Source organism: Dama dama, chromosome 15, assembly GCF_033118175.1.
Source record: "Dama dama isolate Ldn47 chromosome 15, ASM3311817v1, whole genome shotgun sequence".
NCBI lineage: Eukaryota > Metazoa > Chordata > Mammalia > Artiodactyla > Cervidae > Dama > Dama dama.
In genome coordinates this window covers 68,482,484-68,554,071 of record NC_083695.1, presented here as the reverse complement: position 1 = coordinate 68,554,071, position 71,588 = coordinate 68,482,484, and the positions used below count along the sequence as shown (strand labels likewise).

The 71,588-nt window shown below is 50.7% G+C and overlaps 1 protein-coding gene across 1 annotated transcript; it reads right to left on the bottom strand.

The window, feature by feature from the left end:
* Positions 1-42,933: 42,933 nt before the first annotated feature.
* Positions 42,934-59,451, bottom strand: KAZALD1 (Kazal type serine peptidase inhibitor domain 1). Its single transcript, XM_061162424.1, is given in 6 exon segments — positions 42,934-43,114; positions 57,135-57,229; positions 57,412-57,559; positions 57,654-57,814; positions 58,889-59,405; positions 59,407-59,451. Coding segments are annotated over 5 exon segments (948 nt in total). The 5' UTR covers positions 59,434-59,451; the 3' UTR covers positions 42,934-43,114.
* Between the last annotated feature and the right edge of the window lie 12,137 nt (positions 59,452-71,588).

Sequence of the window (71,588 nt, the reverse complement as noted above, 5' to 3'; positions counted from 1 at the left end):
AAGCACAGGTGATGTCCTAGGCATCTGCAGTCACAGTTACCCCATCTCATCTTTCAATAGTCCTGTGATGTGGCTTTTATTTTCTCCATTTTACAGATGAGAAAACTGACTCATTGAAACCTGGAACGAGGCAGAGACTGGACTCAAATGCTGCTTTTCTGACTGCATTCATTACGAGCTGCTTTCTCAACACCAAACTTGGCAGAGGTGGTCCATGCTTTGCAGGAGTACCCTGCACACATCTAGGTGCCTTTGAGCCCTTAGGCCCCCTGGTAACACCACCCCCAACCCCAGCGCCATCCCAGATCCCCTCCCCTTGCCTGCAGGATAATAAGTACCTCCAATTAAAAGAAGAGCAGCTGGGATGAGGCTGGGGCAGGGGGAGGAGAAAAGGGAGGGCTCAGCCATAGGCAGAGGCCTCTTTGGATCCTACCCGGCTCCCTCCCCGCTCTGGGAGAGACCCCTGGGCCAGGGGTTGTCCTTCAGCTTAAGGGTGTTTGTGATAACTTAATTACTTTGTGTTTGTGGGACTGCATCCACAAGGGGAAAGCGGGTGTGAAAGTGCATGACAGTGAGGGGAGCTGTGCAGACATACTGGGCATGTCTTTCAGGACTAATTTGTTAATTTATCCAACAAATATGTATTGTCTATTATGTATCAGTGTTAGACTGTTGGGATAGTACCCTATTAGGCTGCAAGAAAAACACGTCAGTAAGGGTGCTGTAAGAGAGGAAAGGTGTCTAGGTCGTTTTTACAACTGGATTTGTCTGTGTGAGGCTGGATGTCAGTGAGAAGGCAGGTAAATGTGTTTTCTGTAACAGGATAAGAATGTGTTTCTGTAACTGTTCTATAATGGGCACATCTGATAGGGCAAGACTATACTCCAGCCACTGTGTGATAGTATGAGTGTAACAGTGATGTGTGCTGCTGATGGTTTGTGTGCATCTGTGGAAGGGGCTTCTTATTTCTAGTGTAATTGTCAGGGAAATAGCCATGTGTTGGCCTGTGGGTGAGGGTGGCAGGAGACAGGGTATGCCCAATAGGCGTTTTGAAGGGAAAGGATGGAACAGGCTGGGGACTTGTAAAGGGACATGTAACATAAAGCAGACCATGGGGGTTGGGGGCTGGATTCCCAATACCAAAGGTGTCCCTTCTGCCTTGCTTCCCTGCCTCAGGAAGGGGGGCAGAAAATGTCACCATCCATGAAGGACGCAGGTGAGGCTGGTGACTCAGAGATTTAGAAACCCAATGAAGGGCACTTCACCTCTGAGGAACCTGGGGGTGAGGGGGCTGAGGAGGTGGTGTTGTCTTTGGGAACCTAGGATGGAGGAGGAGGGATCAAGCAGGTCAGGCTGGTTCCAGTCAAACGATTCAATGATTTTTCAGGGCAGGGAGTGGGGGTTGTCCAGGGTCAGCCCCAGGTGCCCCCACCCAGTCCTTACAGAGTGAGGCCCAAGGACCTCTCCAGCATGGAAGGACAGGCACGCATTTCCCCATGAGTGGAGGAATCCCGAGTGGGTCAAAGACAGAGGGACAGGGGACAGACCTTCCCGGATGTTAGACAGTCTCAGCTGTCACTTGATTTAGGGGTGAGCACCTTTCTCCTCTTCCTACCCCCAACCCAAAGCGCCTCCTTGAGTCATGGGGTCCTTATGTTCAGGCCTTCCCCTCTAGACGCCCTCCCCCCCTCAGCTTCTGACCAAAAGGAAGCTGTTGGCCCCATCACCTCTAGGCAGTGAGCTAGGGCCTCAACTCTCTCTGACCAAATCCATCCCAAGGAAAGCCCAGAGACCCTGAGGTCTCACCATCCAGCACTGGTGCCTTTGACTAGGTGTGTCTTCCATGCTGTCTGCTCTCAGGAGGAAAGGGTGGTATGGGGGTAAAGGTGGTGTGAGGGAAAATTCAGGGGAAGACAGATATTTGTGGCCCTGCCATCGCCTGATGGGAAGGCTCCATAGGCACAGCCTAGGAGGGCTTCCCACCAGTGGACCCCAATAACTAGGGCCCAGGGTCATGGGAACATGCCAGCCTCCCTCACCTTTGGCCTCTGCCCTTGTACCTATTCATTGACCAGGTGAATCCCTCTGGATCTGAGGAATTTCCTTTGGCCTAGGGCATCCCCTTAGCCAGGCCCTCAGCCGAGGTCCCCAGGAGGGAGTTAGAGCAGAGAAGGCACAAGTCCCCTGCAGGTCAGCAGACTGAAGACCACCACCGCCTTCTACGAACCTCCTCCCTGCACAGGGCTGGCAGGCTCTGTGGACCACCATGGCCAGATCTACCCAGACTCATTGCCACAATTCCTGTCCACTCCTGGAGCAGAGAGCTGGCCTCAGAAGAAGAGCGGATGGAGACCTTCAAGCCCCTGAAAACCCAGACTCCCTGCGGGGGGTTGGGTTCAATCCCCGGCTGCCAGCTGTGGACGGGAGGCCAGTTGAAGGTCTCATGGTCGCCCCTAGGAGCTTGGGCTGCCTTGGCAGGAACAGGTCTGGGAATTCTGAGGGTGCCCAGGGCACGTTGTCAGAAGCTGCATGCATCTGTGGAGCCCGCCACGGTGCTCCGGCAAAGGAAAACCTGGCTGGCTGGAAGCCTGCCATCAGTGAGAAGGTCTGACTGCCCCGGCTGTAGCCTCCGTGCCAGCCTGGTGCTTTGGGACGCGCCCTCCAAATAAATGAATTGAGCTGGAGTTGAGGTTTGAAGTTAACTCTCCAGCAGAAAAACACGGGGTGGGGTAAGGGGGGGTATGAATTCGGCCTGGAAGACCCAGCTGCTCCCACGGTTGGCGCTGGTGCTGGTGGTGGCAGAGGTAGGGTGATGCGTTCCACACTGTCCTGACTGCACATGGACCACCACATGTACACCGATGGTTACGTACAGACAAACAGCGAACGCCCACCGCCGGAGGCTTTCCAGATAACTCCTTAGCACAGACACAACACCCTCTGGGGCCCAGACTCACAGACTCACACTCACCCTCGCGCACAAAATGCAGGCACTCCTGTGCGCTGTGCCCGCACATGCTCACAAAGCCTCCTCCTCCCATTCGTATTCAGGTGCCCACAGACACAGGACACACTTCGCAAAGATTCAAAACCAAACCAAACCTCTCCCTTTGCGCACACAACTCCACAGGTCACACGGACGCCAGTCCGCGGAGAGACTACAAACCTACAGGTACTCTCTCTTCCTCTCAGACCCTCCTGCTCAGATAAGACCCACCTCCCTCCCTTCACCGCACCCCCTCAGGCGGACCATTTTGGGCCCACCGGCAGCCAACTGTTTTCCAACTTTTGTGGGGAGGCCAAGGTCGCCTCTCTCAGGGAGGGCGGGGGTACGGAGCCGCAGGTGCCGGCAAGGGGGTTGGGGGAACTACGTCGAAGCGGGAGGGACTGTATCCATATGCATGGGCTCTGTGCTCGAAGAGCAGCTGCCCGAAGCTGAGCCCCAGCGGGCCCAGAGTTGCGGGCAGGCGGCGGCGACCCAGCTAATTGAATTAGGCTGGCCAGGCCCTGCCACCCGCGCCACCCGTGTCCGCTCTGCCACCCGCCCCAGCCGCCGCAGGCGCTTGTTGGGTGCCAAGGGACGGATTGAGGGAGGGAGGCACCCCCGCCTGAGCCCCTGCCCCAGGCAGCCTCTCCCCCTGGAAATAATCCCATTGTCCCGCGGGCTAGGTGGGGCGCTGGGTGCCGGGATTCCCAACTGGACTGCGACGCTGTGATGAATGGGATGGCGGCGAGGGAGCGGACACAGGGAGGGGCCCCGGCCCTCCTCCGCCCCTCTACTCCCGGTGCTCAGCTGCCTTCCTCTGTGCCCCTTCCGCTTCAAAGTGAGGGCCCGAGAGGGAGGGAGGGAGGAAGGGGAACCTGCCGCTGGAAATGAGACCAGTTGGATGCCTCAGTGAGGGAGCTGTGTGCAGTCTGCCTGGGTGTGGGGTGAATGAGTGGGTGGAGGGTTGCAGCCCACCCCAGGTGCGCAAGAGCAGGGATAGCTGTGAGCCCCTCGCCGCCTGGTAGGTGCAGTGCTGGCCTTGTGTGGGGGGTTTAAGGGTAGAGTGTGGAGCTGTGTGTGAGTGAGGTGTGAGTGGGGTGTGTAAGGACACCCAGCCCCCACTTCTGGGAGCCACACGGACCCCAAGGCCCCATCTGGAAGCGCCTGCCTAGGGATCTGCCTTCCTCTCCTCCTAGATTTCCAGGGAGCCTCACCCGGGGATGAGAGACCCGCCAGAGTCCCCACCGGCAGAACTGACAGTGTGGTTTCTGATCCCGCACTTCTGCTCCCCTCCCCCGTCTTTCTGGACAACCGTTTCCAAGCATGGGCATCTTTTTGTTCAGCTTTTCTCCTACCCTGACATGCTCTACATCTTGCCTGATCCAGTACCCACATGCAGCCTTGTGAGGTCTGACTCCCAGTGCCCTCCCCACAGGTACCTGAGAAATAACTCCTGCTCTAGGCCTGGGACTCCTGGGGCTGGAATCAGGTCTCTGTGTCCGTCCTAAACTGCCCCATGCCTCCTGCCCCTCAACTGTACAGTGGGCAGGGTCCCAGCTTGCCCCCCAGCACTGGCACACACTCATCCACGGGTGCTCCAACACCAGCGAGACTTCCTTGTCTTGTGAGCTCAAGAGCTGTGGAGACTGGATGTTCAGGGGTGGGGGCACACGGCCATGCTTCCAAGTCCCTCTGGGACAAGTTTGCACCCTTGCCTCCTCCACCCAGAAATAGGAGATCTGGGGCTGGCCCCAAATGTTGGGGGTGTGTGTATCCTAGGAATTGAGCCATGGGACCCAAGGAAAGCAGAGGAGAGCCACCACCCTGGGAACCTAGGTCTGCAGCTGGTGTTGGGGATCATCCAGTGGCCAACACTGCCCCTGAGACTCTGTTGCAGCCAGGACCCACACCCCAGCCAGGACTCCCACCTGCTGCTGCCTTCCACTGCTGCCCGCTGAGCTTTGACATTCCCCGAGGCTATGCAGTGAAGGTAGAGTTCCTGGGTATCCAACTAGGGGTGGGGGGAGCCAAATCTGGGAGCCCTGGGCCCGGCAGAAGTTTTGGTGTGTCCAGCAGGGCAGCGACCAGGACCTTCTACAGGAGTGCCACTAAGGGGGTCGGTGGCTGTTGCCTCTGTTCACAGCCCCCTGCCCTGCTGCCTGAGGCTAGGGAGAGATGGTGGGGGTGGGGGCCCAGGGTGGGCCACCTTGAGAGACCTAGGCACCCACACTGCTCACTCCCACAGCCCGAAGCCAGGCCTCAGCAGCCCATGCCGTGTTTCCCGGGACTTTTACTGCAGCACCAAGATGAGCAGTGACGTCCCCTTCTCCCCTTTCATAAATATTGCATCTTCCCAATGCAATTACAGAAGATGGAGCGGCATGAGCGTTTACTAAATAAGATTATGGGGTAATGCTAATGCCGTTTATGTCTACGCTCTGACACCAGACAAACTCCCTATTAATAACCTCTCAATGAGGCTTGAGGCTCAGAACGCGGGGGCTGCCAGCCGTGCTTGGTAAGAATGGCCGCAGCCTAGCTGCCTGCACTTGGGGGCTCAGCCAGTCTGCCCCTCTCCCTGGGATACCAAGACCATCCTGTTCTCCAGGCCTCCTGGCTTGGAGCTCTCCTAGTCTGAAGGCAGTCTCACATCCACCCACAAGCCAGGAACCTCATTTGACACCCTCATTTCTTCCACTTAATTTCTGTATCAGCAAGTTTGGTCCCAGCTGGCACCCCACCCCTCTCCTCTGACTCCACACTGTTGGAAGAGCCCAATTCTCTCCCCCTAAAGGGTGTTCAAAATTTTCCAGGTGGCATTAATGGTAAAGAACCTGCCTGCCAAGGCAGGAGACACAAGTTCGATCCCTGGATCAGGAAAACCCCCTGGAGGAGGAAATGGCAATCTACTCCAGTAGTCTTGCCTGAAGAATCCCATGGACAGAGGGGCCTGGCAGGTGCATGGGGTCGCAAAGAGTCGCATACAACTGAGTGACAGAATACACAAAGGGTGTCCAGGGCATGTTCTTCCCTGGCTTAGGAACCTCTTACTGTTGTCTATGGGAAACTCAAAACCCCTCATCCCCGCCATTCAAGGCCCTTAATTTACTTTCCACTCCATCAACTCCCCCAGTTGCTGGCTACTGTTAGCCTTTTTAATAAATGTTAAGAGAGATAAATATTCTCTCACCTTCCTGCTTGCGCCCAACTGTTGGGTGCTATGCTCTGACAACACCCATCCCCCCCACTGAAAATAATAATAGTAAAAGGAAAGGAAATTCCCAGTCCTACTTTGAAGTTCTGGTTCTCCAGGTATAATTCATGAGGCCCTCGTGGGATGGATAGTATGTGTATTTTAAAAATTACCTTTTCCGTTGTTGTTATTCACTTGGAGTCACGGAGGCATGGATTGAAGTCTCATCTGCACTGCTTTACAAATGTGAATTGGAACAGATTCATGAACTTCTCTGGCCCATGCTTTTTTTTAGGCACAGTGGACTCTGCCTTCAATTTCAACAAGCTACTGTCAGAGTCAGTATAAAGATGAAACACTGTAAGTGTCCTGATTCATCCAGTGTATCTCTGCTTTACCATCTTTCTTATTGCATTGACACTTAGGTGAAATGTTTGTCATCTCTATGGGTCTGGGAGTCATTGAAACTGAATATTTGTCAAGCCCTCCTCAGTTTCCTGGACCCAGCAGGTGAACTCCTCAGACATACTAGATGCCTTTTCCTTGCCTCCCTAACTCCCCTCCTCTTGAGGCTTCTTCAGAGTCCAACTGAGAGGTCACGACCAAGGCTTTAGAGGTAAGTTCTGGAAAAATAGAACATCAACACAGCAGAAAAGTGTGGACAGGATTTCAGGTGAGGCAAACCTGGGGCTTCCCTGGTGGCCCAGTGGTTAAGAATCTGCCTTCCAGGGCAGGGGTTTGATCCCTGGTCAGGGAACTAAGATCCCACCGGCCACAGGGCAACTGAGTCAGTGTGCTGCAACTACTGAGCCCACATGCTCTGGAGCCCGTGTGCCACAACTAGAGAGAAGCCTGTGCACCTCAATGAAGACTCCACATGTGGCAGCTAAGACCCAACACAGCCAATAAATAGATAGATAAAATAGAAAAGAGAGGCAGCCCCTTGCTTCAGGCCTTGCCCTGGTACAGGCTGGTCGTTAACACAGCCCAGGATTCTTCTTGGCCTTCAACTAAAAAGACATTTCATGCCTGAGGACCTCAGTAATGAGGAACCAGGGAGGGGCTGGGCAGCCTGCAGGCTCAGCACAAATTTCCCCACCTCAGAGGCCTCCTCTCCTTTCTCCCTCCTCCACCATCCCTCTGAAGTCAGCAAAACCGAAACCGTTGAGCAGCTTCTGGAAGAAGGTGGTTCCTTTGCCTTTGGAGAAGGTAGAAGGGTGAGGGGAGCTGGCAAGACCTCCTCCTAGGCCTCCTGGAGCCTCTCTCCTCTCCCCCAACCTCTCCACCAAGGCCTTATAGTCTTTACCTCAAAAGGCCATTAGGTCTGTGGGCCCAGGGTCTGAAGGATGAGGGAGGGTAGTCATGCTTAACCATATTCTCCAGTCCCCTTAAAACTAGGGTTACACCTGGCCAGACCAGCACATGCTTATCACCAACTCTGACCTGCAATTCCTGCCCTGGGCTACAAGTGACTTCGCTGAATTCTGCAAATCGGTCTGAATCTGGAGCACTTCGGACTTCCCACAGCATCCCTTCATTTGGTTACAAAGCATCAGACTTGATTGTCTTTCCTCTTTTCCCTTTCTGTCCACCCTACCCCTCTTGTACCGCCTCCCCGCTGCTTCTTTTCTTAGTGTTCTTGGTACAGGAAATCTTCTTCACCAGACTTTTTGCCCACTGTGTACACCTGTGCGTACAAATGCACACACAAATTCAGGGGTACTTGTAGATGTTCACTCTCAAAAACACAAACACAAACCTTTGAGTTTAAGACATCAGGCTGTCATGGAAGCCCTGGGTTCACCTATGCACACATGCATCCCTGCTATCTCCCACCCAAAAAGCATGCACTCAGAGATGTATCCAACCACACACATTGGCCTGTTCACAGCAAAGGACACACACACAAATATACATCCACTCAACATGCCAAGCGTGGTTATCGCAGTTTATGCTGCCACTGAATCTTCCAGAGTTTGCCAGGGAATTGCCATATTTTATTCCTGTTGGGAATTCCATATACATCTATGTAATGTGTGCGCAGCATGTTTGGGGCTGGAACAGTTGTGCGACCGGATGGATGAAAACCACTCCCCGGAAGGTCCCTGGGCTCTGAGTCATCCTAGAGAACCTGGAGGAGGAGAAGGATCTGAGGGGAGGGGTGTGGTCTGCTCGTTGGAATCAGAACCTGCCCATCACCTGTGCTTCGTAAACCAGCAGAAGATCCTGAAGCAGGAAGTAGGAGCCAGTGGGTAATGCCAAAGGGGCGTGGACTTCAAAACAGGAAAGGAAGGAGCTATTGGGGCCTCTAAGTTCCAAAAAGCACAAGGTAAAAATGGCATTTCCCTTGGGGGTGGCTGCTTGGGCTCTGGTGGTGCCAGGACTGACTGTGGCCAGGAAGAGCAGCAAGCCTATACCAATGGGGTTGGTTTCCACTTTGGTGTGTTTCAAGAACACCAGTCAGGGCAAAAAGAAATGGACTAGGGTAAAGAGTGGGGTTTCAAGGAGTCAAGTATAATGGGAAGATCAAAGGCATTGATTCAAATTCTCCTGCTCTAGTAGTTCACTCTAGTAGCTGTGTGGTCTTGAGAGACATACTTAACCTCTCTGATCCTTAGTTTCCTCCTCTATTAAATAAAGGTATGCTGCCTTCCTTGTGTGACTGTAGTGAGGGTTAAAAGAGACGAAAAGACATTAAAGTACTAAGCCCAGTGCCTGGCACATGCAAGATCCAACAGATAATGGCTGTACATGAGAAGGAAGTAATTACAAGGCCAGTGTAAGATGGCCTGAAACCCAGGACAGGAAGATTCAGGGTCTTCCTTTCCTGCAGGACCCAGAAAAAGAAGGGCAGCTACAAGCTGAAATGCCTGTTTCTCATCAAGGATGCAGTGCACAGTGGTTAAGAATCTAATGCCAGATGGCCTGAGTTCAAATCCTACTAACTATGTCACCTACAGCTAACTTCTCTATGACTTGGTTTCCTCCTCTGTAAAATGGACATGATAATAATAATAGGATCTCTCATATGAGCTTCTTATGAGAAGTAAATGGCTTAATATTTGTAAAGCGCTTAGAGTATGATCTGACACATAACAAGTACTATATAAACATAAGCTAAGTAAATAAAGCCAGGCTCACATGCTGATGGGGAATCTGAGAAGGAATCATAGGCGGCATGAGGGTCTGAGAAGGAATCATAGGCGGCATGGCAGCCACGGGCCAGGCACAACCTGCCTCTTTGGCTGCAGGATCGTCTCTCTTCAGAACCCTGCGCTCCCTCTTTTGTCTGTGGTTTGTTTACCTTAGGAACAAGTTACCCTTTTAAGTGTTCAAGCTGCTCGAGGTTTTTTTGAGGGAAAAGTAGACATTTCTTTATATGTTGCTGGTGGCGCTGTAAATTGGTCCTGTCCTCCCTGGGTTATGTAACAGAAACCATGGTACCGTTTATCCTTTGATCAGATAATCCCACTTTGGGGATCACATGCCCAAGGAAATAAAAAAGTGATTTGTACAAAGATGTTTATAGCATCACTATTCACAGTGGCTCAGCCTTGGAAACAACCCAAATACCCTACACTAGGGAAATGATTAAACCAGCCAGGGAACATGAGCACAAAGGAATAGTATACAGCCAGTCAATCCTCAGTGAAATCAACCCTGAATATTCATTGGAAGCACTGATGCTGAAGCTCCAATACTTGGGCCACCTGATGAGAAGAGCCAACTCATTGGGAAAGATTGAAGGGAAAAGGAGATGGGGGTGGCAGAGGATGAGATGGTTAGATAGCATCACCGATTCAATAGACATGAGTTTGAGCAAATTCCAGGAGATAGTAGAAGACAGAGAAGCCTGACACGCTGCAGTCCATGGGTTCACAAAGAGTCAGATATGACTTAGCAGCAGAACAATAACAAATTCAAATTGCTAACTATGACACAGACAAGCAGTGGAACATAACATCTTCCTTGGTGAAGATGCTGAGCAGTGTAAAAATATCAATATTCCCCAAGAAAATTTACAGACTGGATTTACTAATCAAAATCACCCTAGAAATTTTCTTGACCTCGGAAAAAAATTATTCCAAGTTTCACATGAAAGAGTAAGTAGGTGAATATATCAGATAACTTTCTAAACAAGAGCAATTTTGACTAGATGTTCAAACATTTTGTTATAGAGCAACTAAACGGAAACAGTGTGGTGTGGCACCAAAATAGACATTGAAATCAGTGGGACAGAAGAGAGTCCAGAAACAGACCCAATCACACATAAGAATTTAATATAGATGTTTGAGCACAAGGGAGAAGGGAGTGTAACTCAATAAACAGACTTGGGGAAAGGTTTACCGCGTGAACAATAAGTTATTTTATATCATAACATTTAACACAAGAGGGACTAAATAATTAAAATGATGACTAAGAGGATGCAGGGAAATGAAGTACAATGTAATGTTAAATTTTAAAAATTCACAAAAGATTGTATGTTCTTGCTGACTACAGGGGCTTCCCTGGTCGCTCAGACAGTAGAGAATCTGCCTGCAAAGCAGGAGACCCAGGTTCAATCCCAGGTTGAGAAGATCCCCTAGGGAAGGGATAGGCTACCCACTCCAGTATTCTTGCCTGGAAAATCCTATGGACAGAGGAGCCTGGTGGGACATGACTGAGTGACTAACACACACACTCACTGACTACAGTGCTGAAAAAGTACAGGTCACAACCTTGATAAGGATCAAGGGGTGGAACATTACAATTGCTGTAATAGTTGATGTTTCAAACTGATGGAATTTTTTGTTGTTGAGAAGATAGGAGTTCGATAAAATAGGGAACGGAGAGGGTGTGAGTCACCCCAGCTTTCCATTAACACAGAGAAGTTGGTGCTGCTTGTAGAAGGCCTAGGACTACGTCTGCCCTAGGTCAGATGAGGAGACCCTGGCAGCAGAGATTCAGGACAGCTAACAGGATACTCACTGCCTTCCAAATCTGACTCCTGAACTTGGGCTTCCGTGTCCCCAAGCCAGCTCTTCCTACCAGCTGGTTATACTCACCAGCTCCCTAGAGGCTAGATTGCTGGGTTCCAATTTCAGTCATTCATCTCAAAACTGGGTGACCGTAGACTAGTAACTCAACCTCTCAGGATCTCAATTTTCTCATCTGTAAAATGGGGATAGTAGTAGCACCTATTCTTAGAATCATTGTGAGGATTAAATCATTTAATTCATGTAATTCCACATAATAGTATGTGGCCCAGAGTAACTTCTCAGTAAAAGTCAGTCATGATTTGGGGGAATTGAAGTTGATGGAATTCTAAGGGAGAAGTCAGAAAAGAGCATTTGATTTCTGTGATACCTATGTCTTCTGGGTCTCCAGCTGGTTGTGAAGCTGAGCCCACCTGGCTCTCTCCCTCATCTCGACTGATGAGGCAAGAGAGACTGGGCCAAGAGGGGCCCTCCAGTGCAGACTAAGAATCCAGTGCTGACACACAGGGCTCAGCTGCCTCAGATTCCTCCTCCCTCCATGGGGGTTCGGCCTCCCCTCCCCACCCAGGGACAAAGACCAAGCCAAGTCACCATCAGGGGTTTGGGGGAAATAGGCTTTGTTCCTGGGGGATAAAAAGGGGCCAGGTTCTGGGAGCTTGGCTGCAGGCCATGTCTCACTGGCCAGAGGCAGCTCTCCCAGCCAAGAACTGGGCACTACCCCCCACCCCAGCGAGCTCTGTCCCACTTGGAGTATGTTTGTGTCCTTCATCAATCCCTCCCTCCTGTTCAATTCCAGCCACAAGTCTTCAGGCTTACAGGAAAATGGAGATGCTTTTCTTGTACTGTTTTCCCCTGCTCCTCTTGCTAAATCGGGCATAGATGGGTGGAAGGGTAGGGGTACAATGGTCTGTTTCTCTGCATACTCCTCGCACATAAACCTGGGAGTACCCTTATCTTTTGATGAACACTTCTATGTTTATTGCTATATGGCATTGTCATTATTACCTTTATTATCATTAGCCAAGGCAGGAATTCCCAGGATATACTTAGTGTCCTCCAGGAGGGGCAAAGAGAGTGACTACTGGGTTCATTCAGGAGTGAGAGACATACAGGGCAGGGCTCTTTGAGAACCAGATTGCAAAGCACTTTCTTCTCCTGGGAACCGGACCAGGGGACCCTCTAGGAACCAATGTGATTATAGAATAAAGTGAATGTCAGCCCTGAGGAGGGGCATCCAGAGGGTCAGCTGCAGAAAGAAGAGAAGGAAGAAGCCTGAAAACGGCTGAGGGTCCTTCCTAACTCCATAGTGAGGCTAATCCCACAAACGTGTTGAAAGACTTTTAAATCCAGACCCACGGAATGAAACCTTCTTTCATTCATCCATTCACTTATTTATCCATGCAGCCAACTCTGTGCTCTGTGCAGACACACACATATAAGGACAGCAGCTGGGATGACCACCACTGACGACCATTTCAACACCACTGACCCAAACAACGTTTTCTCCAAACCAGTTACTGAGTTGGACAGACCTCCTGGGGGGGAGTTCACAGCGGGCAGGCCCAGAAACACTCTCATTTCTGTCAAAGCCGGAAACAACCACTTCTCAACCTTTCTGGAATTCCTGGTGACTTTGTAGTTTGCCTGTGTTTGTTATTTTTGCTAACCCCTGTTTGCCTGTAGTTCCTGATGATTAGAAAAACAAGCAAAGCAAGCCTTAAACACAAGAAGGGGGACATATGCTTGTTTCAGAGCTCAGGAGCAGGAGACCTGGAGAGGTAGAGAGAGAAAGAAGTCAGAGCCTCCTCCCTGTCCCCACTACTCCCCGATGAATGTCCCCAACCTCCACCTCACATCCTCTACTCCTTTCTCCTCCCCCCGCTCCCTGACATGTACCCTAGCATCATACAGGGGCTCAGGTCCCCTCCCCCTCCCCCGTGGGCGTCTGGCCTTGAGCCTGGGGTGCTGGAGAACTTGGGCTGGGCCTGAGCACCCCCTCCCCAGCTAATGAGCATTCGTTCTGGGATGAGCCCTGGCCTCCAAGGGTCAAAGGTGGCAGCTTTATTTACTCACAGCCATGCTCTCACTGCTCCAGTCCTTTCATCATTTTTTTATAATGGAAACAGCCCAGTGGCCACAGGCGCCCTGGGAGACCACCCCACTACCTCCCTTCTCCCCGCAGCCTCCAGACACACAGACACTTGTATCCCTCCAATAAGGGCTCAGATTTCTCAACAAAGTACAGCTTTGCTCTCAGGACAGTTCTCAGCTGTCGATTTGATCACATTCCTCTGTCTGTTTAGAGCTTGAACCAGAGAGGCTGGGGGCTGGCCTCAGCCTGTGAGAGTGGGCACGGGGGTGTGAGAAACGGGTGTCATGCATGAACCTGGGGGTGCATGGTGTGAGGGTGCATTTGTGTGGGAAAACCAAGGTAAGTATAACACATCTGTCTTGAAAACATGTTTGTGTGTGTGAGAACCCCTGTGAGTGTGTATAAGCATGAGTATCTGTGTGTGAGTATTTATACATGTGCATGATAGTCACTTTTGTGCGTGTAAGAGAATGTGCACATGTGCATGAGAAGTTGGGTGTGTGTGCATGTGCTTATGTGTGAGTTTGTGTGCATGCTTGTGGCAGAACCATGTACACATGTGCCTGCTTGCCTGTGTGTGAGCACACATATAAGTTTGTGTGCATCTCCAGGTACGAGTAGTGCTTTTTTTTTTTATGAGTAGTGTTGAAGGCTGTGTCAGCACAAGCTAGAAAGGTCTCAGAACTAATGTTAAAGCAAAGACAGACACAGAAGTTAATGTGCTCTATGATGCCATATGTATGAAGCATGTGTGCATGCATGCTAAGTCACTTCAGTTGTGTCTGACTCTTTGCAACCCTATGGTCTGTAGCCCACCAGGCTTCTCTGTCCATGGGATTCTCCAGGCAAGAATACTGGAGTGGATTGCCATGCCCTTCTCCAGGGGATCTTCCCAACCCAGGGATTGAACCTGCATCTCTTTTGTCTCCTGAATTGGCAGGTAGGTTCTTTACTACTAGCGCCACATGGGAAGCCCTTATATGAAGAATAAAAATAGGCAAAACTAATCCATGTATAAGAAGTCAGACTAGGGTATTGTGCCTGGAAAGGGGGCATGAGGGAGTTGCTGGGGTACTGATAATATTCTTCATTTTGATCAGGATACTGTCTACATGGGTGTGTCTACCTTGTGGAAACTCACTGAGTTCTATTCACATATACAATAATAAACCATAAGGTGCATAATTTAGATATTGTCTGAATTTATGTTGTAATTCAATAAAACATTTACCCCCAAAATGTACATGAAGACTGTCTCGTGAATCTCCACCCACATGCCTCACACATGCCCCCATCATCCCTTCTGGCCACTTGCTCTGCATTCTCTTTCTTCCCCTCCTCATACCCCATGAAGGTGGGGGCATCTGGGTGTTTAAGAGGTGTATGTGTCAGGGTTGCTGAGTCTGGGGTCCTCCCCAGCTTCATGGCCCTCCTCCCTACCTTGGCCTCCCTACCTCTCACCTTCCTTGGCCTCTTCTTAAAACTCAGGGACCCCATCTGAGACAGTGTCCTGGCGGGTAGAGCTCAGATGAGGGGAGATTTGGGTCCACCCTGTAGGAGCCCTCACGATGAAATTCTGCAATGGGCCAGACCTCAGGTGTATACACTGACGTGACAGTGTTAGAAGTCCAGTCACTCTTAAGAGGGACAGAATGCACATGGGAGGGAGTAGGTACTGCAGGGCATGTGTTCAGTGTGGGTTTTTAGGAGAGAAAAGTCTCAAGAGGGTCTCTCTTTGGAAACTCCCAAAGACAGACTTTGGCCGCACTATTTAAGCTTGGGATCTGGTTTCTTAAAGTGAAAGAAAGCATTCCGGGCTCCCGCACCGTCCCTGTGATTATGTGTGTATGTGATTGTGTGCATGTGCCCATGGGTGATGTGTGACCATGCGTGTGCTTGTGGCTGTATGTTAGGACACGCACATGAGCCCCTGTGATTCCAAGGGGAACAGGAGTGCTTGTGCTCCATAAGGGGGACAGAGTAAGTACATTTCCTGTCAAATTACTTTGCCTTGTGAGTCCCACAAACACTGGCCTGCCACACATCCCAGTTGGGGGTTCAGACCCTCAGATATCTGCAGGTCTCCAGGACCTGGGGTCTATACTGGGAAGGGGGCTGTGCTCTGAGGCAGGAGGGTCAGCTTGGCTCAGTCCTCTCAACCTCCTCCAGGTTCATTCACTCCCTTCTGCAGGCTGGTGCCTGCCCTGGCACCCTGAGGAACCCGGCTCTGTCAGCTCCATCCCAGGCACCCCCCCACCCAGCCCCCTGGCCCTCCCTGAATCAGGGCCCCTCCCACCCTTTCCCAAACCTGTTCAACCCGCCTGGCGGCCCAGCATCTCCCAGAGGTGCCTCCTGCACCCCTCTTCAGGGGAACAGCCATCATACAGAACCAGGAGAGACAATAAGAGCTGGGAGTGGGGTAGGTGGCGGGCGGGCTGACCCCTTCAGAAGGGGTGGGGAGATTGGGCTTGCAGCTTCCAGAGCTGTCCTGATGCTTCTCGCAGAACTTAGCTATATGGCACCCCCTCCCCCATTGCCCAGGTCTCTCCTGCCAGTCAGGACTCTGATAGTAACCTCCTTCTTCCCACCCCCACCCTCAGCGGCTCAGTCCGCCCTGCGGGCTCAGCTGACATTCTATCTAAGTGACCCAGAGGGGCCACTGGGACTTGCCACACCCAGGAGTGTCCTGGAAGCATGGAAGGGGTGAGAGACAACTGTGAGTCACCACACCCCTTCCCAGGCTCCCTTTGAGGATGGGGCCCTGGCTCTGGACTCTTGGAATAGTGACCCCAATTTCCTGAAGCACCATAGGTCAGTAGGAATCTACAAAGGGCAGACAGTCCCACCCAGTCATCGCCCCCTCCTCGCTGGAAGACAGGATAAGATAGTGTTCCTCCCTTTGAGGGGATGAGAAACATTAACATGTATACACAGATACTCAAAATAAAGAACAATTTGTTGAGTGCTCATTATGTGCCAGGGACCGTTCTAAGAGTTTTATACAACTTAGCTCTTTTTGGGCTTCCCTGATAGCTCACTTGGTAAAGAATCCCCCTGCAATGCGGGAGACCTGGGTTTGATACCTGAATTGGGAAGATCCCCTGGAGAAGGGAAAGGCTACCCACTCCAGTATTCTGGCCTGGAGAATTCCATGGACTATATAGTCCTTGGGGTCTCAAAGAGTTGGACATGACTGGGCAACTTTCACTTTCACTTTTGCTAGCTCTTTTCACTTCACAGCAATCCTATGGCAAAGGTACATTCATTATCCTCATTTTAAAGATAGGAAGACTGAGGCAGAGAGAGGTTAAGTAACTTGGTCAAGATCATATCTCCAGTAAATGGTGGGTTCAAACCCAAGCAACACAAATTGCACTCTTAACTGCCACCCTATGACATTTGCATAATTACCCTTAAAGATACACACACCTACTCATACTTAGGACAAGCATAGAAATACACCATTACCCAGATGTTAATCATACCTAACATTCATACAGCAATTCATTTACAAATCACTTTCACGCCTGGACACAATACCTACTGAAGGAGGGATTGTTATCCCATAAACAGACAGCAATTTAAACTGCCATTTACTGAATCAACTGAAGTTCAACTATTTGCTGGAAGTGATTCATCTTCTCTTTCCTTTCTCTCTTTAAATAAAGGTAAAATATGATTTTACTAAACTAATTTTAGCAGTAAAATTAAAACTGTACAAATGAGAATAAAGTGAAAAGTAAAAGTCCACCTTCTTCCTCCCGATAGTCCCACTTTCAGAGGTAACCACTGTTAACAGTTTCTCTGTATATCATTTCAGTAATTGTCAATGCACACAGAAGCAAATAGTATTAGAGATTATATGAGGATCTAATCCTTGGGAAGAAGCTTTGCTTCTCCTCTTTTGCAGATGGAAATTTCTTAAAGGTGGGGCAGCTCTCCAAGGTTGCTCAGCTATGGCGTTGAGCGTTTGGTTGTGAATCCACCTACCTGGCCTGAAACCTGTGTTCTCATTCCCTCTGCTCCCCAGGCCCATTGCATCTCTTTCACATGCTGGAACTGATGGCCCAGTCTAGGTGAAAGGCTCCATCGCCCCCATAAGCAGGTCTGGCCCCTGCTGCTCTGAGCTCTAAGGCAGGGTGGGGAGCTCAGCGGGAGAAGGTCATTCCCTCCAGCAACTCAATCCGGGGGACAAGTAGCTGGGCCAATCCCTGCTAAGAGGAGGGTAGGGAGCAGGCCTGGGAACCTGACTGAGATCCCTGCATGGTCCACGTCACCAGAGGGATGCATCCCAGGGTGCCCCTCTCGAGTCCACATTAGGCTCCCCAAGGCCTTGAGGATTAGGGAGTGCTGCGGGAGACAGGCCTTGTCTTCACGGTACTCCCAGGCAGGTTCACAGGAGCAGGGAGCAGGGTGAGTCCAGGGCTCCCAAGAAGGAGAGGGATGTTAGATATAATGTCAGTTTTTAGATACGAACTTCAACCCTCGGTTCTGCCTCCAGGAGAGGCTGACCATGGACACAGCAAGGACTATTCCTAGCTCCCGGGTGCAAAAGGCTCTGGAAGCACCCTGCCCTCTGGGTAAACTTTCTGTGACTGCTCCTGGGTCAGCCTTCAGAAGGACTTCCCCCCAACCTGTCCTCAACTTCTTTTCCTACAGAGCCTGCAAGGGTGGGACCTGGGAAGGTGTGAGTTGCCAGGGTTTGGCTGCAACCCAACTGCTGAGACTTTTAAGACTCCCAAGTGGCTGTTCTGACTCCCAGTAGGTGTTCTGACACAGTTGGCCCAGGCTGTCCCTGATGGTCCTTTGTGCGTTGGAGTTACCACCTAGTACCCACATTTCCTGTCCTTATACATAATCTGGAGAATGGGCCAGGGCTGGGATGGGACCACCCTTCCCCAGTCCTCAGGGGAGACTCTTTGGGATAGAATCCTCAGCGAGTCGCCCCCTTCCTATGTGAACAAGAGGGAGTGTCCATCAGGAATGCCTGAGGTCCTTTCTGAGGGGAGGGCGAGAGAGCCAAGGTGAGGCTTGCGAGGGCCACAGGAGGCACTGAGGCTTTACCCATTGCTCAATCATCTCTGGGCCATGCTGACTCCATGGGACAAGGCGACTCCTCAAGAGCTCACCCTCTCCCTCCTCTGTGCATGGCAGGGCCTCCCCAGGTCCCTGTCACTCCCAGGATCACGACCACACACCTGAACAGGGACTGTTTTTGAAAGCCCACAGCTCTGTTGTGTACAGGATGGGTGTTTGTGGGACACCCCATTTCTGTCTGTTGATAGCACTTGTGCTGGACCTGAAATCCAAGGACACAAGTCTTTCCAGCTTGGCTTGACTCTGGATTAGTCAGTTTCCCACCCTGAGCCTCAGTTTGCCCATCAGTAAAATATGATTTGGACTAAATTTAGAATCATGGGAATCTGGGAATGAGCTGGGGTGAATGAAGTTGGCAGTGCGGGTTCTGCTTGTGGAAGTGAGCAGGATCTCTCTCCAGGGGGAATACTGTGGAAGGCAGGGGCCCCTAAAAAGACATCATTGGTCAAGGAGAAAGGAAGCATGTATGTTTGTTATGAGTGTTTTTACGAATGTATATGTGATGCGCAAATGTGTACACAGGGGCACGGACTTATGTGTAAGTGTGTGTGTGTGTGTGTGTGTGTGTGTGTGTGAGAGAGAGAGCAGCTAATTGATCCCTCCCTCCCAGTTGGAGTGGGGGGAGGGCCAAGAAGGCAGTCGCTCATTAGGAGGCAGCTAATGGGCCCAAATGGCTGTGTCGGCAAAGGCTGAGCTCAGATGAGCTGCCTCCCGGAGGGGGAGGGGAAGAGATGTGAACTGGGAGGAGGAGGGGAAAAGAGAGCGAAAAAGGTGGGATAAGGAAGGGGGAAGAGTAACGCTTTCCCAGAAGAAACTAGAAGACTTGACATGTCTCCAACACTGTCCCCATTAATAAACCCTCCCACCTGCGAGGAGAAAAAGCTCTTTGACCAGAGAAGTGGAGATGGAGAACCGGTGGGAAAGAACCTGGAGGGAAAGGAGGCCTCATGGGTTCCTGCCCCAGACACAGGTAGACCAGCCTGCACTCACAGTCATAGAGACACGAGGACACACACTGCATCTCACACACCCTCAATATGCATCCATGCATGTAGGGGGCCATGTGCTCACCCTGGGACATGCCCCTAGGGCATCTGTGCCCACGAGAAAATATGTGTGTGTTCACCCAAGGATGACGGCTCTGTGTCTGGTGCAAGGGAGATAAAAATGAAGAGTCCCTGCTCCAGGAGCTGACATTTAGTGGGGGCAGTGCTAAGGATATAGACCTTTCATGTGGTGTGTGTGACACATGCTGTACCGTAGATGCACCTGTAAAGACCATGAGGGGATCACCAGCGGTTTTTCTTGCCTGGAGCCATGTTCAGACTGAGGAGCAGGGAGCGAGAACTGAGGCCTGCAGCCCATACTTCTCTTCACTCAGCTGAGTCCTGTGAGGGGACCCTTCACGTCCCACCCACCCATCTCCACCACCACACCTCCTTCCCCACACCAGATACCTGCCATTGCTTACAGTCTCTCACTTCCAATTGTGAAAACACTACCGGGCAAGCCCTGATTTTGGCAAATCAGATTCCTAGTCCAGGGACCCCAGTGATGGTGGAGGAGGTCTCCAAACTTTACGTATTTCTTTCTATTTTGCACCACTCACAAAGTAACCTCCAGAGGAAATAACTGTTAGACCCCAAAATGCTAGAAGACACGTTAAAATTAAATAATTTTGGATTAAAGAAGGCTGTTTAAAGCAAGATACAAGCTATAAAAGCCATAAAGAAGAATACTGACAAATAGACTACAACTAAATTTAAAACTGCTATGTGACAAATGGTCAGAAATTGCATAGAAAGACAGGCAACTGGAGCATAACAAATGTTAACATCCAGAATAAAGAATGCTAACACACTAAGAAAGAGATTTTTAAAAGCACATTAGGTGGGAGTTCCTTGGTGGTGTAATGGTTAGGATTTGGTGCCTTCACTGCCATGGCCTGAGTTCGATCCCTGGTCAGGGGGACCGAAGCAAGCAGCATGGTGCCACCAAAAAAACATGCTGTAGAAAGATGGGCAAAGTATAGGAATAGGCAATTTATAGAAACAGAAATACAAAATGTCCAATAAACTTAGGAAAACATACTCAACATTACACGTATACAATTCTAATTATAGAAACACAAATTAAAACAAACACCAGATTCATTTTTGCTTAATCCAATAGATTAGCAAAAATTCAGAAAACTGATGGTATCCAGTGTTGGAGAAAGCATCCATACCTGGGTGGTCTCATTGGTAATTGGAAGCACTGTAAACAGATCCTGTCTTCTTAGAGGGTACTATGGCAGTTTCTATTAAAATCAACAATGGCCATCTTTGTCTTAGCAACTTTATTTCTAGATACTCATTATCCTAACGAAATATTCATGTCTGCCCACAGAACCATATACCAGAGAATTTACTAAGCATTGTTTATAACAATGAAAAATTAGAGGCAACCTAACAGTCCACTGGTGAGGGGTGGCAAATAAACAGTGAAACCCCATGCTACAGAATATTTAACATGTCACAGTTAAAAATCAGGAAGTAGATCTCCAGGTATTGATTCAGGAAAATCTCAAAGACATATTTTTTCCAAGCCATATTTTTAATTAGAAAAGCAAATTGCATAAGAATAAGACTACTTGTCTGCAGAGATAAAAACACACCCCAAAATGGTGTGTTTCTTTGTATATATAACATAGAGATAAATGCATAAGAAATGGTCTGGAAGGATAACCAGTAAACTGACCACAGCTGTGAACTCTGGGAGGAGATTCTAGAATTGGAAAGGGTACTTCATCTATATTTCTTATAGCAAGAATTTTGAAATTTAAATTTGAATAAAAGTTTACTGAATGAATTAGTAACAGGATCAGCAGTGAGACTTGACATACACATGAGACACCAAGAGTCTTGGCCACTGACTGCAGAGGGAGGCCCTCTGGCAACAATCCTGCTTTGGCAAATGTCACAAAGGTTCGCCTTCCATTCCACTCCCGGAAAGTGAAAATTAGGGAGCTGTCCAGACGAACTGGCATGGATTCCTCATTTTACAGAAGTAAGGAAAGATGGCCAGGGCTCAAAACACAGCTGCTGAAAGATCACAAAAGGTTAATGGAAGGGGGAGAGTGGCAAGTTGACCTGAAATTTGTCATCTTAGATATGGGAGACCTGGGTTCGATCCCTGGGTTGGGAAGGTCCCCTGGAGAAGGGAAAGGCTACCCACTCTAGTATTCTTGCCTGGAGAATTCCATGGACTGTATAATCCATGGGCTCCCAAAGAGCTGGACATGACTGAGTGACTTTCACTTCACACTTGTCATCTTAGATATAAGTCCAAGCCCAGGGGCTCCTGGTTGTACCCACAGCCTCTGAATTCCGCCCCAGCAATCATGACAAATTTTTTAAAATTCTTTTTATGTTATATATTTATTTATTTATTGGCTGTGCCTTGCAGCATGTGGGATCTTAGTTCCCTGACCAAGGATGGAATCCACGCCCCCTGCATTGGAAGCAGAGTCTTAACCACTGGACTGCCAGACAAGTCCCATAACAAATACTGAGCAGTGGCTGGCGCTAACAGTCATTTCATCAGACAGCCCTCTGTAGTCAATAGGATCCTGCCTTATGTTGGTGCATTTCCCGACTTGTTCCTCAGTCCAACTCTGAGAGGTAGCTTCTGCTGCTACCCTCATGTCACCGATGAAGAAACTGATGCTCAAAGAGATTCAAGCTTTGACCAGGTCCACTCAGACAACAAGGGGCCGAGCAAGACAACCTCAGTCCTTTTGAATCCTAATCCCCAACTCCTTCGGCTGCAGCAAAATCCCTTCCGGGGTTCTCATCTGTTCCCCACCTAGTTTTTCTGGGCCCAAGATTTAGTCCTGGCCTGATATTTGCTCTGGGAATAATCCAGACTCTGAGGCTGATCCCAGGCAGAGGACTTAACTGAGGCCTTGGGATGCTGATGAAGACCACGAGAGGCAGTACTGAGTGGTGGTTAAGAGCAGGCACTCGGCATTAGATGCAACAGGGCTCCAGTCCCAGTTTCTAGCCTGGTGACCTTGAGAAAGTTACTTAACATCTTTGCCTATTTCCTCATCCAGAAAATAGGAACAATATGAGAATCTCTCAGGGTTGTATTGAACATGCACAGAGATAACACAGGTCAAGTCCAGTATATTAGTTCTTACTAGTATGCTGAAGATGCTATGGCAAATATTCATGGTGGACAGCCCAACCACTCTGGTCAGCATGACTTGAATTTCAGGGTTTGTTTTTTTTTTTAATTTCTTTTTTAAAAATAATTTTATTTATTTATTTGGCTGTGCTAGGTCTTCGTTGCTTCAAGTAGGCTTTTCTCTAGTTGTGGGGCTCAGGCTTCTCGTTTCGGTGGCTTCTCTTGTTGCGGAGCACAGACTCTAGAGCACAGGCTCAGTAGTTGTGGCACATGGGCTTGGTTGCTCTGTGGCATGTAGGATCCTCCTGGCCCTGGGATTGAACCCGTGTCTCCTGCATTGGCAGGTGGATTCTTTACCACTGAACCACCAGGAAAGCCCTGGATTTCAGCTTTACTGCACACTTGTACCATAGAAGAAGTGGTATCAGAGAAAGATGTGACGGAGCAGCTTGGAAACTGTAGAGGAGCGCCTGGCTCTAGGAGATGCTGAGTAGGCATCCAGTTGCAAACAGGAAGTGAGTCCTCACAAAGATGAGTCCCCACACAAGAAAACAGGTCCTTGGAGTGGACAGTCCAAGAGGCAGTCTGCGCTCACTGTGAGGGGGATGGTGGAGGGCTGTGGTCAAAAGCAGGATAGGCCAGTATGCCAAGCAGAGTTGCCAGGAGGTATGGACTGGAGAGGTCTTGTGATACTTCGGGTCCAAAATGAGACTCTGCCAGATAGGAACCATAGGCCCAGGTGCTTCATGGATCCGGATTTCTCTTCATCTGGGTGTCTGTGTCTGGAAGGAAGCCAGAGAGGGATAAAGAGAACAAGGTATTCAGAAGACTTCATCCCCAAAGCAGCCTCCAAGTCTTGGCAACTGCTGACAGGGAGCATCCAGAGCTTCCCAAGGTCAAGGAGAGGAGCTCTCTAAGAAGACATCAATTCCACAACATCACTTCCACAAGGCTGTCTCTATTGCCTCTCCTCAACCTAGTCCTGCAGGAGCCTAAGGCCTAACAGCTACTGGATCGTGGGGCAGCAGGTGTGGAAGGAAATGTCAATCTTGCCAAGGCATGGGGCACTCCTCTTCACTAGTTGCCAAGTCAGCAGCTGACCCAGGGGCCACTCTTAAGCCTCCTTACCCTCCACCTCACCCCACATCCAACTGATCACCAAGCCCTCCCCCGGATTACTAACTTCTCTCTCCCTCTTCACCACCTCCTTCGCCTAGGCCAGCACCTTCCTCCTGGACCAAGGCAATAACCTCCTATGCTGTGCTGTGCTTAGGCACTCAGTCGTGTCCAACTCTTTGCAACCCCATGGACTGTAGCCTGCCAGGCTCCTCTGTCCATGGGATTCTCCAGGCAAGCTTACTGGAGTGGGTTGTCAGTCCCTTTTCCAGGGGATCTTCCCAACCCAGAGATCAAACGCAGGTCTCCCACATTGCAGGTGGATTCTTCACCGTCTGAGGCACCAGGGAAGCCCAACAACCTCCTGGCTGGAATCTAATTCTCTGACCCACCGCCCACATGGCCACAAGAACAATCTTTCTAAATTATGTGTCTGAACAAGCTACCCTTCTGTTAAATATCCTCTGGGGTTCCTTATTGCCTTGGAAGTGAAATTCAAGTTCAAACTCTTTGTCAAGTTTTCAAGGTCCCTGTTTTCTTCTCTAGTCTCATCTCTGATCATTCACCATCTCGTAATTTATGCTCTGACTGGACAGAACTACTTAAAGTTCCTCAGACTCTCTCCTCAGAACTCCTGAACCAGAATCTGCATTTTAACCTGATCCCTAGATGAGTCGCCTGCACATTAGAGTTTGAGAAGCACAGCTCTAGGCTAATTCTCCAAAACTCCCTGAGAGTTAGAATTGCAAATGCTCATTCCTGTGCCCCATCCTAGCTACACCAAGTCAGAATTTCCAGGGCAGGGGCCTGGGAAGCTGTGTATTTACCAATACACAAGTGATTCTTTTTCACCAGGAAAGTTTGGGAATCATTATCAGTGCTTCTCAATTTCAACTGCACATTAGAATCCCCTGGTTGGTGGGGGGGAGGGGGTTGTAAAACTATTTCCATGATTAGAGAGGCTGGTCCGCATGCAGCCAGGCACCAGGCTGGTTCAGATCATCCCCAGGTGATCCATGTGAGATGTAGAGGTAGAGTTGAGAGCCACCACACTCAGTAGATGTTTCCAAAGGCAGGTGTGTGGACTAGTAGCACCAGAATCACCTGAGAAGCTCAATGAAGGCTGGGACCAGGGCTGCCACAGACCTAGAACCCTGGGGTCTTAGTGGGAAATGGTCTGTAAAAATTAAGTGAGAGACCCAGGGAGAGAGCCTCTACCCTGGGGCCCTCACCTCCATAGAGGGAGGCAGCAGTAGTTTCCACAGTGTGGTGGACTGTGGCAAGATGGGGGTTCCCTGGAGCAGAGCAGAGGAGGATAGTGCAGATGGGAACCTGAGTTCAGCACGCAGAGCCAAGATGGACAGACTTTGCAGCTCTGCCTGCTCACTCTCTCAACTAACCAACCCTCCTGAACCTGGGCCTGGAGCCTCGTCAGGTGGGCTACAGCTCTGGCATGCTACCCCACCCCAGCTTGGAACCTGGCTGGGGTATGAGCCTGTCTTGGAGATGGGAGTCAGGGAAGGGAGGCAGAAGATGGAGAGAGTTCACTGACTTCCCAAGAACCTACAGCTGACGGATTACAAAATGCTCTCTGCCCTATAACTGCATTTGGTGCTCACGGTTACCCTGTGAGAGGTTTTCTCCATATTTGTAGGTATGGAAACTTAGAGGAGGGATACATCCAAGCCACAGAGCTGGTCAATAGCATAGCAGTGATCAGATCCTGGACTTCTGGGAATTTTTACCTCTAAGATATACTGACAGGAACAGTCTTTCCCACTCAGGTTGGTGCTCCCACACCACTGCACAGTCATTTACACTCAGAAGCACCCATACCCCACACAGTTACTCATGCACATGCCTAGTCACACTTGCTCTTTCTGAGACCCACACATTCACACTCTCACACTGATGAATACACAGCCTCACAGACACACACACTCCCAGTGGCCCGCTTACATACTTGCACAGGCCCAAGTGCACCCACACTCACCCTCATAAGGCCCTGGTGACTCACCTTCCTTCCCAAAGGCCAAGTCTCTAACCATAACCTTGACCCCACTACAAGTCTCCACTTACTCATCTGTAAATCAGGGCTGCTATGTCTACCTGCCTGAAAGGACTGACATGAATGTCAAATTACAAAAGCATTTGGCACAACACATGGAAAATACTCAATAAATAGGAGCTGGTTTTGTTACCCTTGCTTTTGTCGTTGCTCAGTTGCTAAGTCATGTCTGACTCTCTGCGACCCCAAGGACTGCAGCACTCCAGGCTCCCCTGTCCTTCATTATCCCCCAGAGTTTGCTCAAACTCATGTCCACTGAGTCAGTTGTGCCATCTAACCATCTCATCCTCTGTTGTCCCATTCTCCTCCTGCCCTCAATCTATTCCAGCATCAGGGTCTTTTCCAACAAGTCGGCTCTTCGCATTAGGTGGCCAAAGTATTGGAGCTTCAGCATCATTCCTTTCAATGAATATTCAGGGTTGATTTCCTTTAGGGTTAAGTAATCTCCTTGCTGTCCGAGAGACTCTCAAGAGTCTTCTCCAGCACCACAACTGGAAGGCAACAATTCTTCAGTGCTCAGAATCCTTGATATTATGATTGTTATTGAACATGTCCCAGCTGTGGCTTATTGTAGAGATCACCCAATGGGCATTTGTGCCAAGGTGACTTTTCCTGGGCAAAGCAGAAGGGCAAGGGTAGGGGTAAAAGCAGGCACTGGGGTGAGAAACCAGAGAGCAGTGAGTCAGGGGCTCCTCCCACCTGGGGGCAGGCATAGCTGGTTTGGAAGGCAGTTCCTGCCCCATCACGGAGGCCCATGAGAGCTGGGGGCCTTTCCCTAGTCTTGGCTGCCTGGCATCCCACCCCTCCGAAGCAATAGATAGAAACCAAGGCCCGCCCCTCAGCAGTACCTGCCATCATCCTCTTTATTTCTGGCCCCAGGGCCCCAGCCGGCGCCACAGCCTTCTCACTGTTGCTCCCCCAGAAGCTTTGCTGCATTCTCCAGGCACCCCAGGAAGGTTTGAAAGATTGGGACTTTCTTCCTCATGGACAGTCAGACTGGGAAGCGTTTTCTGCTAATTGACCCTGAGATGGGAAAATGAGGTTCGGGACCGCAATCCAATCCAGAGAACGCATCCAGCAGAGCTGGGCCCAGAAGCCCGGCTGTGACCTCCATCCTCAGACACTGAGCACCAGGTCTGTGCCAGCCAGCCTGGGCTGAGGAGTCCAGCCTGCCCCTTCTGGAGAGGAAGGACAGACTTACTTAGCCAGTGACTGGGGCGAGACTTTAGCCACCTGATGCAAAGAACTGACTCATTGGAAAAGACCCTGATGCTGGGAAAGATTGAAGGCAGGAGGAGAAGGGGACGACAGAGGACGAGATGGTTGGATGGCATCACTGACTCAATGGACATGTGTTTGAGTAAACTCCAGGAGTTGGTGATGGATAGGGGAGCCTGGCATGCTGCAGTCCATGGGGTCGCAAAGAGTCGGACACAACTGAGCGGCTGAACTGAACTGAACTGGGGCAAGACGAGAATTTCCAAACCACTCCCAGGGCTCTATTAGATGAGAATGAAGGGAAGCTAGAGGTGGGAGGGCAGGGCCCAGAGACCAAGACTGCCCTCTCTTGGCAGTCTGGGCCTGGCTGAGGAGGTCAGTTACCCACGAGTCCCTGCTCCCCAGGGCCCCATCACTAGAAGCGGCTCTCATCACCTCTAAGCCCAAGTGGATCCTCCTTTATCAGCCCCCCTGGCACCAGCCTGTCTGAGCCTCCCGCATCTCTGTCACCTGGGACGTTTGTTTTGGAATCTGTGGTGACTGTGGTCAGAGCATAATTGGGATTGAAATGCCCACTCAGACCCCCTGAAGGATAAACAAGCTGGGCTGGGGCAGCCCTGGAACCAGTGCGAAGACAGACATGAAGACAGTGGTCTGAGGAAGCCAGGCGAGCCGGGTGTGGCAGGCTGGCTGGGAAGAGAGGGGGCGGTGAAGAGGCCTGCAGTGTGCCTGCTGCCAGGGCAGCTGCTGCAGGGAAGTCAGCCCTGGAGGCCAGCTCCCCAGCTGCCCTGGCCCGTGGCTGCCTTCAGGAAGCTTTGGTTTTAAGAGGGCTTTCCTTTGGCTCCAGGATGGTCTCTGGTGCAGACTTTAGGAAGCTTGGAGACCGTTCCATTCCCTGGACTCCATCCCCACAGCTTGGTCAGGAGTCACACCTGGAGAAACATGTGTTCTTTGATGGGGACTTCCTGACCTTGTCTTCAAGGAGCCTAAGAGCAGGAAATAGGGTCCTGCCTGGGTTGGGAGATTCCATCAGGACACAAAGGCCCTGGTAGGAGCCAGGAAGGGCACCCCGGGATCCCAGCTAACATCTGCTGAGAGACAGGGGGGAGGGGTTTACAGCAGGAGAACTGCAGAGGGGACAGTCATTCCAGTTGTTTTCCTAGGACTCCAGTTGAGGCAGCTGGGCTTGAAGGAGACCTGGCTGTCCTTCTGCCAGCTCCACCCTCAGGGCTCAGGACGTTTAAAGGGCCTATGTTGCGGGTATGTGTGCTCAGTAGTGTCCGACTCTTTGTGACCCCGTGGCCTGCAGCCCTCCAGGTTCCTCTGACCATGGGATTTTCTGGGCAAGAATATTTGAGTGGTTTGCCATTTCCCCCTCCAGAGGATCTTCCTGACCCAGGGGACTGAACTTGAGTCTCCTGCATCTCCTGCATTGGCAGGTGGATTCTTAACCCCTGAGCCACCTGAAAAGTCTGGAGGGCCAGAGCCCAGCATGTCCGGTGGAGGCATCTCATTGGCTAGGGAGCCACGCAGTGCCATGCGTGCTGTGCACACCATCACTTTGCAGTATCAGCCCAGCCTCAGTAGATGGCCTATAACTGTACCCTCAAGGCACATGTGGGGGCTGAGTGACTTGGGGAAGGGTTAGACTGGGGGTCTCTGGAAAGCCCAGTGTTTAAGCCACAAGTCTCTTGTATCTTAGGAAGCATTTGCCTCTTTGAGCAGCTGACCACTCTACTCGGAGGAAGAAAGAGGAGTGGGTCTGTGGGGGAACAGAGGTCCTTGAGAGGAATGAGTCCAAGCAGCTCACAGGCCTGTGATGGGTTTGCTCCAGATGCTGAGAGCTGGGCTTTGCTGGACACCTGCTGACCATATTATGCCAGTAACTCCTGTCTTGGATGCTACCAAGGGTCTCCCAGCCAAGAGAGAAGGAGTGAGAACTGATGGACTTGAGTGTAGGAAGGCTGGTCATTTCAGGGGAGCTGGGCCAGGGCCAGTGAAGCCAGGACTGGCTACTTGCATCCCTGCAGGGGTCCCACTGCCCACATGCACCTCCTGGGCTCCCAATTCTTCTCCTGAGAGCATCTCACTTGGGTATGCCACCAAATGGTTTTGATGTGAGATGGGCCCTGTCTTTTGGTCCCGCCAAGGTTCAGGGCCCTTTCCCTAAGTGAAATTCCTCTATCTCTGCTCACTTCCCATCACTCTTCTCCTGCGGCAAGCTGCCTTTCCAAAGGCGCTTCCTTACCAGAGTGCTGTTTCCCCGCCTCCGGGAGCTGCCATCCTGGGTTTTAGGTCTGCCATCTGGTGGACATTGCCATAACTACTGCCACCACCTTCTGAGGCTGAGGCCAGAGGCAGCGGCACAGACCCCAGGATAGGACAGAGGGCTGGGGCAGGCAGGACTTTAAGTCCTGTGGACACGCCCACATCCTGCTTCCTGAGACCGGGAAATCCTAAGGGCTGGTCTTGATTGGCAGCAGAGACTCGGGTGTTGAGCAGGATCCTCCAAGTAAAGTCTCACTGCTCTACCCAGCCCAGTCTTAGGAAGCCCAGGGGCCACCAACAGGCCCCATTCTAAACCCCGTTTCTTCTGTCCAAAACTGCAGAGGTGCCTGAGGGCTTAGCTCTATTTCCTGGAGCTGAAAATTTCCTCTGAGTGCTCTTGGGTAGAACAGATACTCGTGAATGCGGCCCCTTTCTCAAGGGGATCAATCCCCCTTGATCCCCTTGCCTGGGGCTCCATGTCTAGACCAAACTAGTGAATGGCACGGCTGCCATGCAGACCCAGAGGTCTGAGGATCCACATTGGAGAAGGAAGGATGGAAGCCCTCATTACAGGATTCCTCCATGAGGCTGGCAATGGTGAATAATTTATGTACAAGGCGGAGAAGACAATAAATCAGCTGCAATGATTAACATGAGCTATTTTATGTGTGAGAAAGATCTATGGCAGGAGGCTGGTGATTAATGCTGCTGTTTGAGCTGGCTTCTGGGCCTTTATATTCAATTATGGTCCTAGAGTATGTGGGGGGTCTTGGAGCATGTGGAGAGTCCCTGGGATGGCATGAGGCAGACAGGGAGCCCAGGGAGGGAACCGTAGATTCCTAGGACCAAAGTGAGATGACAACAGGTGGCAGCCTAGCCCTGTGGGCACCCTTACTGATGAGAAGTTTCAGTTAGTGGGATGAAATAGTGGCTATTTCTGTAATGGAAGTCACAATGCCTCTGAGGTCACCTCTAAATACTTTGTCAAGGGGTTGCCCTGGGAAGGGGACACAGATGGAAGGTGGCATCCTTGGGAAAATCAGACTCTTCTGGCATCAAATGTTGGGTTTCTGAGCCCCCATCTGTCCTCTCCACTCCCACCCCTGTTGCCACCACCACCATGCTAGGAGTCGAGTAACATCCAGTCAGCCAGCCTGGGGCAGGGTGGGCAGTGGTGAAGACTAGAAAAAGTTCCCTGTCAGCAACAGAGCTGGGGAGCCAGGTTCTGGCTCCAGATCCTCTGCAGTGATGGTGGCAGCCAGGCAGGCGGGGGACGAAGGCTCGGGGTGTCCCCCTCCCAGCTGACCCCAGGAAGCCCTGGGACACCCCCTCCCTGGATTCCCACACTGAGGCCTCTCGTCCTCAGCCAGCTCCAGCTGGCCCCCATCAGTACCGGGGGTTCCAAGTACCAGTGGCGGCTCTGGGGTTAAGTGATTTCGCCCTGCCCTGCCCCTCCCAGCCCTGGCTCCTATCAGCTCCCTCCTCCCTTTCCTCCTCCTCCTCCTCTTCAGCGACCTCTGTGCATGTGGACATGCCTTCCCTCAGAACCCAAGGGCTTGTCAGGAGGCCCAGGGTTGGGGGTGGGGGTTCTTCGGGGAGCTGACCTGACGGCTGGGCACAGAGACCCTCTGGGGGACTAGGGGCTGTGGAGTAAGAACTCCCCTCTCTCCCCCAGCCTGGCTGGGAGCCTGCTCTAAGTCATTCTACCCACAGGCCAATGCTTCCTTCCGAATCTCAGTCCTGGGGCAGGAGGAGTTGCTCAAAGAAAAGGGAAAAGAACATCATCACCCTGGTCGAGGTGGACGGGCATCAAGGGAGGCTGGCAGGGACAGACCAGGGTTTCTGGCTGGAGAGAGTCTCTGGTTCATCTCCCCCAAGTCCCCAGCCTTGCAGAGCCCGCAGCTTCCAGGGAAGCAGTTCTGAGTCAGGACAGCGTGAGCCTCTGTGTGTGAGCCTGCATGAGTATGAAATCTGTGTCTGGTGAGTATCTGGCTCCAAGGCGGTGTGTGTCTGTACGTCTGAGCACCTGCTCTGTCCCTGAGCATCTGTGTGGTGAACACACACACACATACTTGACGCTGATCCCCACCTGGGGCCCCACTCACAGCCCTGTTTAACCAACCCATCGTTCCCCAACAACAGTCTTCCTTGGCCCCTAATCCCCTGTTTGCCTGGCTCATCCCCCGGACTCCTTGGGACTCCATTAATGAGCCCTGGACGCCCCAGGACAAGCTCCAAATTAACCCCACTGCTGACCCCGACATGGACACCTGTAATTAGGCCAGGAGTGGCTGAGGCAGAGAAAGCCCTGGGGCTCAGTGGGGTGAGGGCAAGGCTGGGCTGGGACAGGGAGCCTAATGCCCAGGAATGCTCTAAAAGCTGTGCTTGGCTCCAGGGCCCGCCGCCTGGCTCACCTCTAATACCTCACAAAGCCTCCCAGACAGGGCTCCAGAGGGATTACCCCATGGAGGGGCCCTGAAGTCCAGCAGGACTGCGCAGCAGGCCCACCCTGCCAGCTCTGGGCTGAGAGGCCCTATGGAAGGTGAGGACTGTTCCGTGGTCTCAGAGCCCAGCAGCCGGCCATCAGGTCTTTAGTTGCCCAGAACCCATGCCCATGACAGCAGCTGCCCAGGGAAGGCTGAGTCCAGGCTGGCTGGCGCCCACTGCCAGGGCCAGCCCCTCCCTCACCCTAACTTGTTTTGTTTGCTCTGCGCAGCGTGTCCAGTAGCTCCATCCGCATTAACCCCTGACCCTGACTGTAACTCTTCCTCCCCTCTGACAACTGTGCTTACCCCGGGACTTTCTTGGGAGCAAAGAGAGGACTTATGCCTTTCCTCTCCTGCCCACCTCTCCTGGGGAAAGCTGCACTCTCCTCCGACTCCCTGATCCAGCAGCTGCTAGCAGAACCCGTCGTCCATAAGTGCGCCTGAATACAACTGATGTGGCTGCAGCTAAGGCCTGGGAGGCAGCACCTACACCTGTTTGGGAGTGAGACTAGATATATAATCATCTCGATGTGAAATCTGGCAACATCTGTAAAAATTTGGCTGGAAATCTCATTTGACCCAGCAATTCTACTTCTAGGAATTTGTCTATGTATGTCCTCAGTTGTACTCAGAGGCATTGTAAGAGCTAAAGACTAGGGACATTCTCAGTGTCCACCTAGAGGACAAGCTATAATAATGAAGCCATGGCCATAAGGTGGGATAGTATGCAGCCATTCAAGAGAATAATCTGCATGTTCCCATTGAGAATCATCTTCAAGGTAAACAGATAGCAAGGTGTAGAACAGAATATAGAAGATGCCATCATTGGAGGGGGACAGGGAATAAGGGAAAAACAAAAATAAGCATTCACATATTTTTGAAAATATCTTTTAGGGGGACTTTTCTGGTGGTCTAGCAGCTAAGATTCTGTGCTCCCAGTGCTGGGGGCCTGGGTTCAATCTCTGGCCAGGGAACTAGATCCCACCTGCCACAGTGAAAACTGAAGATCCTGCATGCTACAACTAAGACCTGATCCAGCTAAAATAAATAAAAATAAAAAATTATTAAAAATAGGCAAATGTTTAAAGAAATGAAGGTATATCCAAATTATAATCACTGAGGGGCCATACAAAAATGAAGCAGACCTCTGAATACTGGCAGGGAAACACTACAAAGACAAATGTTAGGGAAGAAAGCAAACCGGCAAAACAACATAAAAATGTCATTCCACTTATATAAAAAGTAAAAGAAACCAAGAAAATAAGACTGTTTCTCCGTGTAAATATATATTACATAAATGTATCCCCGAAAACCCTATCCCCCAAGATAAACACCAGTTGATGACAGGGAGAAAATGAGATGAGGAGGTTCCCTCTGTACATCTCTGTATATATCAACACAAGACTTCAAGCATTTCTTGTATAATTACAAAATAAGGTAAAAGCTTCTAAAAATAAAAACAGCACCACAGTCACCCTTTTAGTTTCCTCCCATGTCAGCTTTCAGAACCCTCGTGACCATGACATTACAATTCTCATGTTACAAAGGGACAACTGAGGCTGAGAGAGATCACACAGCTCCCCCGAGGTCACATAGCAGACACCAGCACAGTCAGGCCCCAAAGCTAATGGCTTGTCCATACCATTACTCCCCAGAGGTGATGTTTTGTCCACGTTCTGAGCCTCTTCAAGAGTGTGTGCACATTGAACCTGGCTTAATAACATCCCCTGGACTCTTGCCTTTTGCACATAGTGAACCCTCTTTCCCTCCTGTCCACCTCACTCCCTCCATCCCCCTGAGGGCCCACTGGTGAGCCCAGCTGGGCATGGGTTCCAGAAGTGGGTGCAGCTCCCTGCCTTTGCGTGGCTGCCAGCTTCCCCATCACCTGCTCCTGTCCTGGCTCCTTCTACCAGGGAGAGCTCAGTACTCTTTCCCCGCCAACAACACCCCCCATAGAGCACCCCCGTAATTACACTTAATGGCAAAGACCATAAGAGCTTTATTAACTTTATTACGGACCCAATTAGCAGCTAATGCCCCATGACTACTGTCCCCCCCAATAATCCCATTAAACATAATGAAGCAGCCATCCCCCCCACCCCTGAGGGGTGGGGGCCGAGGGGACAGGGAAATCCATCTTCCTGGGCCTGATCCTGCCCCCTCAGGCCCATTGGACACCAGCTCAGGCCCAGAGCTTCCCAGGGACCAGGGCTGGGTGTGGGAAGACAGAGATTAATCAGTAAGTATTTTGATGCCAGCCATTGAATCTACACACATGCATGCACACACACACTCACATATACACACAGCCTGGCTGATGTCCAAACAACTCCTTTCTCAAAGCAGGGATGTAGAAACACACACAGCCCTCAAACACAGCCCTGTCCAGGACACAGACATTCTCCCAGCCTGTCCAAGAGCTCCTCAGAGCGGGATGTCCAAGTCAAGGGCCTCTGCCTAAGCTTGTCACAGAATGAGGGATGGGAGAGCCAGGAATCAGGGAAGACAACATCTCCCCAACGAAGCCACACCTTCACCACACCCCCAGCCCTTCCTCTGCTTTGGCTGATGGTTTCAAATGTTTATTCAGCACCTACAATGTTCCAGACACAGTCTGAGGCCCTCTCTGCCATCTCTCTTGAGCGTCACCCCAAACCAAGGAAGTAGGCATTATTTCTCCCATTTTACCGATGAGGAAATGGAGGCCCAGAAAGACAGCCAGTTTTTGAAACAGATCTTCTACATGATTTGCCTTAAAAGATCTCTCCTCTCCTTGCACAGCACCCCACCTTTCCCCAGCCTAGGGCAGAAGGAGCAGAGATCATGGAGATAATTCTGTTACCTTCGGATGGAAAACTATGGCACAGAGAATGTTCGAAGGACCATTGTGGTAATCACAGCAAGACAGCCCTTGGGGATCTGATCCCACATTCACCTCGATAGGGTGAGAGAATTAGCAATCAGAGAACATCCCCATTCTGACACAAAAGGCCCCTGAATTGGATTTCCCTGGTGGCCCAGTGGTTGAGAATCCACCTGGCAATGCAGGGGACACTAGTAGGATTCCTTGGCCCAGGAATATTCCGCATGCCTCAGGGAAACTAAGTCTGTGCACCACAACGACCGAGCCTGTGCTCTAGAGCCCCTGAGCTGCAACTACTGAAGCCTGTATCCTCCAGAGCCCATGCTCTGCAACAAGAGAGGCTACCACAATGAAAAGCCCTTGCACCGCAGTGAGACAGCAGTCCCTGCTGGCCCCAACTTGAGAAAGCCCGTGCACAACAAGGAAGAGCCAGTGCAGCCATAAATAAATAAATTAATTTAAAAAAAAAAAAGGCCCCTGAATTACTAGATCCCAGGTTGCAGATCCAGGGTCTGGCATGAATGCAAAGACTGGTGGGGGTGGGAAGTAAAGAGTACATGAAAGCAGCCACAGCAGATAAGTCCTCAGCCACCCCAGTGATCAAAACCTTAAGACTTGGGGATTCTGGTCCTGAGGGTCTATGCCAGGGGTCTCCATCCACCCCCCATCCCAAGCACAAGAATGACCTCAAGATGGGGTGGGGGTGGCACATGAAGTCCTGTGGCCTTAGATCCCTCCACTGGCCTTGGCCCCGGGAAAACGGGTAGGGAGTAAACACCGCCAAGACTGACAGGGTGGAATCAATGGCTGCCCTGAGCAAGGGGGCGGGGGTTCAGGAAGGGAGACCCTTGAACCTTTGCTTGGAAACAGACTCCTTCTTCCCTTCCCCCCTCCCCTAGCTGGCCCAGCCTGGAAGCAGCCACTTGAAATGGGTCCCAGGGAGCCTGGGAGAGGGGCTGGCCTGGCTCCAGCCTCCAACTCCCAATGCCTCAGCCAGGCCCCCTTCCCCAGCCCTCCTCAGGTCCAGCCCCAAATGGGGTCAGGAGGTGAGAGGGAGAGCTTTCTCCCTCTCTCTCAACCAAGTCAGGATCTACAACCCCCAACCACCACCACACACTCAGCATGGCACCCCTCCAACTGGTTCATCCCTGGGGAGGGCGGGTGATGCAGGCAAGTCAGCCCTCTCCTTTCCCAAGAGGCTCTGGGAACTGGTGAAGGGGGCAAATCCTCCTCCCTGGGGTTATTGCAGGGCAGGGCGCTGGGTGGGGCCCCTATTCTTCCCTTGGCCCGGGATGAGTGTTCTTTGACACCAAGCCCCCATCCCCACCCTCTGAACAAACAGCACCACCCTTCCCGCCCTCCTCATACCCAGAGGGATCTGCTTCCCAGGGAGCCTCAGCTGGAAACATCCAGAACCAGCTGATAGGGGCTCTAGGGAACCTTGGTGGAGGCCATGTGAAGTCTGGGGGCCTTGGGGGAACATCAGCTTGTGCTGAGACTCTGGGTAGGGTGCAGGAAATGGCTTTATAGTTTCCTGGCTGTCTGACTTCAGCAAGTCTCCCAACCTCTCTGAACCTCAGTTTTTGATCTGTAAAATGGAACTGAAAATAGAACCTACTTCACAGTGCTTTTTTGGTAAGCATTAAAGTTGTAACATATAGAATGCTTAGATACTTCAAATCCAATGAATGAGAGCTGTGTTGCTGCCAGGGATGAGGTGGTACCTAGAGTGGTAACAATAACAATAATAACCGGTGATGTTAGAGCATTACAGGGACCACCCCTGCCCACCCCATGCCTGATCCTTACTGAGAAAGGAGGATCCAGCTTGTGTCTCCTCACCTCGGCCCTCCAAGGTCTCTGCTTCCTAGAGCCCATCCTGGCATGACAACCTCAGAGGGCTGACTTCGTCCTGGCTCACTTCCAGTAAGCCCTAAAGGTGCCCCCACCTCCATCATATCTTCTTATGCATGCTCACGTGCTCTCACACACACACATACACACACACAATGTTCCTTCCTTTCCCTGAAGCAAGGAGGAAGAAAGAGATATAAAGGTTTGAAGGATGAAAATTAGCTGAGAGAGGTGTCAACATCAAGGTAGCACCCCCTCCCCCACCCCTTCTCTGCCCAAGGGAGGGGGTTTCCACAAGTCTCTGCAGGGAGACCCCCAACCCCACCCCCAGGTGTGGACTGACACTGTCAGGCGAGAAGGAGAGTGAGCAGGAGAGGAGGTGGCTTGCCAGGAAGAGCAGATACCCAGCCCAGGGGCTCGAGCCAGAGCTAGGGCCCCCACACAATCCCCCCAGGACTCAGATTTGTGGCCAGGGTCAGAAAAGGCCAGAGGACAGCTAAGTATGACCTTCCGGATCACAGCTTCCTTGACCAGAGCCGGAAGTGCCAGGGGCTGAGCCAGCTGGTTGGGGAGCAATTCTTTTCCAGGAGGCAGGAGGGATCTAGGATGATGATCTCCATGATCCTAGCCCCACCGCTGGCCTGTCTGAAGCTCTCATTGCAGTCCCTGACTCTATTTCCCCACCTCTTAGAGGGCCAAGAGCTGTTACTTGCTCTGCTTTCTAGAAGTGGTCAAACCGAGCGAGGGGTGGGAAGTCTGGGAGAGAAGGGCCCGGCAGTCCCCTCAACCTGTCTCTGTCATCGTTAACAGTCACAATTATTATTATTTGGAGAGACAGGCCAGAGGTGGTCAGGGACGTGGTTGGGGTGAATGAAATGAAAAAGTCCTCGGTATGTGCCGTCTAGCCAGGTTAATACTCCTGCCTGTCGGCCTGACAGCTGCAAGATTGATTACTCAGGCCTCTCGCTCTTTATAACTCGATCAGTTGAATTAATCTCTGGCTGTCGGCCCATCTGATGCCTGAATCACAAATTTAATTTGGAGGTGTACAGCTCCTCCCCCATCCTATCTCCTCCTTCCTTCCAGCCTCCTCTTCTCTTCTTTCTTCCACTTTTCCACCGTTTCCTGTTCTCCTGCCTCTGCTTCCCTCTCTGCCTCTCAGGCCCCTTGAGGGGGCAGTGGTGGAGGAGGGAGACAGGAGTGGGTGGCCCTGAGTCAGCAGCCCCTCTACCCAGGCCAGGGGAGGGGTCATGTTCACCCACCCACTGGGCAATTCGCCCACCACACCATGCTCCACCCCAAATGGAGAAAGAGGCTTAGCTGACACTAAGTAAGACATATTAATGTACTAAAGACTTAATGAAGTTGCGGGGGGGGGGGGCAGTGGTGAGGGGTGGAAAGTGCTTGCTTTATTAGTTTATGGCCGATTAATGGGGACGCCATTACTGTGATGGAGATGGATTGCCGCTGTCAGCAGCCTGGGCTGAGGGCCGGCCGCTCCTTCCTCGGGTGGTGGGTGCCCTGAACAGAGTCAGAGAGAACTTCATTAGAAGAGCCTATGGGGTCCCACTTAGGGAGGCCTGAGGTGAGCCTGGAGGGGCAAGGGCAGGGGCTCAGCTCTAGGCTTTGGGAGATAATTCCAAGGGCTGGGGAGCTGGCAGCTCTTATCAGCTGGGAACTCCAAAGGCAACAGGGTAGGGAGGTAGCCTGACTCCAGATCTGTATACATCAGGGCTCCTTAATGTCACCTGGAGGAAAGGGAGGGAGGAAGCTAAGAGAACAGAATAACCAGGATCCACTTGATCTGCCCAAGATGAAGGGAGGGAAGAGCAAGGAAAGTGAGCGCTATTCCTTCCATCCTCCCTCAGAGTGGGACATGTCCAAAGACCCCTGGTTCGCCAGCCCCAAGGACTGGCCCACCAGCACTGGCTGGCTGCATTCTTCTCTAACTCTATAATCCTCAGTGCTGGAGCCAGATACCACCCCACACTCTGAAGACAGAGTGGAGGAGAAAGCCACACTCCCTCAATTACCTGGCAGCTGCTGACCTCCCAGGCAGCCAGTGGGGAGCAGTGAGAGCGGCGGGGGAGGACTTCGGGGAGAGCAGTGGGGGCTGCGAGGCCAACACTACCCCACCTCTTGGTTTCTCAGGGGGCTTCCTACTCTCAGCAACTTCTTACCTCCATGCCCCAACCCCCACCTTGCTTTCTCTGAAGAGGGAGAAGGCTGGATGTGGCACAGCTCTGCTCCAAGGGACCCCTTTCTACTGAAGGATCTCTTCATGTTGAAGTATATGACACTTCAACATGGCCATTTTGATACAGGAACATTAAAATTTCACTAATTATTATCAAACAGTGTTCAAAACAGCCCCTCCACAGCCCCTCCCTAAGCCCCACTCTGTCCTGAGCCTCTACCAAGCCAACCCTATCCATGAGAAGAACCAGGGATGAAAAGAGACCCCAGGATGGGCTCAGAACCCAAATATTCCGTTGACCAAAATACACAGTACTAAAAAATATTTTGACACTTGCATGCCTGCTCAGTCATTCAGTCATGTCTGACTCTTCATGACCCCATGGATTGTAGCCTGCCAGGCTCCTCCGTCCATGGGATTTTCCAGGCAAGGACACTGGAGTGGGTTGCATTTCCTCTTTCAGGGGATCTTCCTGACCTAGGGATCAAACTCGAATCTCCTTCGGGTCCTACATTGGCAGGAGGGTTTTTTACCCCAGAGCCATCCTGGGAACCCCATATTTTGACACGTTAGGCCTAACAGTTATGGCAAAATGAGCTCCAAATGCCTTATATGGTCTCTTGACACTGCTCTTTACTGCATTTGCGATTCTATGTGGGCAAGTGTGCCTAGCTCCGTGGGCTACCCCACGTCTACCCGCCAGCCCTGGGTCTGAGCATGCCATGAGTCTGAGTGCTCTGCAAGGGCTTGCTTCTGTGAGTGTCAGGTATCTGTCTGCCTTGTAGTGTGGACACTCCCTCCTTGGGACGCTGAGCTTGCCACTCATGTCTGCTCAGGCCAAGGGCTAACCATTGGTTCAGGGGTCACCACCCAGGCTCACTCCCCAAGGTAGAAGCTACCTGCTTGGCCTAACTGGGAAATAAATACCCTGTTTCTGAGAGTAATTTAATTATTGGCTCCCATGGACTAGTGGGTAATTAAATTCCGTAGCTCCCAAAGTAATTAATTGCTATGCAAATAGTAATGCCCTCTGCTTTGGAGAGGAGGATCTCAGCCTGGGTTTGCCCTGCAATTAGAAGCTAATAATTACCCTGTCAGTTCCTCACTTCTGCCGGGTAATTACCTGCTGAAGCCCCACCGGTCACTGAGAACATTCCCATCACCTGCTGTTGTGACTCTGGCTCTGGTGGCCCAAACAGCCAGGGCAGGGAATCCCCAGAGTGCTTGTTGATCTCGACATCTTTTCACCCTGCACCACATCCACAAACCCCAAGACCCTTAAAGAACTGCCCTTCCTTCTGACCAAGAACAATTAAGGACAGAACCTCTTTAGCTTCCCTTTGTTTAGGAAGAGGAGCCCCAGCCTCTGGGTGTATAAATTCTTGTTAGGTGGGTTTGACTAACCTATACTGAGATTCCTAGATGTTGGGGACTTTCCCAAAGAGTATCTAAGAGTTAATCTTCATAAAAATAATTTTCACCATATGATGGATTTTTGATGTGTCAACTAGGCTATGAGAATGGAAGAGAAGGCTGCTGTCATTTCGGAGCAAACATACACCTTCCCCCAGTTATTCAACCAAAGAGTAACCTAGGTCCTGCTGAAAAGGGATTGTGAAGATGTAATTAAAGTCCCTAAGCAGTTGCCTTTAAACTAGAGAGGTCCTTTGTGGGCCTGACCTAATCAGGTGAGCCCTTAGAAGGGACTGAGCTATGCTTGACGGAGGAGACTGCAAACAGCAGCTGGGTTGACACCTGCTCTGTACAATCAGTATATCTTCCCTTCCCTACTGTCTGGGGACAACAGACTTGTCAGTGCTTGGGAGGGCAGGGGGCAGGGGGCGTCCAACTTGTTCCTGATCTTTCCTTCCTGATTGACCTACAGATTTTGGGCTTGCCCTCTCAGGCCCACCTCCTTAGGAAAGAGTCAGAGCAATAAGAACCCAGGATGTCAACCCCCATAATCACACCAGACAATCCATCCTCAACCTGAGTGATACACCCCTTTTCAGAGGTTGGAAAACTGGAATTAGACACAAAACAGTGGCTGACCAAAGATGCGATAACTGTTAAATGGGAAAACAATGTTTGAAGCTAGACACCCCCCATGGACCTGGCCCGAGGTCCTAAGTCTCAATGAGCTTATACCTGTGCGCAAGTGGGAAGGTATTCATGGATCCCCCACTTCATAACTCACAGGTATCACTGTGGTTAAGCTGAGTTTTCGTGTTTTATCTGAATCTTATTCTCTACCTCAGCTCCAGGCCCTTTGTCCCAGATTCTTGATGCTGTCTGATTCCTTCCCAAGCACATGAGTCTGACAGTGGTAGCACCTATGTGTCTTTGAGGCTTTGGTCATTCTTTTTGGGAAACATCTAGACTCCACTGCCTCTGAGCCCTCTTCCTCCAGGTCTGAAATCTTTCAACTGAATCCCTGGAGGATAGTGTCCTGATGGTCCCAGAGTTGAGAGTTCACCTCCAAAGGCTGGATGCTGGACAGATTGTAAGTAAGGGAAGATGACTTTGGGAGACTGAACTGAAGGGCAATGAGCCAAGAATGGGTCCCAAGAGCCTGGGAAATAAGAGGTGAAGGGAGCAGAAGGGACCAACAATGGTGAGAATCCTTACCCTCCACACTTGGGTACCCCTCTTCCCTTCAGGTCTCAGCTTCAGTGTACTTCCTCAAAGAAGTGCTTCCTTGTCCCTAGAATAGGGCTGGCCTCATGCCCCACATTCTCCCTCTGCTATACTTCTGTTCTGGGCCAGGTGAGCAGGAAGGCAGAGGACCTGGGCAGAGGAGATGGACTTTGCAAAGGACCAGCTCTCGTCAGCCCACAGGACCGTATCTAGGACTAAAGGTGGTAGGAAGCACTACAGGCTTTGAGACCAAAGTCTAGCCCTGTAAATGCCTTGCCCTTGGGTCAGAAACACCCTGGGATGAGTGTGAACCACCTAAGACAGACCTCCTCCACCACCACCAGGGAGGATAAGAAAAAGGGTAGGCAGAGGGTGGCATCAGGAAAGCCAGAGGTGATAAACAAACATGCTCCCCAAATTTCACATGGGGATGTGGGCAGGAACTATAGGGAAATGCTCAAGATTCTCAATACAGGAGGTGAAGATCCCTTAATATCAGTGAGGGTCTTATCTATTTGGGAGAAGTCAACCTTGGAGAAGGCCCTTATCCCTTGTTTCACTCTGCCCAGCGCCCCCATGACAGAAGAAAAGCAATGGTGTCCATTGGTCTGGAGTCTGTACCCTGCCTTGTATTCACAACTTCTGCTTCTGATTTGTTGCAGGAACTGGTAGAAGTTGTGTTCCTACCTGTGCCTTCATGAGGTGGCAATTTCTTGCCTCTTGCTAGAGATTTTAGGACAAAAATGCATGATCACTTACAAGTTAGCACTCTTCAGACAGCTCAGAAAGCAGTCCACACGGGTGGGAGCCATGTCCCTCCCATCAGACTGGAGGTTCCCTAGACACAGGGTACCATGTATCTCCCCTCTAAATAGGGACTCCCAAGGGCAGTTGACATTTCTCTCCTATTTTCCCCTCCAGAGTCTTGCCCCAAGGTTAATAAACAGTGATTCTTAAAAAAAAAAAACAAACAAACAATTATGACATAGTCAGGTAAGGACCAGGGGTCTCAGAACACAGTCAGGGGCTGACAGGCACCCTCCACGCAACCTGGCCTCCTGTCTTGGCTGGTTCGGTTACTGCTCCACTGACAGCTCTTTAGAATCCTTTCACAGTTTTGGCCCCACTGTAATCTCTGGGTGATGAATATGTCCCCTAATGAACTGGTGGGAATTGGATTAGGTTGGAATGCCCATGTGCTTAGACTCTAACTGATTAAACCCCCATCTGTGCAAGGCCTGATTATGAACAGCTCGTTACATATAATTTTTAAAAGGGGGTTGGGAATGATGTTGGTGTTTGAGTTCTGCAAAGGAGCAGGAAAGAAAGTGAAAGCAAAGTGTCTGTCTAGAGCTTTGGCAAGGTCTAGTTGCTTTTAATCTGACCAGGCCAGCACTCCCTTCCCCCAGGGCACACACACTTTCCCCCACTTATGCCAGGGGTTCAGGTGCCTGTGCCCTTACCCATGAACGCTGCCCAGGAGTCTCTGAGCCCACATCTATCTGTCCCCTGCAAGAAGCACTGACTGCACAGGGAGTTGTTTTGGGTAAAGGCAGGAGAGGGAGAAGGGGTTGGAGGGGGAGAAGTTGGACTTATGGATTCAGTTCTCACCACCACGTGAGGCTCAAGCTCTTTGTCCTTACTCCAGAATTATCCAGTTACCTTCAAAAGAAAGTGTAGGGAGTTTGGAGCCCCATCCAGGACACAGACTCTGGGCAATTCCTGGGTCCTTTATTGGTCAGGACCAAGGATAGCACCCCAGCCATTTCAAGGATCTCCAAAGTTCCACGTCCTTCCATTCACTTCTCTTTCTTCCTTGCCAATCATGTTTCTCCGTTATTTTTTTTTTAATGTATTAAATTCATCATCTTATATGGGCACAGTTTGGGGTGCCTGAAAACAAACAGTAACAGCAAAGATCACAGATCACCGAAAGAAACATAATAATGAGAAGGTGTGAAATACTGGGAGAATTACCAAACTGTGACACAGACATGAAGTGAGGAAATGCTATTGGAAAAATGGACTTGGCCCACATAGGGTTGCCTCAAACCTTCAGTTTGTATAAAACACAGTGTCTGTGAAGTGCATTAAAGTGAAGGGCAATAAAATGAGGTGTGCCTGGATTGTTTTTTTTCCCCTGTGAAAATCTCTTTTCAATTTAAGAATTGTCTGATGCTGCTGCTGCTGCTAAGTCACTTTAGTTGTGTCCGACTCTGTGCGACCCCATAGATGGCAGCCCACCAGGCTCCGCCATCCCTGGGATTCTCTAGGCAAGAACACTGGAGTGGGTTGCCATTTCCTTCTCCATTCTCCGTTCTTTAACATTCTCTTTCCTTCTCCTTCTCCTCCTCTTTCTCTTATTCATCCTTCTCTTCCTTCTCCTCCTCCTCTTCTCACTCCTTCTCCTTATTAATCCCAGGGACAGAGCCTGGCTTGTGGTTCTCCACCACCAGGTCTGTGCCCTAGAAATCCCTCAAGAAGAGTTATTTAAGTACCTCAAAGAAGACCATCCTACCTAACCTCTATTAAAGACCATATCCCCATGATTTACTCTCAGCCATACCATCCAAGAACACACACACACACGCTGAAGTCTTGTGTCTAGCAGGAAGGAAGAGCAGAGATTGTGTTTGAAAGAATGGCCAACTGTCCCTCTCCACAGTGCAGTCAGGGATCAGCTCACCTGATTTAAGTACTCCAGCATGACTAAGGCTCTAACTCCACAGCTGTCCCCTCCCTTTTCCTTCCCCCCTTTCCCTCCCCCTCCCTTTCTCTCTGCTCCTCTGTGTCTCTACAAAAAGTGGCAGCAGCTGCTGGAGAAGGCATGCCCTTCAATGAACATCAGCAATTGTCGTGACTGAGTGTCCCAGCCTTCTTTCTTGGTTAATCTAACTTGGGAAGAGTTGAGGTGTGCTCTGGCTCCGCTGCCCATGAAAGGCAGAGAATAAATAACAAGCCAGAGGCATAAACAGATGTGCAGATATATGCAGCTGGTGCTTTCCTGCCAAATTACTGCGGACGGAATGCTGGCAGGGGGCCAGGATGCCTCCCCCTCTGCTTGGAGTTCGGCCACCAGGACCCATCCAAACTCACCATCCATTTGGCAACATCTGAGTGAGGGGAGGGATGCCAGGAAAGGGAGTGGGGAGGCTGCAGGTGCCCTGAAGTTTGGTTACGCACCCCAGAGGTTTATCCCAAAGGCTCAGGTGGGAGGGAGTTAACATCATGGGGGAGGAATAGGGAGTTCCAATTGGGTGTGCCCTCAAGGTTCCTGAGAGTCCTCTCCCCAGGGTGGGGTTTAAAGTGGCTTGAGGGTGCATTCTAACAACACTACATATATACATCACCACCCTCACTCTCACTCAAGGACTGGAAGTTCCCATGATCTCTGATCACATATGACACTGCTCAGAGGTGGCATGGAGTGCAGTAAGCAGGTGGCAGCTGGATAAGAGCCAAACATGAAAAGATGTTCCTGAAGTCTCCAGGCCTGGAACAAGAGACGGAGGAGAAACTGGCTGGAGTTTTTGAGGCACCAGGGGACAAAGCAGGTGAGCAGGAAGAGACAGAATGCCCAAGGGGGCTTCTCTCTTTGGACAACCCCAGATCTGAATTCAGAGACACACCAAGTCACCTTCTAGGCTTCGTCCCAACCACTCCATCCCAAGGAGTCTTTCTCTTCATTTTGTGGGGGTATGGAACAGTTTTTCCAGTGCCTGACTCCTGCTCCTCCTCCAGCTAAGGTGATACAGATTCCTGATCTATGGAGATGGGAGATACCTGTTCTGGTGAACTATAGTGTGATGATGGATCTTGAGTGCACTCAGTCTTGTAGGCAATGGGAACCAAGAGAGTTCTGTGATACAGGAAGTGGCCTAAAAAGACATGATGGTCAATGGAGTGAAAGGATGGGTCGAAGGGAGGAGAGATGAAGAGTGGGGAAGCTAGTTAGGAGGCTGTTTTTATTCAAGCCTGATGATGGGATCTAGAGCCATGCAACAGAAAGAAGAATGAAGGGAGAGTTGATGGGAGTTGGTGATGGATTGACTAGGAATCAGAGATGAAGAGGAATGAAAGTGAAAGTCGCTTAGTCATGTCCGACTCTTTGAGACCCCATGGACTATAGAGTTCATGGAATTCTCCAGGCCAGAATACTAGAGTGGGTAGCCTTTCCCTTCTCCAGGGGATCTTCCCAACCCAGGGACTGAACCCAGGTCTCCCGCATTGCAGGCGGATTCTTTACCAGCTGAGCCACAAGGAAAGCCCAAAGAGGAATAGAGTGGTGATGTAATTTATTGCCCGATCCAGAACAGTTTTGAGTACAAAGAGGTACTATCAATCATTTTACCAGGGCAGTACACATATACTGGACAATTATGGGCAAATCTGGACACACAGACACCTTGGTAAAGATGATCCAAGGTGTGGGGCTTGGGCAATAGCATGTGTAGGGTGATGCTGACCAAAGCAAGGAGGCTGGGAGGCAAGGAGCAGGATGGAAGAGGAGGGGATCAGGAGCTTGGGATTGGACTTTCTGCATTTGAAGTGTTGGGAGACATTCGCCTGTAAATACTCAGTAGGCCTGTCTTTCAAGCATCTGTGGACTCTTGCTTGGAAATGTGGGTTTCAAGCTTCAAAGAGAAAGTCAGGGTTAGATATACATACACTACATATCTCTTGACCCAACAGTGCCACTTTAAGAAATGTGAATCTCAGATATGCTCATTCTTGGGCAAAAAATCATAGGTTTATGGAGGTTTACTGTGGCATTGTTTGTAAGAGCAAAAACTTCAAAACAGCATAAAAGCCCAGCACTAAGGAATTGGTTAAATCTATTATGAAGTACTATGTGAAATATACCTATATGGATCAAGATATATCCTTATGTGCTGACCTGGCTAATATGTCTGACATTTTTAAAGTGAAATGAGCAAATAGTAAAATAGTAGTATGACATAAATCAATACAATAATTGTTTTAAAATCTAGTTTGTGTGTGTTTGTGTGTAGTGAATATGTAAAAGACCTAGAAGAATACATACCATATTGTTAACCCCAGTAACTCATGGAGAAGAGAGAATTAGTGGGAAGGAGGAAAGGGGCTTTTGCTTCTTGCTCTACACATTTCTGGATTGTTTGAAATTTTCATAAGCATATATTCATGTACTATATTTTAAAAGTGAAGAACATTAAAAAGAATTCTTGAAAAACAGACTAGGGAGTTATGAAGGTGATGAGTGGGGGAAGTGGGGGTTGGGGTTGGAATTTGAGACCTATTCCCACAGAAGGGGAGCTGGGAGAAAGGAGGCAGGGCTAGAGAAGAAAGCCCGAAATATTCCCCAAATGACTGGAACTCATTTCTGACCTCCAAGGCTGAGATAGACTCTCCAATCCACAAATAAGGCTGCTTGAACCATTCTCTCCAAACTCCAAGCCTCTCCTTCACCAGGGCTGAGCCTATGCAAGAGCCTAGATTTGTTCCAGGGCCCCTAACAGGTCCCAGCTGACCCACTGCTCTGGACTCCATGCTGTTAGAGAAAAGTCCACTTCTTTCTTAAATGCCACACTTGCCTAGGAGACCAGCTCCATCCTAGGCACCACATGCCTCTGGGTAACACAGAGTCATCCTAGGTTACCCCAACCCGGGCAGTCTTGACTTCTTCCTGCTTCTCTCCTCTCCCCTGGTGCTGTCAAAATGCACAGCATTTCTTCAGGTGAGGAAAATAATAGCCAGAAATGAATTCCCTCTTTTAGAGCAGGGCTGTGTGTTTAGGGGGAGGGGAGGAGAATCAAGGGGACAGACAACAGCGTGACTCACTGGGGTTCCTCCCCTGAGGAGATGGAGCCTGGCAGACCAGGGTGTGGGACGCTTTGAGGTGATTTCCTGACAGGGCTGTCAGCGTCTCACTCCACACTCTCAGCGTGAGTCCCCTGCAGCTGAGCCGAGGCTTCTGCTTCTTTCTCTCTCCTCACCTCTCCAGGGCTCTCCTCCCTCTCTCAATGATCCCTCTCCCCACTTGCAAGTCCTTTCCGGAGCTAGCCTTCTGCCTCCGTGCTCCACACTCTACTCTCTGCTAAGGCATTTCCGTTTTTCTTTTAACAGAAATGTATACAATCAGCTTTTCTGTTGGGGTGCCCTGGCCCTGGGCTCCTTCCCAACCACAGCACATTTCATAGATGATTGGAAGTCCAGGGATGCACAGTACAAGGGGCAAGGAGGCTCAGTGTGTGTGTGTGTGTGTGTGTGTGTGCGTGAGTGTGTGAGAGAGAGAGAGAGAGATGCACTCTGGGGCTGTGTCTGTGCTGCTCCGGGGTGGCAGGGGTCCACAGCACATGTGAGGGGTGGTGAGGGCACAGCTGAGCCTGCTGAGGTTCCTCAGATCTTGCTGGATTACAGGATGTGAGTCTTGACAACATCTATAGAGTTTCTCTTGTCAGTCCCCCCTCAACTCCCCACCCCTGCCACTTTACAAATGAGAAAGCTGAGGTCCAGAGAGGTTAAATAACTTATCTTCTGTCACACAGCTAGCTAGTGGCAGAACTAGGGTGAGAACCAGGGATGCTGACTCATGAACAACGCTGTGCCCACCACTCAATCAGGGACCTTAGAGCAAAGGTTCTGTTTCTCAGACACTGCAGATGACAGATTTGAGTAACACCTTCTCAAAGAGATAGAGAAAGCTAGAATCTCTTGGCCTTCAGGCTGCCCAGGGGACAGGCAGGGCCCTTCCCCTCTGCACCCCACCCTCGGAGGGACCAGCAGTGACACCTCTCCTTCCTGTCTCCTCTCTACTCCCTCGACAAACCCCAGCGCTTGGCAGTCTGGCTGCTGGGAATGCTGTAGTCACATTCGCCTCCTTGGCTGCAGGTGATTCTTGCCTGACCCTGAGTCCCACCTGCTTCGTCCCAGGACCCAGCCCAAATTTGTCTTCTTCCTGTACAAGCTCTGAGTCCAGCCACCCCCACCCCCACCCCGACCTTACTTGACTTTTTAGAAGCATCCTCTATCTCCCACTCCAAATCTGGAGTCCTTTTCAATGGTAGCTCCTATGAGACTGATCCCTGTTCACTGATTGGAAGAATAATTCATCCTTAACACAAGCATGAATCACCTGCCACAAATGAGAAAAGCCAGCCTGGCATCCTCTGCCCCCTCTATGCCACCCAACACTCTCTTCCTCCTCCTTGTCCCTGTGCAACACTAGTGTATGAAGGACTCCCCCTCACACCACTATGCTTCCAAATCAGCCCCCAGGCCTTCAAGAGAGGCCTGAACTCCCAGCGCGAAGAGGTGAGTGCACGTGGCTTTCTCCCTCTCTCCTCCCTCAGATCACTTCTCCCAACTTCCCGCAGTTCCCCAGGAAGAGAGTGGAGAGAAGGGTGCAGAAAAGAGGCTGGCAGGGCAATAAAAACGTCAGGGTCCCTCCTCTCAGCGCGCTTCTCCAGCTTCTCCCGCGCTCTCCCTTTGCCCCCTCCCTCTCCTCCCCACCCCCCTTTCTTCACTCTGCAGACCCTGCAGTCATCTCTGCTGGCCGGCCAGGCAGGCAGGCAGGAAGGCAGGCAGGCAGGCAGGCAGCCGCGTTCGGGTATGAGGCTGAGGCGGGAGAGGTTAATTATTGCTCCCCCGCCCCCCACGCCCCCCCACAAGATGTATCTGACTGTCAGAAGCGGTGACAGATGAAGACAAAGTACAGGTACCGCTCCCTCCCGCGAACCCGGCCCTCGAAGTATCAGCCAGGGGTGGGAGTGGAGGGTGGGTGCGCTACCCAAGTTTTAACCCCTCTGACGCCAGTCCACACAGCGGGGGAGAGAGGCAGGAGGCGCGGAAGCCTGAGTTAGAACCCAGTTCTGGCCAGGGCAGCTGAGCCCAAGAAAGCTGTTGGCCTTCTCCCACGCCTGGGGTGGGGAACGGGTGAGAGGCAGGGGGGACTGTCCCAGAGGCTGCAGAATCAGAGTCAGGAGAGATGGAGAGATTGGTCTAAGAATGTTACAGGCACAGAGAAAGGGGCACATGGAGTCACCTAGCGGGTAGGTCGATTTGGGGGCCCTCTTTCTCCATGACAGAATCGCATCTCACCCCCAGTTTTGTTGCCAGGTGTCCTTGTCGAGGTGCGCTTGAGCCTTTGATTTCTGTTTGTTTGTTTTGGCCTCACAAGGCTGGCAGGACTAGGCCACCAGGGAAATCCCGGGCTTGTGTGTTTGAGGAGAATTGTTTGTCTCAATCTGTATGTACTGATGATGATACAACTCGACTGTCTTGAAAAGGTCTAAATATGTTGGAGGTGTGTGTGTGTGCACATGTGTGAATACCCCCTGATGCTTGGAAGGGGTATATGAGGGTACCTGTGAGGGGTGAGGGGGGCCTGTGCTGTGAGCCTGATGTGTCGGGAGTGTTTGTGTAGGAGAGAGAGCGTTCGCCTGTAGCTATGGCGGTGGTAAAGGAGTTTATCTTCAGGAGGGCGGATGCTCCAAGCTTGCCAGTGCTGAGGTGCCTACATTTAGGAGGGTGTGTCTTTCTGTGGGTACACAATGTGCATCAGTGTGAGGGGCTTCGTGTGGTGATCGAGGCTGCTGTGAGTGTGAGCCTGATTGTGCGGGCCTGTCTGTAGGGCATTTGTGTGTGCACGTACACGTGTGCCAGCCCAAAGCTGCCAACCTCTTCCTCTTACCGGCATCCCTCCCTTTCCTGACTCTCCTCTCACCATAGGCAAATGAGGTAAAATAATTACTTTTCCATTTAAATGCCCCATGTTCAAGCCAGAATGAAAACAAAGTGATTTAATAAAATTGTCTTTAAAAAGGAAAGGAGGAAAATAAACGTCTACTCTGCTCCTTTCCCTGGTGTTCAGGGAGGCCCCAAGCCCTTCAAAGTTAGTTAAAACAGGAACTAAAATCGCAGGATTGCTTACTAACCTTTTCACCATCTTCGCCTTAAGGGGAAGACAGGCCCCAGAAGCCCTGCCTCTGGCCTGGACACTGTTCCCAGGCTGTTTCTTCCAGGACCGACCCTCATCCTGGACAGGCACCCTGGCTTTCCTGCAGCCACATCTAGGGCAGGGGGCTCGGTCCCTTCCCTCCTCCCAAAGAGTCATTAAAGGCCTCCGCTGGCCATTTGAAGTCCTTGATGGACATCGCCCCCATCAGAAGCTTCCGGATCTCGCCTCCTCCTAGGACAGGACATAGCCTGCCCTCAGCCCCTGCTGCCCCTCCCCACGAGTCTCCTGAGTCCCCAGCTGCTCTGAGCTTTATCTGTCTTCACTGACCCCCTGGCCTGGTCCTCAGCTCCAACTCAGCACTGTTCCGGCTGCTTCCGCCTGGTCTGTATCTGTTCCCCATCAGAGGCCCCATTGGAGCTCCAGCCCTTCAGCAACCCAGATAAAAGAGATGGATGGAAGTGAGTTTCCAGGGCGCCCCTCCCTCCAAGTACAGAGCTAGAGTCCTGGGTTCTGACAGGGGGTCCCTGAGGGGGCGGGGGTGAGGGTGAAGGCTGCCAAGCTCTCTGGAAGCCCAGTCCCTACCCATCCCCACCTTGTCATAGCCCTTCCCCTCCTCCTAAGACAGAATTCCTCAGGCCTCCTATGGGCAGGCATGGGACTGTGATTACCCACACACCTCAGCAGGGATCTCTGTACTAGGTACTTTGCCCCATCTCCATGCAACTCCCCCACCCAGAAAAAGTGATAGTAAAATTGACCATTTGTTGAATACTTATTGTGTTTCAGATACTATTTACAAGATCTTTAATCTCATCATAGCACTTATAGGGGACATTTTATCAGTATTTTGCTGAGGACTGGGAAGAAGGGAAGCTTAGAAACTTGCCCAAGGTACGCACTTAAAAAGCAGTACCACATACCTCATGTTTCCTTGCCAGCCTGTCCTTGCCCACAAGAGCCCCAGTTCTGTTCCAAAGACCTAAAATTACCCTTCACTTGATCTTAGCCCAAAGACTAGGAAACGATATCATCATTACCCTTCAGAGACCAATTCCACTAGAGATCCCCACTACTGCCCCCAGAATTTAACTAACCCCTTCTGGTACTAGGAGAGGGGCTTGGGAAGCAGGGAAGCCAGAGTTAGAACCGGGCCCCTGTGAGAGCCAGGTGCATCCAAAAGAACTAGGGGGCCTTCTCCAGCCCTGCCCTAATGATCTAGGGTTGGAAAGGGGGAACCAAGGGGAAGCAGGAAGTAATTTTCCCTAGAGCCCTCAACCCTCATCCTGGAAGACCCCCTCACTTCTCATGACCCCATTTCAGTACCCTCAAGTCCATCCTGCTTCCCTTGGTGCTGCCCATCAAGATAGAGTGAACCTTGATTGTGGGGTAGCACTTGTTACCAAAACTGATTTTCATAACTGTTCACCCTGTTCCGAGAGCTCTCAGTTGCCCAGATGGCAGAGAAAATACCAAAAATAAAGCCAGGCCAGGAGCCAGTCTGTGTCTTAGTCCCTGGGGTCACAATCTGGGGACCTAAGATCTCAACTCTGGTGAGAAAAGGACTGAAGAAGGGGAGGCGAGTCAATGAAGGGACATAAACTCTGACTTTAGGATGAAGTAGCCCAGCACAGGAGGCTGAGAAGTAAGGGTCAGGCATGAGGTGTTACCACAGAGCAAGAGTGAGGCTGGCACCTGAAGACTTCTGGCCTCGACCGTGTCTGGAGAACATCCAGCGAAAGGAGGGAAGGAAGGAATGATTCGGAAGCACCTTTCCTAGTTCAGTCTCGGAAATGTGTGTGTGGTGAGGGGATGTTCTGTGACCTTTCCAGGTCACAGTTGTTTGAAACCCCTGGGCTGAGCCCAGTCTGGAAGCTGGTAATGGCAGTGGGGCAGGCAATGGCCCAGAGGGCTGGGATGGAGCTTCGTGGGACAGGGGTGCTGTGAGCTCTGCCTTCTTCAGCCACCAAGGAGTTACCTAAGGCAGGCAGAGTCCTGGAGCCTGAGCTCTTCTCCTCTGTCTATAGCATGTCTGGGACCCAGCTTGAGGAGAGAGGACTAGAGAAGAATATTAGAGGATCCTGCATAGAAAAGGAAGGAGTGGCAGAAAGGAAAGGATGACTCCATCAGAGCTGGCCTCCAAATTCCACCCCAAGAGTGGTTTTCCCTGCCACCAGAGCCTCTGCTTCTGTACCCTTCCCCAAGCCCATCCCTTATCCTGACCTCATTACTCCCCTCAGACCCCATCTCTGTCCCCCAGCTCATCCCTCCTCAAGGGTTCTCAAACCACCCCCATTATCTACAACTGAGTCCCAGAGCTCCCATCACTACCTCCCAGATCAGATCCCTTCCAGCTCTAAATGCCCCTACCACTGTCCTCCAAGATCCTATTCCTACCTCCAGTCTTCCAGACTCCATTCCCACCCCCACTCCCCCAACCCATCATCCTTCCTCCTAAGTTGCTCTGCTTTGAGTAAAGGTGAGACTCGATCTTCATTGACATTCCATCACTCTAAGTGAACTTACATAGCTGTTCCCTGTTTAAAAGAACCTAGTCATTCAGAGGAAATATCCAAAACTTATCCTAGAAGGTTATCATCCTATGTCTCCAGGCTCTTTCCCTTTGCCTTCAACTGCCTACATACTTAAGAGTCCTAGGCAATGGGACCTGAATGTTTAAGCAAAAAAACAGTGAATCTCCAAGCCCACCAGAGTATTTAAGCCCGTCTATTCCTCACACATATATATGTAAGCAGAACTACACAACATGCACATGCAATCCTGTAAACATACATGTATGTAATTAATTCACATGCATATCTTAGAATAGAATGTTAAGTTCCATGAGGGCAAAGACAATGTGCTTTTTTGTGGTGTATCTCCAGCCCCAAGAACAGTGTTGGCACATAAATATTTGGTGAAAGAATGGCATATAATGGAATATGTATTTGCAAACACATATATGTATACAGCTATATACACATAACAAGAGGTTTCTCAGGTGGCTCAGTGGTAAAGATTGATTCCTGGGTTGGGAAGGTCCCCTGGAGGACAAAATGGCAATCCACTCCAGTATTCTTTCCTAGGAAACTCCATGGACAGAGAAGCCTGGCAGGCTACAGTCCAAGGGGTCACAAAAAGAGTCAGACATGACTTAGCAACTAAAAAACAACAAAAACACAAATAACAGCACATCCATATATACAGTGCTTATATACAGATATACATATATGCACCTACATGGTTATCTACATACATATATATGTCTTTATATAATTTAAATACATAACATACTGTGATGTACACACATATGAAAGTATGAAAGTGAAACTTGCTCAGTCGTGCCCTACTCTTTACGACCCCATGGACTATACAATCCGTGGAATTCTCCAGGCCAGAATACTGGAGTGGGTAGCCTTTCCCTTCTCCAGGGGATCTTCCCAACCCGGGGATCAAAACCAGGTCTCCCACACTGCAGGTGGATTCTTTACCAGCTGAGCCACAAAAGGAAGCCTGTACATACATATATGTGTATATAAAATGTATACAGTGCATGTAGACACACATATACACACACATAACTACTACAAACATATTATAGATATCATATATATAGAACATATACATGTGCACCTTCACATACATATATAAACACAAATCCAAGCACCTTTTTACTCAAATTTTTCCAAATTAACTGTCTCAAGACCCTAGACCCAGGTTTGGCTGCCGCAACCAGAAATAACCACCAGATGGCACTCTTTCACTACTTCCTGTACCCGTCGTCCCCCCACCTACCCCCGCCCCCGCCGGGGTTGCCAGAGGTGTCTCCAGAGACGTCTCTCCGAGAGGCACAGAACTTGCCGAGCAGATGTCCCCTACCTACCAACGCCAAGGACTTGTCCTTGGTCTCCAAGGTCTGCAGTCTTGGTCCTTTTTGAAATCAGATTCATCCTCTCGGGCCTCCAGGCTTCTGTTGGAGAAGTGGATTCCCCCTTGGGGCCCCAGTTGTGCTCAGCCCTCGAGTACACACACACACACACACACACACACACACACACACACACACAAACGAGTTCACCAAAGAGCTAAGAGTTGGGCTATACCTGGACTCCCTCTGTTCAGACCAGCTTGGCTCAAGGACATTTCCTTGAAGCCTTCAAGCTAACAAACAGCAACTGGTTTCCAGTGGCTCTATTCCCCAAATGGTCTGAGGAGTGAGCCAGGGTCATTTGAACACGTGTAGCACCTACACACCTGTACACACAACTCCCTTCCACAAGTTACCGCCATATCCTGCGTGGACGCCCAGCCCGGGTCAGCCGAAAGCCGGGAGGGGAGTGGCCAAGCCCTGAGACTTAGTACCCTCCACGAGGGAGGGGCGGGTCTCGGTTTAACCCTTCCTGTTCTGGTCCAGTCTTGACTCCAGACCTCTGGTTGAGGGCTGGATACAAGTGCATTCCACATCTTAGGCAAACTACTTAAAATCCCGGGGGGGGGGGGGCGGGTGAGGAGGGGACAGAGCCTCTCCCGCCTCAGTCCTAGACCACTAAGAGTCAGCTCTCCTGGAACCTCACATGTCGGGTGTGAGCAACCTAGGACGAAAGCGGAGAGAAAGGCTTGGAAACCCGTGGGGGAAGCGAAGCCGGGAGTTCTGGCAGCACCTCGGCTTCCCCTTCCCCCTCCCCCTTCTCTCTTCTCCCCTGGGAGCGGCGGGAAATTATTTATTAAAACGCCTCGCGCGCTCTCATTTATTTGCGGAAAATAATCCTCGGCATTGCAGCGCGTTTATTAAACCTTTCCCGTCCCCGCATTACTTTAATAATAAATCGCGTGTCACTTTCCAGCGACGTTATTAAAGCCAGTCCGCTGGAGCAGAGGCGGGAGAAGGAGTTTGGGGGAGGGGGAGGCAGGAGGGGTTCCTCCTAGTCAAGGCTGTGGGGCCTGAACCTGCAGCGCCGCGGAGGGGAAAACTGAGGCTAGAAGGAGGCTGCACCTGAACGTCCTGTAAAGTCTGCAAAACCGATCAGGGAGTACAGGTTCTGGGGACGAGTGTGACCCTCTAGGATCTAGTAGAGCTTCTGCTCCCCAAGCGGGCGCAGTAGGATTGATGGGCCCGCCAGGGGGCGTCTTTGTGCCCAGCTGGCCCGGAGTCGTGGCAAAGAACAAGTCAGGGGCGGATTCCCAGGCGGATTCCGGGGACCCAGACCCCCGTCCCCTCTTCCAGCGCAGAGCAGACCTCCTTCTGGTCCAGACTCTTAATGGCCTGCTCCTCCCCCCAATCGCCGCCACACCGCTCACATCCCTACTCCTGATTTCGCTGTCGACTTAGAATTTGCCCCAAGTATGCATTCAACCCGCTCGAGCTGTTGAGCACAGCTCCAGGAAACGCCGGACTCCAGCCAGGACTCGGCAGTGAGGTTCCACGGGAGGTGAGGCCAAGCCCTTGGGTTGGGGTCTGGGCCACACCTCTCCCAAAAGGCCGGGCTCCCTGCGTTGGGCCTCAGAGGACAAGCTCAGACACCGAGCCAACCACGACTTCTCCCGTTGTGGCGCCAGGCTTCGGGCGGAGCCCAGGCGCGTAGGAGGCCCTTGACATCCACACACAGGGTCTCGGCCTCTCGAACTTAAGCTTTCATTTTCTCCTTCAACCAATCAATAAACACTGCGCCTCACCAGTGTCCCTGGGATAGGTAAGAAAGGGTGGAGAGAGCTTTCGGGAGCGAAAGAGTACGGCTCTGTGAGGGACCTCCAGAGAGAGGACATGTCAGTTGGGGCAGATGAGAATACAGACTTAACATGACTTTGTCTGAGTTCAGCTGGAAAATGGGCAGATTCGTAGGGAAAACCTAGGGTGCGGTTCATACATGTGACCAAGCTTCTCCCCTCCTCCATCCAATTTATGCTTTCATATTCGGTCCTACCCACATAGATCTGGTTCCCCACACTGCCTGGGGAGAAGACAGAGGCACAGGCAATCTGTCTCTAGGTCAGCCCCAGTGGAGTGCAGACTGGGAGGATACCCTCCCTCCCAATCTGATGGCTCCAGCCGTCCTGCCAGTGGAGGAGGGTGAGGGGGTGTGCAGCTCAGACTTCCTCTACATCTGGCAGGCACGTGCTTAGAGAGCAGGACCTACAACTTCTGGAAGCCAGATTCCTAGTACCCTGGAAGGCCTCCGAAAGAAATGTGGTCTCTGTGTGCAAATCTGCATGAACCATCTGTGTGGCTCAGTTTGTTTCATAAGTCTTTATTGTATGCCTACTGTGCCTAGTTCTGTGCTAGGCACTGTCCAGTACAAAGGGGTATAAGATATGGTGCTGCCTTCACGGAGTTTCTAGAATGACAGAAAAATTAGACATGACCAAATGCCCATCTTACTGCACTGAGCTAAATAAACTATGCTCTATCAGGCTCTCCTGGACAGCAGATGGCAACCACCACTTAGTAAGTGAACTGGGATTTATGAGAGGGAAATTTTGTAGAAGGTGAGTTTTGAGGAAGAGTAAACTGAGGTTAGGCAAAGACTGAGCTCTAGAATAAGAGCAGGATCTATGCAGAAGAGCAGTCAGAAGACTGGTTGAGCAGGGTTGGAGGGAGGGCTGCTAAAAAGAAGTGGAGGATCCTGGTGTTTGCAAGCCTTTGTCTCAGCTCTGCTCCTCCCCAGCCAGCCACCCACCCACCCACTCACCTAGCCTACAAACCAGCAGGCAACTGTTATATTCTGCCTAGTCAGTCCACACAAGAGACTGTTCTGGCCAGAGCATCTCCTGAATGGGCCCCTTTGCATCGCACCTCCCTTAGACTCTAGCTCTCTTGTTACCCTCCTCCAATCTTTGTGTCTCCCATCACCATCACATCTCTCCCACTAAAGGCATTAAATCAATCTGTGAAGGGGCCCTGCTCTGCCTTTCCAGATCTTTTCAAGAGCAGGAATGAAAACTACCCCCACTCACCCACCCCCACGTGCCACAGCTCTGCACCTAGTAGTAATCTTCACCCTCTTCACTCTCAGCCTCCTCCTCAGGAGCCAGGTGCAGAGATGAGAGCTGGGGGATGCCTGTGGAGTTCAGCTGGTCTGCAAACACATATGGACAAAGGGGAGAGAACAGGAGAGAGGTGCTGTCAGTGCCCACGTATCCCAGTCTGTGCAAAAGTCATGCTTGTGTGTGTACCCACATGCACATCACACCTGGACACAGTCAAGGGCCTGAATCTACCACCTTCCCCCAGCCCCCAGAGCTCAGGGCTTTCCCTTACCTGGTGTGAGGACTGTCAGGCTAGCTGGGGCCTCAACCTGGCCTAGGGCATTGCGGGCCAGGCAGCGGTAGGTGCCCTCATCACTGGGACGCACAGCCTGGATCTGTAGCCAGCCCGTCACCTCAAACCTCTGCGGTCCACCCCTAAACTGGAGCCAGGAGGAGTCAGCAGTATTCTTCTAGGAGGACCCTGGTGAAGGTCTAGGAGGACCTTCTAGAGGGACCTCTGCTCCCTGCCCCTACCTGCACCGAGATGTGGGGGTCATCCCCTGGCAGCTGAATGTCCAAGCCGTCCTTTCTCCACTCTATGGAAGCCATGGGGTAGGCAAACACTTCACAGCCAAAGATCACATCCTGCCCTGTCACATTCCAAACGTCATATGGGTGCAACAGGATCTGGGGTGCTGGAGGTAGAGATGGGAGGCCTGAGAATAGAATGGCACACCCAGCCCAGCAAGGACCCCATATAACAAACCATTTTGAATGTGTTTGTGAAGGAACACAATATATGCTGAGGTAAATACACATGCATAAACATGGGAAGTACACACAAGTAGTACATACAAATGTAGCTGCAGATACACACAAGGGTAGGAATGCAGAGATGGAAATGGACAGGCAGACAGGATGCATGAACAAGCACAGAGACCCACACCTCAGCTTGGCCGCCACAGGCTGCCCCTGATTGCTTCCCTGTCCTCATTCTACCCTCCAGGCCCCTATCCTAATGTGTTCATAACCAACACCTCCCTCCCCTGCATCCTCCCCCTTCTCCTACCAGGTGCCAGCTGCCAAAGGCCAGAGAAGCAGCTCTTTCCCCACCCCACCCTGGAGAGGTGGGGCAGCCACATGGCAAAGGCAAACCAATCTGGGCAGCAGGCAGAAAGCCCAGAGTTGTTGTTTTCCCAGCAGCCCCAGCCAAACCAGACCCCTCAAGGGGGCTCAGGAAGTGAAGCTTACTAAAGCAGCCAAAGAAAACTTGAGGCTTGAATGGCCCTCAGCCCCCTGGGATGGGGGAGGAGAAGCTAGGAGAGCCCACCTCCCCCACTAATCCCTAAACGAGAGGCTCGGCGCCTAGGTTAACTAAGCACTGTCTTTAGGAAGCTGCTCAAAGGAAACTTGATTGCATCTCACAGGAACCCATCTCCCTGCCTGGATTCCAGAGGCCTGGGCAGTCTGACAGTCTCCCTTCACTCGCTCAAAGTTGAGGCCAAGCGTTAACTATGTGCCTGCTCTCTCAGAGGGTTGGTCTCTGCCAGGCGGCTCTGGAGCTTGCACGCACCCCAGCGCACGCCGCTTGCTGACAAGCTCCGGACCCCCACCTTCAGGCGGCGGCCTCCGCGGACCAACCCCGACAGTAAGCTCATAATGGACTCTTTTTCACTCCCCTGGCCAGACATCCATGCCGTCTGGGACCCGGGGGCAACGCCAGAAGAAGCCCCAAGTGCCGGGGGTCGGGGCCCCTGGGCCGTGCGTACCGGATTCGCAGGGCCCGGGGTGCGCCACAGTGAGGTTGGCGTCCGGGCGAGCACGGGCCGCCTCCTGCAGGCGGCAAATCTGGGCGTAGGTGCGGCCGTCGGAACCGCAGAGCGGGCGCTGCGAGCGGCAGACACACAACGGCTCCGGCACCTCTCCGCGACTCAGGTCGCCACCTGCGTCCAACCGGCACTCAAGCTGCTCGCCGCAGCGCCCGTAGAAATGGGCGCTGGGGTCCAGGTCGCAGAGCTGGCCCTCGAGGTTGGCGCATTCCCAACAGCAGCCGCACGCGTCGCGCACCCGGCCGGCCAGGCAGCCCCGCGGCGCGGCGCACTCTTCTTGCCGGCAGGGAGCGCAGCCCTCGCCCTCCGCCAGCAGCCGCAGCCAACCGCGCCGCAGGTAATCAGGACCTGGGGGTGGCCGCGCGCCAGTCGGAGGCGGCGTCCGCACCACCAGCAGTAACAGCAGCAGTAGCAGGGGCAGCGCCAAGGCAGCGGCGGGCGGCTGTGGCATGATTAGCTGGAAGCCCTGAGAGCACTTGGGGCATCAGCGCGTGAGTGGCACCCTGCCGGGAAGGAAAGCCAGGTCAGGAAGGTCAGAAGCAACCTCCCTGTTCCTCTTACCAACCTGAACCCTAGCACTGCCCCCTCCCCTGCTACCTCGGAATCAAGTAGACCCTGGACACGGAGGCAGAGTGACCCTGAAGGGGTCATCAGTTATGCTGGGTGGGAATTGATTGGGCTGTTCTTAAGGGTTGGGGAGAGATGAGAGGAGGGAGTGGTAAAGCTCAAGCACACACAGAAATCACTACCACCACCCATCTAACTCTGAAGCTTCCTGCCCCAGAGGTGGATGCGGACGGATGGTCCCAGGAAAAGGAGTTGTTAACAAGGGTGGAAAGGGAGTAGGGCGGAGGAGTGTGTGTGTGTGTGTGTGCGTGTGTGTTGCGGGGGGTGATGCCCTGGGGCCCAGAGCAGCTCACCTAGTGTCCGGGACTATGCCCCTCAGAGCAGCCGTGACTCCTGTCCAAAAAAGCAGGCAGTGGAAAGGGCCCGTCAGCCACCTCTGCTCCGACTTGAGAATCTGTGACAGAGCCCACGGACTTGCACTCGGAGATCAGCTCCTCCGCCCCCTCTCCCCGCCCGCTCGACGTCGCACACCCCACCCCCTCCCCTAGTTCTGAAGCTGCCAATTTTATGCAGCCGCACGGGACCCTCCTGGGCCACTTCCCCCTAGCCTGGGCCAAAGTCACAGAACAGAAGAGCAGTAACCGGACACCCAAGCTGGAAAGGGCTAGAGTTGGGGTGGGGTGGGCTGGGATGGACGTAGGGACTAGGGGGTAGGATGGGAGAGGAGGGTAGTTGAGAAGCTAGAGTTGGTTGAAAGGCTAGGCCCTGTAGCATCTGACTTTACAATCCCATCCGCTAGAAGAGCTGCATAATGGCAAAGCAGTAAGAATTCTGGTGCCAAGTCGAGCGCTCCTGCAGGGCAAAGCCAACTAACGTCTCCCCGCTGCCCTGGGGCAATTGCAGGCCTGTCCACTCCACTTTTCTGCCAAGTCGCCAAGAGACTCGGCGCTTAATTCTGCCTCCTCACATCTGGCCGCCTCCTCCCTCCCCACATCCGGCAGGTGCTTCAACCCCAGGAGCCGGGTGATTAGAAGTCCCAGCTGACTAGCGGCCGCAGGGAGAGGTGGGCGGGGCAACACCCCAATGGGCAGTGCTCCGGGTCGGAATTACAGGTTATGCTTGCGAGGCAGGCAGCCCCGGAGGCATTCGGTCTCAAAGCCGCCACTAGCGCCAACGTGGCACTTTGGGCTGGGGGCGGGGAAGAGAACATTCCTGGAGGCTTGCCCGCGGTACCCGGAGTCTGCCAGACCCCGCCCCGGCCTGCCCCCAGCAGCCTACAGAAGCTGCGCGGCAGTACAGTTCGTAGAGTCGGAAACTGAGCTCTGCAGCCAGGGAGGGGGCGTTATTCAGTCAGGCTCGGTCCAGAAGGAGCTGGCCCGAGATAGAGCGGCTTGGGCTGGCCTCTTCATCAACCCCGAGGTTGGGGGCCGGGCCTCCGCCTGGGCCTCTGGACCGCCCAGAGGAACAGGATCCGCATGCGCACCGAGGGCTCGTGAAGTCGAGTTCTCGGAAGCGGTCGGTAACTCAGCGCAGCCTAGCGCTTTCATTTAGGGGTTCCTTAGCCGCGTAGACGCCACTCCTGACTAGAGGAACGCTAATGAGGTGGGGGTAGGCAGACACACAGTCATGCAGGTCTATAAAACGCAGAAGGGGTCGCGAAGCAAACTTCACGCGAGGACTCCTAGCTGTCGCGAGAATCAAAACAGGAAGTCTAGGAAAGCCGAACAGGAAAAGCCCGCGGGTTTTAAATTGGAAAAAGAATGGGCGGAGCCGGGTGTGGCTGTTATGGGTAATTCTTTGTCCTTGGGCCTGGGGGCAACTGAATTGTTGGTCTGGAGCAGAAGCGAACTGTAAGAGAACTGCGGGAAGCCCTGAAAAAAAGGAGAGGATGGGGGACTTGAAATTGCGGGGCCAACTATTGGAGCCACCTAAGGACAGGTCTCTGGCTGTGGTTTACGAAGTACCTTGAGGGCGGAGATCGATGTCTTGGTTACAGAGCGCGAGCAATCTGGGATCTCTTAATGAATTGTTGTTGTCTGTTAAGTCCTGTCCTACTCTTGCAAACCCATGAACTATAGCCGCCAGGCTCCTCTGCCCATGGGATTTTCTAGGCAAGAATACTGGTGTGGATTACCATTTCCTTCTCCGGGGGATTTTCCGGACCCAGGAGTGGAAGCCGCGTCTCCTGCTTTGGCAGGCGGATTCTTTACGACTGAGCCACCTGGGAAGCCCCTGGCTTCTAAAACCAGGAGCCAGTATTTAAATAGCAAACTCCACAGATCTAGAAACTTCACTTATCCCACCTTGTTGCCGGCTATTTACTTTCAGCCTTTGCTATGCTCTTAGCGTCTGGGTTTAGGAATTGTGACTGACACAATTCTGATCTTGGGAACCTAGCCCTTCTCCTGGCAGCACAATAAATTCTAGGTAAATATTTATGGTTTAAATGTAAAAATTTTCCAGAGTGTAAAAGTCAAGTTTACCGTGAATTTTCAGTTGCTGACAAAGGCTGGATCGACAGGGAAGGGGCGCCCTCTGGTGGTCTTGTGGTTGGTGACTAGAACATGACCGTGAATACAGTAAGCATCAAAAATGTTGACTCTGCTGCTAAGTCACTTCAGTCGTGTCCGACTCTGTACGACCCCATCCCTGGGATTCTCCAGGCAAGAACACTGGAGTGGGTTGCCATTTCCTTCTCCAATGCATAAAAGTGAAAAGTGAAAGTGAAGTCGCTCAGTCATGGCCGACTCTTCGCGACCCCATGGACTGCAGCCTACCAGGCTCCTCCGTCCATGGGATTTTCCAGGCAAGAGTGTTGACTCTACAGATCTGCTTTCATCTATTTTTTTTTAAGGTTATAAAGGGGACCTGATTTAAATCGGAAGAGGGGTCAAAGTGGACAACTTCATTATTTCTTTTTTCTTTTTGGCCTCCATACCGCACAACCTGTGGGATCCTAGTTATGGGACCAGGTGACCAGGGATGGAACCCCGCCCCCTGCCCCCAAAGCGCTGAGTCCTAACTACTGGACTACCAGGGAATTCCCAGGAGATCTGATTTTATTAAGTAGAGATTTGTTTCAGGAAAACTCCACATATTGTAAAAATCCTTTCAGAAGGAAATTTTTTGCTTAAGACACAATTTGAAAGTTTAGATTCTTCTCCATTTCCTTATCATCTAACACTTTGTCCACTAAGGCTCCAAAACACATTCAGTAACATTTATTTGCATCATAAATAGTAAAGAAATAGCAAAAAAAAAAAAAAAGTGCATACTCATACTTTGAAAATGTTGACTCAGTTTGACCAGACCATGCAAAACTGTTGAGCCACAAAAAAAGGATTCTTTTTTTTTTAAACTGGAAGATAATTATTTTACAATATTGTGATGGTTTCTGCCATACATCAGCATGAATCAGCCACAGGCATACAACTGTCCTCTCCTTCTTAAACCTCCCTCCCCATCCCACCCCTCTAGGTTGTCACAGAGCTTTGGGTTCCTTGCATCATACAGCAAATTCCCACTGGCTATCTATTTTACATATGATAGTGTATATGTTTCGATACTACTCTCTCAAGTCATCTCACTCTCTCCCTCCCCCACTGTGACCAAAAGTCTGTTCTTTATGTCTGCATCTTTTTGCTGCCCTGCAAGTAGGATGATCAGTACCATCTTTCTAGATTCCATATATATGTGTTATTATGTGATGTTTGTCTTTCTGGAAGAATTGTCTTAATTCAGATGATGTAGCTACAGCAAAGGATGCTGGGTGACAGCATCCTTTTGCATCAGCATGAGGGAGACTAGTTCAGAAGAGGAGGGTTAAGTTAAAATTTGTTGAAGAACAGACAGTCCTGCCTCTTACCCCTCCTCACTTTTTCCTGTAGATGCTTGTACTGAAGAAGGAATGAGGTATAGAATATAGTGGGCTTTCCACTGTGAATCATAGCCTGGAGTTCACAGGTTATCATACCTTTACTTTCTTTCAGTCCCTGACCCATGAGATAATTTTTAAATATAATGACAGTATGAAATGGGTCCTAGACCGATGAGCAACATAAGATGAAACAAGGCATAAAGGATCAATGAGGTAAAAAATTTCTTGATAAGATACTTGGGAGGACTCACACATTCTAACCTGTCACTTCTTGAACCCTGTTTTGACATGACTGGTGAAAATAATAGGGTTGCAACTTTGAGGAAAAAGCAGAAGTGAAACAATTGGTCCAGACTGACCCATTAGAGATGGATACAGAGGAATTGTGAACATTAGAATCAGTTAAGTCAAAAAAGGCTCAGCATAGATAATTAAGATAGAATACCTTGTAGCTAGCTGGGTCTTCCCAGGTGGCACCTAGTGGTAAAGAACCTGCTAATGCAGGAGATGTAGACACATGGGTTCAATCCCTGGGTCGGGAAGATTCCTTGGAGGAGGGCATGGCAGCCCACTTCAGTATTCTTCCCTGGAGAATCTCTTGGACAGATTCTCTGCCCATCTCTGGTGGGCTATAGTTCATAGGGTCGCAAAGAGTCGGACATGACTGAAGTGACTTACCACGCATGTATGCACCTTGTAGCTACCTACTATGACAAATATGTGAACTCAGTCAAAATAAAAAGTTTGTGTAGGAAAATAGGGTTAAGTGAAAAGGAGAAGTGTATGAATACTGATTACAGCTGTATAAATATTTATTACACATATCATCAACAAACACCCTAAGAGAATTCAGAATGAGGCATATAGTTGAGTGTAATGCTTACAATCCTTTATTTTGTAAAATTATTTTTTATAATAAAGTAGAAGCTGTTTTTATAGGTAAATTAGAATGTAGGATAAATGTAAAACGTTGGGATAACCAGGTGAGAAGGTAGGCATTATAAGTTAGCTGCAAAAAATGGTACCAAATGAAAGCTGCTATCCAGTAGACTAGCTACCTGGAAAACAGAAGCATTAACACAAGTTGAATGAGCTTTAAGACATGCAGAAAGAAATCAGGTGAAATTTTTCTTCAGTTTACTTTTCTTATGTCAAGGGAGGCAACTCCTCCCCCCAGGTTCCCATTTTCCCATGCACCGTTGAGATGGAAATAATAGTTCCATCTAACCTAATAATTTGGCCAGGTTTTTGTATTAGTAAACTTAGAAAAGATGTTAAAATCATTGAATCTTTCTACATTTCTGTTCACTTTGTTTTTAACCTTTTTATTTCACTTCAAAGTATAACAGACGAGGAAAAGTGCACAAAGTAGAGTTCAATTAATTAATACAAAATGAACACTCACATGATCATCTTCCAGGTCAAGAAATACAACATTGTTTACACGCCCAGAAGCTCCCATCATGAATAGTCCCCCATTTTCCTCCTAGATAACCACTTCTAAACTCTATATTTCAATTTTACCTGGTTTTGACTTTTATATAAACCAGGACACACCTAGGAATAGAATCACTGCTTCATGTGATATGCTTACATTCAACTGTAGTTAACTACCAAACTACTTTTCCAAAATTTCTTCCCATTGTGCCACATCCTTGCCAACACTTGGTATCATCCGTCTTTTTCATTTTAGCCATTAAATAAATTAGAGATTATGATTCTAAGATGGCCAGTTCACAAGGATTTCCTCCCCTTTATTTTGAGAAATGTTTAGACTTGCATAGAAATTACAAAAATAGCACAGAAGGTTCCCATGTACCTTTCACTCATCCTGTCCCAATGATAAATCTTATATGACCATGATATAATTATCAGAACCAGGACATTGACATTGCTACAATACTATAAACTATGGGCCTTAATTCAGATTTTACCTGTTTTTACATATATTCATGTATGTGTGTGTGTATATAATTAAAAATTTAAGGGGAGTTAATGGGTCTTCTGGTGTTTGAGAGGTAAAGTTCATGCTAAGGGAAAAGCCAGTAGAATCTGCAATACCAGACAAAATGTCCTTTAATATGTAAGTTGCTTTTCCAGTTATTACCCAGAGTCATTGAAGGGAAGGGAGGCTAACTGTCAGGAGAGCTAGACACTCACACATTTCACAGTCCACATCTACCTGCTGGGATGAGTCCCAGGTTCACCAACTGAAGACTACATGTTGTTACGGCACCCTCAGAACAGAAGATCTGGTGATGACAAATGATGTTTCTCCAAAGCAGCAGGCTCTTCAGTCCTGCCTGACTTTTTACTTGATGATTTTGTGTGAGGCCAGTGAGACACCTTCCTGCTGACACCTCTATGGTGATCCCTCATTTCTCCCACCTTTATTTTATATAACATCCAAATGATTACCAAACTATCTCTGGTACAGACCTTTATACTGAAAGTCACACCAGTATATCCAAACTGATGAATCTATTTCTCATATTTTCTTCCAAGCAGCCAAGGAAGAAGGCCATAAGCAGTTCCAGCCTACATTATACTTATGGCCCCCAGAAAAAGCATTAGTACATCAAATTGTTCTAATACTTTGGCCACCCAATGCGAAGAGCTGAGTCATTAGAAAAGGCCCTGGTGCTGGAAAAGATTGAGGCAGGAGGAGATGGGGACGACAGAGGACGAGATGGTTGGATGGCATCACAGACTCAATGGACATGAGTTTGAGCAAGCTCCGGGAGATGGTGAAGGACAGGGAAGCCTGGTGTGCTGTGGTTCATGGGGTCGCAAAGAGACACGACTGAGAGACTGAACGACAACAACAACATCAAATTGCAGGGAACTATGTTCTTGACTCTGCTGGGGTGATGTGCTCAAAAGGAATTAATCACATGGCCAAGGCCTGACCAGCCTGGAGCTTGTTTCCCCTGCATCAGGGGCAGTCGATGCCCTGCTCATTTACCACTGACCACCCCAAAGATTACCTGTAGATGGTTCGTGTACCATCTCATGGGTTTCTCTACCTGTTGAGTCCTCTGGCCCTTAGACTGAGCTCAGCTAGCAGGGCAGGCTAAAAATGCCAGAGTTAACTCAGGAGCAAGCTGTAGCCAGTGAAGCCAAGAGTTGGAGGGTAAATACCCCTGCTTCCCTTCCTTTCAGTGGGATAATTCTGTGCTGTATTCTGTCCAGGCATGTAGAAGGGTTCTCCCTCACTTATGCACCCTTTATTTGCTTTCCCTCACTTCTCTCACTTCCTCTTTCCCTCATTGTTTTCGTGGATAACCTCTTAGGTCAGGTTCTGCTTTCTGGGCAACCAAAATTAAGATAGGTTCTGTAGAGGGAGGAGGCCAACTGAACAGTCCCATCAAGACCATATGGGCCAGGAAAAGTTCTTGGACTCCAAACTACATCTGTTAGTGGCGATAGCCTTGTTTATGTCCCACTTTCAAATAGACCTTAGCATTGGCTTCTGTGGCCAGTTAGACAATAGGTTAGTATCCAAGATTCTCCTGAGCTGGTTGTTTCCCTGAAGCCAGGGAAGAAGCTGAGAAATGTATGCTAGAACTCCAAGGAAAAACTGGTGGGAGGCTTTTTCATGGGCTGATGGAAAATGGAGAGGACCTAACAGTAAGCCAGGAACTACTTGGCTTTTAGGTAACCAAATCACAGAGAATCCTGGACTCAGAGAGCATCACAATATGGTATATATAATGCTGAGCAAAGAACAATTGCCACCTCTGTTCAGTGTGGACAATTTGCTACTAACAGAACAAACATGTTAGAACATGGGCTAGAAAGACAAAACATGAGGGTCAGCATAAACCTTAGAGCATGTTCATGAGTCCATAAACCATTAAAAAAAAAAAAGTCCATAAACCTTACATGTCAATGTGAAACAGCCTTACAAATCCCCAATCCCTTAGTGTATTTTCCACCATTCTCCCCAGGCATAAAATACAGGAAAAGCGGCACCTAAAGATGACAATCAGGCAAACTGCCTCACAAACCTCCTGCTGGTTCTGTCCCCTAACTGGGGGACACCTCAGGGGGAATTTGTTGAGTAGATTCACACTGAAGTTGAACTCAAGAATTGTGTAGAAATATGGCGCTTTAAATTAAGGAATTGAGATCTTAGGGGCCCTGGGACTTGATTTGCTGCCACACTGCCCTTTACAACATTTTTTTTTAAAGATTTATTTATTTTTTTATGGCTATGCAGGGTCTTCATTGCTGTGCGAGGGCCTTCGAGTTGTGGCAAGCCAGGACTACTTTCTAGTTGCGGTGGCCAGGCTTCTCTCATTGCAGTGGTCTCTTGTTGCGGGGCACGGGCTGTAGGCTCGTGGGCTCTAGCTGTGGTGCATGGGCTGAGTTGCTCTGCGGCATGTGGGATCTTACCTGACCACAGATCGAACCTGTGTCCCCTTGCATTGACAAGCAGATTCTTTACCACTGAATCACCAGGGAAGCCCCTTCTACAACATTTTAAAAGAATCTAGAATCTAGATTTATCACAAGAGAGAAAGCTGCTGTATATCAGTCTTGTGCTTTGGGAACTGTCAAGCTCCCAGCTGCTGGGTGCTGTCTGCAAAGCAGGCAGCAGCTGCAGTGGGAGGCAGCTTAAAAGACTCCATAATCTAGGAAGGGCCTCTGAGAAGTTATTATTTTACCATAGAATTCAGGCTTTCAGTCAGCTTGGCCAGCAGCTGTGACCCATCTGAATCTCAGTTTATTCTAAGAAACAAGGAATTCAGCCTTCAAACATGTTGTATTTGGCATAGTGGGTTTTCTTCTTAATTGCCAATATTTAAATAATGAGAAATTTTGTATAAATTTAGGGGCCAGAGTCATCAGGCCAAGATGTTCAGAGAGGCCTAAGGGAGAGTTCCTAGTGCTGTTCCTAATGCTGAGGTTAGGAAGTGAGAAAAGTTGGACCTAGTATCTAAGCTCTGAATGCTGCCAGATTTTTTGGAAAGAGAAGAAAACCCAGGGAATCTGGTCCACCCTGCAACCATTGAAGATGAGCATTGGCTGCTATTGCAGTGGGGCTGGCCCTACCCAGCTCACCACAGTCCTGACCAGGCTTACCTCCCTCACTTAAGATTCCTGCTGGTCCATCTGGCTTTTGAGTTTATGATCCTCGAACTAAATGGTTCCTTCAGCTCTAACATGCAGTAATAACAATGACAATAGTTACCGCTTATCAAACCATTCCAGTGTTTCAGGCACTGTGGCAAGCAATATACACACATCGGCTAGTTTCAGACTTACAAAGGTGGTATTATTAACCTTACTTTTTAAATGAGAGGACTGAGGTACAGACCTGGAGGTAAATTTGCCCAATATCACACTGACCAGTAAGCAACAGAGCCAAGACTAGAACCTGGGGCCAACAATGTCCAAGGCCTGATTCTAACTATCACATTATCCTGACATTATCACTGTATCTTTGTCAGCCTCACTCCAGTGCAGCTGGAGCTGGAACTGCAGCTGGTGTCTTATCATTTAAATACCCCATATTCAGGAGCAAAGCTGTAGAAATGCAGGTGAGTGTGTGCCCAGACAGCCGATCAAGAGATGGGGAGATGATGGGGAACCTCTTTGGTCACAGCATCTGGTCACCTGAGACCAAAGTGCTTCAGAGCTGGCATCAAGACGGGGAACTTCCCAGGGTCAGTGTTTTGGACTCCCTGCTCCCAATGCTGGGGCCCAGGTTCAATCCCTGGTCAGGAAACTAGATCCCACATGCAGCAAATAAAGGTCCCACATGTTGCAACTAAAACTCAGCACAGTCAAATAAAATATCTTTTTTCAAAAGAGAGATGAGCTTGGGTTTCTGAGAAGGCAATAGGGGAAAGGCAGGCTAGTCCCCTGTTAGAGGCCTTGGAGAGAACCCCCAGCTGCTCCTAGTGCTGGGAAAAGCAAGTGGGAGGTGAGAGCATTTACAGATGGCTGATACCTGAGCTGCTGGTATTGGCAGGAACCATCCTGGGTATATGTGGTCGGGCTGGAGGTCCTGGTGAGTGGGAATGAGGTGGTTTCCTGAGCTGGGGGGCAGTGTGAGCCTCAGAGCCATGGGGCTTCAGGGACTCTCTACCCTCCTTGCTTGAATGGTTGGTCTGTGGTGACCAAGAGGCTCCTTTGCAGGAGGCAGCCCAGCTACCTCACAAGAGAAAAAATAGCATTGGAGCCCTCCTTAGGTGCAGAAACACAGCAATTTACCCAAGGCCTCTGGACCACGGCCACGTGCAATAATACATGGAAGTGGGAGGGGAAGGGAGGAAAGGTCACGTCCGAAGGCGCCTCGGCTCAGCCCAGGGGGCTGGGACGCCACACACCTGGCCCGGCGGGGAGCAGGCAGGAAGAGGCGCTGTCTGGGGGTGAGGGCACCAAGCGGTTCCGCGGGTGACCCGGAGCCCTGAGCCCGGCGGCTTGGCTGAGGTCCCACATGCGAGACCCGGAGCGGCCCCTGCGAGAGCCGAGAACGCCGCAGGCAGGTGGCAGAGCCGGGCGAGGAGGCCGACGGAGGCAGCTCTCAGCCCCGCCGGGGAGCCGGGTGCGTCCGCGTCCCACCTGTGTGAGGGCACCTAGCCCTCGGGAGGAGGCGCGGGAGTCCGAGCGGGTCGGATTCCCAGCCAGCTCTCTCCTCACAGGAGGCGGCCCATTATCCGGCGTCGTTAAAGAGCAATTAGATGGAAATTAAGCCGAGAACAAGTATTGATTATCTCATTAAGGCCGGGGGAGCCCTGTCTGTCGGCGAGAGTTTACCGCGGCTCACCCCATTATCTGCAAGGTGAAAGCCTGCGGTCATCAACACCTAGTGAAGTATCGATCTGGTCCCAAACCCAGTCCAACCCCTTCCCCCTAGAATGAGGGTTCTAAGAGGTGACACTAGGGGTGTGAAAAGGTGGAGGAAGAACTCGGCCCCCCACTCTCTCTGTCCTAGCTCGTTTTCTGTAGTTGCCTTCCTTTCCTGCTCCCAAATCATTTCACACCCTGGTGCTGGCCAGGGGCGTGGCTGTAGGTGTGGGGACTGGAGAGGAAGGTCAGAGGTAAGTCACAACCCTCCAGGCCTGGAGAGATGAGACTCCCCTAGTTTTACGTCTAAGGAAGAGAAACTAGAGTTGAGACTTCATGGAAAGAATTTGCCCCAGCTGACACAGTGTACAGGGCGCCTCCAGGCCCCCAAGCCCCTGGAGGGAGGGGGAAAGGCTTCATTCTGGTTGACCACCATCGCCAAAGGCAGAGACACCTGGGACCACCCCACAGATTTTCCAATGTTTAGAAACCTCAGAATTCAGAAGACATTTCCTCAGGATCCCAGATGATGTGACATTTGGAGAAAAATCACAGTGTGTTGGAGACAAGAATTTTTTTCATCCTAGCTTTGCTTCTAGTTTGGTTGTGTGACCTTGGACAAGTCACTTTGCCTCTCCAGGCCACAGAATCCTCTAAAGAATGGAATCAAAAGAGCTCTATGGCTCTTGAGTCCTCAGACACCATAATCTGACCAATGAACTGCTGAGCTCCTGCCTGGTAGGGGCTTCCCAGGTGACTCAGTGGTAAAGAATCCACTTGCCAATGCAGGAGATTCAGGTTCAATCCCTGAGTGGGGAAGATCCCCCCTAGAAGACATGGCAACCACTCCAGTATTCTTGCCTTGGAAATCCCATGGACCGAGGAGCCTGGTGGGCTACAGTTCATGTGGTCACAGTAGAGTTGGACATGACAGTGACTAAACAACAAGAACTCACAGGTAGACACTAGGGAGGCAGCTGAGTGCCCAGCTTCTGCCCACACTCCACAAGCTATGACCTCAATGGAGAGAAGATATCAAACTGATAATCACAGAAATAGTAATTCACAATTATGAATTAGAAGAGTACAGATGCTGTGAGGGTGTTTAAGAAGAGGGTGGTGGAATTTACATAGGAAACATATTTCCATTAAACACACACACACAGGGAACAAGCCTGTTGCCCACTCATCCACTGACCACAAAATTACTGAAGGTGCTCCACACTTGATCTTAGCCAAAAGGCTGAGGCTCCAGAGCCCATGGTGAGTAAAGCGATGGTCCCTTCCACCTGGAGGCCGGCTTCAAGTAGGGGAGGGAGACAAAGACATAATAAACAGATAAAGGTAAAAGTACACACATGGTCCCTATACTGAAAAATATGACATGGGGATATGAGT